The sequence below is a fragment of the Oncorhynchus gorbuscha genome, unplaced genomic scaffold (assembly GCF_021184085.1).
Source record: "Oncorhynchus gorbuscha isolate QuinsamMale2020 ecotype Even-year unplaced genomic scaffold, OgorEven_v1.0 Un_scaffold_1953, whole genome shotgun sequence".
Classification (NCBI taxonomy): domain Eukaryota; kingdom Metazoa; phylum Chordata; class Actinopteri; order Salmoniformes; family Salmonidae; genus Oncorhynchus; species Oncorhynchus gorbuscha.
Genome location: NW_025746594.1, coordinates 14,562 through 85,775, shown reverse-complemented (window position 1 = coordinate 85,775; position 71,214 = coordinate 14,562). Strand labels below are relative to the sequence as shown.

The 71,214-nt window shown below is 47.1% G+C and overlaps 1 protein-coding gene across 2 annotated transcripts; it reads left to right on the top strand.

Moving 5' to 3' along the window:
* Positions 1-16,095: 16,095 nt before the first annotated feature.
* Positions 16,096-43,834, top strand: LOC124024612 (glutathione S-transferase C-terminal domain-containing protein-like). 2 transcript variants are annotated; one of them, XM_046338507.1, is made up of 7 exons: positions 16,100-16,608; positions 16,974-17,018; positions 17,483-17,611; positions 25,990-26,123; positions 27,613-27,643; positions 41,608-41,677; positions 42,766-43,834. In XM_046338507.1, exons 1-7 carry the CDS (start codon positions 16,498-16,500, stop codon positions 42,933-42,935), a joined length of 690 nt encoding a protein of 229 aa, XP_046194463.1. In that variant the 5' UTR covers positions 16,100-16,497; the 3' UTR covers positions 42,936-43,834. The 2 variants fall into 2 exon arrangements, with proteins under 2 accessions (XP_046194464.1, XP_046194463.1); XM_046338508.1 differs by lacking the exon at positions 41,608-41,677 and having other exon boundaries at positions 16,096-16,608.
* Positions 43,835-71,214: the final 27,380 nt, after the last annotated feature.

Genomic DNA, 71,214 nt, shown 5'->3' with positions numbered 1-71,214 from the left:
TCACAGAGTTCAAGTAACAGACACATCTCAACATCAACTGTTCAGAGGAGACTGCCTGAATATGGCCTTCATGGTCAAATTGCAACAAAAAAACCATTGCTAAAGGACACCAATGAGAAGAAGAGACTTGCTTGGGTCAAGAGACACAAGCGATGGACATTAGACCGGTGGAAATCTGTCCTTTTGGTCTGAGTCCAAATTTGAGTTTTTGGTTCTCTGCATCTTTATGAGACGCAGAGTATGAGAAAGGATGATCTCCGCATGTGTGATTCCCACTGTGAAGCATAGAGGAGGAGGTGTGATGTTGTGGGGGTGCTTTGTTGGTGACACGGTCAGTGATTTATTTAGAATTCAAGGCACACTTAATCAGCATGGCTGCCACAGCATTCTGCAGCGATACACCATCCCATCTGGTTTGTGCTTAGGGGGAATATCATTTGTTTTTCAACAGGATATAATGACCCAACACACCTCCAGGCTGTGTAAGGGCTATTTGACCAAGAAGGAGAGTGATGGAGTGCTACATCAGATGACCTGGCCTCCACAATCACCCGACCTCCATCCAATTGAGATGGTTTGGGATGAGTTTGGACCGCAGAGTGAAGGAAAAGCAATCAACAAGGGCTCAGCATATGTGGGAACTCCTTCAACACGGTTGGAAAAGCATTCCCCATGAAGCTGGTTGAGAGAATGCCAAGAGTGTGCAAAGCTGTCATCAAGGAAAAGGATGGCTACTTTGAATAACCTAAAATATATTTTAATTTGTTTAACACTTTTTTTTGAGTTTCTACATGATTCCATATGTGTTATTTCATAGTTTTTATGTTATCACTATTATTCTACAATGTAGAAAAAAAAGGAAAAGCCTTGAATAAGTAGGTGTGTCCAACCTTTTGACTGGTACTGTAGCTTTAAAGGGATAGTGTGAGATCTGGGCAATTAAGCCCTTTTTTTCTTACCCAGACTTCGATGAACTCAAAGATACAATGTTTATGTCTGCGTGCAGTTTGAAGGAAGTTTTGCAAGGCATCGCGGCACTAGCGTTAGCGAAATGACTAGAAGTTTACCGGCACAGCTAGCTTCAACTTCCTTCAAACTGGGCACAGAAACATAACAATTAGATAGGTATGGAAATAAATGCCACCAGTCTGAGGACATTTCTCCAAGGCCCAACTCAAGCCAGGCAGTTGTCATGATTCCATCCCTAGTGGAATCCCAGTGCATGCCTGAGTAGAACTATGTGTCTGGTGGAGGTCTAATGCCACACTAAAGAGTACTACTGGAGCCGCCTGTTTGAGGTAAAGCTGATTCACTCAAGAAATGCCGTTGTTTAAGACTTATCCCTTGGTAACTCTAGCAACAGTTCATCTTATTTATGTTACTTACATTATTTATGTCACAGACCAGCAGAAGGGGTTTGTGTGAGTTCAGCAGGTTCACAGTATGGCACACTGCAGCAAGAAAGTGTGTGTGTGTGTGTGTGAAAGCGAGAGAGCGAAAAAGAGCGAGGGGTGCATGTTTTCTGTCTCCTCTTGTAAATCTCTCTCTCTACCCACCCCTCTCTCCCTATCCCTCTCTCTACCCTTCTCTCTCTCTCCTCTCTCTACCCTTCTCTCTCTCCTCTCTCTACCCTTCTCTCTCTCTCCTCTCTACCCCTCTCTTTCTTCTCTTCTCTCTCTCTCGCTACCCTTCTCTCTCTACCCTCTCTCCCTCTCTCTCTCTCTCTCTCTCTCTCTCTCTCTCTCTCTCTCTCTCTCTCTCTCTCTCTCTCTCTCTCTCTCTCTCTCTCTCTCCTCTCTACCCTTCTCTTACTCTCTCTCCTTCCATTCTCTCTAGCAGCCCACATACGTTGTTCTGACACACTGCGCCAATCACACCATGTATTATTACTCCTTGTCTCGATGCTGTGCTTGCTCTCCCCTTCTAACTGGCATCAGCAGTGTCGGAGCGAGTTCTCTCACTCCCTTCCTCCCTCCATCTCTCACCCCTCCACAAACTGGTGTCGTCTCTAGCATTCCTCACATTATTTAACAGGGTTAAACTTACAGCGTTGCAACAGGTGATGTGTGGGCTCCCGATTGGCGCAGCGGTCTAAGGCACTATCTCAGTGCAAGAGGCTTCACTGCAGTCCCTGGTTCGAATCCAGGCTGCATCACATCCGGCCGTGATTGGGAGTCCCATAGGGCGGTGCACTATCTGTGTTTGGCCGGGGTAGGCCGTCATTGTAAATTAGATTTTTTTTTTACTGCCTAGTTAAATAAAGGTTCAATTTAAAACATGTCTTGGGTTCAAACAGACAGGCAAGAAGAACAATGCAACAGGTGATGTGTGTTGAATGTCTTGGGTTCAAACTTCAGTGGTGCTAAATTGCAAAGGCTCTATGACAGTGTTTTACGGTTTCAAAAACGTGGTTAGATGGGTTTTTGCGGTTGAGGGGTTGCTGGCGCCCCCATACTCGGCACAGTAGAGAGGTTAGAACAATGGGCTGTGTGTGGATGTTCTCTCATTCATGTTTGAGGTGTGTGTGTGTTATATCCACACCTTCACTTCCCTTTGATGAGTTTGGTCTTCCTTCACGCCACCACACTGCTGTCCCAACGAGGCACCGATAGGGGTGTGTTGTCACAAGGTGTGTGTGTGTAAATGGATACCTGTTGGTTTGGTCTAGGAGTGTGAAACAGGTCCACATCTGCATGCGGCTCAGTGGATCTGAAAACAAACAGATGTCACTTCTCCATGGAGCTGCTAGAGCCTTCGTCTCCATAACAGCAACAGGCGTGAAAGGTGATTGGCTGCACAGCTTCAGTTTGGATAGAACATTCTCTAACTAAGGAACTTCCTTTTCAGGAAGTTGGCTGGTTTCCTTCTGTTGCACTGAGAATTCACATTGGCGGCCATTTTGTTTCCAACAGAAACGAGTTGAGAAAGATGACAAATCATTTATGGATGGAGGAAGTGCAAGAAAACTGAGTAATGGCGTCTCCTTTTAAAGTTCTCCCCTTTTGTATGCTGGCGACACATTGTAATGGAATACTGATTCATCCAAATCCCCTTCTATAATTATTGAAAGGGCACCATGTAGCATTTGTGACCAATTGGCCATTATCCCCGGCTGACTTGCCTTAAAAACAAATTATATTCAGACGTCGCCGAGACATTTAGAAATGTAGGTTCCTAATAAGGAAATCGGTCGATATCCAGACAAAGTGGCTCATTCCCTGGTATCAAATGTGTGTGCTAAAGGACTAATGAATTCAGGCAAAGAGAGGGAGAGCAAAGAGAGGGAGCGAGGGAGAGAGCCTGACAGGAGGTAGAATAGAAGAGGCCTGCCAGAGTGCCCCCCCCACAAGACTTTAGGGACAGGGGGGAGAGATGGAGAGAGCCAGGCCTGAGGAACTTTTTCTTCCTATAGCTCACTCTGTCTTTGTCTGTCTTTGACTTTGGGCAGCCATGTCTCTTCCTGATGGGTGGTTTAATGACCACGGAGGCGGTGGCAGAATCCCTTTATCTCTCCCAGCAGAGAGGCTCTGGATCTAGCAGCCTCACCAAGGCCTTTCCCGTCTGAGAACCAGCCAGCGGAGGGAGGGGAGGAGGACAGGGTCTGGAGCCCAGCCAGCCTTCTCTGATCCTGGGGTTAGAGCTTAGCTCAGCACAGCCTCCACCGGCTGCCTGGGGTTTTGGGGAAATTCCCAAAGGTTACTGGTCTCTATAAAGACTGCAGCATCGCGCCACTTACTCATTGACTGACATCTAGGGCGATGAAGAACTGAGCCAAAGATCGCTAAAGGATGAATGTACCCCAAACAAAACACACCGGGGGTTACTGTAGTAAAGCTGACAGGATCTGTGGGTAATGTCTTTCCCAGGTCTGGGTGGGCATTGATGGGATGAAGGGGTTGATTTATTTATTGAGTTGTATCTATTGGGTTTATTTATAGAGTTTATTTGAGCAGGGACAATGTACAACAAAAACAGCCTCAGTAAACCTGATAAAATATACATTGTTCCAGATTTAGCTAGCAGCTCTTTTCAGTTTTGGATGATTTGCTGTTAGTGAGAGTGTTGTTTGGAACAGATGGGATGGTGTAAATAATTGTTTTGAGCATATCTTCAATGTCTCAACTCGCCCTTCAATCCAGTCTTGTTATCCTTTCAGTCTTTTGTAATCTTTCTCATGAAGAAGCGATATCAATAAATGTTTTTAAGTGCAATCAGGTTTTCCATATTCTAATTGTAAGACGTTTGTGATTCCCCAAATATTGTTTTGCCACCTACACAGTCAGGGACACAGAGGATTTGTTTTCCTACACTTGTGTAGATTGTAAAATGTTTCTTTTTACCGGTGCCGTTGGCTAAAGCGGAAGGAAACCGTGGATGTTTTGACAGACATTCCCAAGCTGTTGAGAGATGTGTGGTGAGAAGTTATTTCCCCTGGTCTTTGACTTCATTTACCTTTTTGTTTTCTTGTCACCACTATCTCATCCTACGACACTGACACATTTCACTGACTAAAGCACATGTGCAAAAGCAAACATTTTCCGATGACAACTTGTCAACAGTTCCGAGCAGGAATGATCATCTTTTCTCTGATTGTGCTCATCCGTGTTTAAGAGTGTAAATGTGTGGTTTTCCAAACCAGTACAACAGTTAACAGGGTCTTTACCACGTTATCTAAATTATAGCTAATACTTACATTGTTATGTATTGGTTGGCGTTAAGCTGTTTCACATGCCTCAGAAGCTCAAGTGCAGTTATGGTCTGTGGGTTTGTTGCTTCCCATAGTGGACTTCCCATTGTAGAGTATCTATCTACAGCCTGTATCTACAGTATGTACTGAATCACCACAGCACCCATTATGGTGTCCCTCAGACTAGGGGTTTCTGGGAATTTATGTCTGATTCTTGTTAAAACATCTCACTTTCCCTGAGGAATGCTGTGAAAGTGTAGTTCTGCACCACTTTCGATTGCTGTGCTAAGATCTGTGGGTTTGTGAACTGTCCATAGTCAGATTTGCACATCTACAGTATCGTAGTGTAGTGCTTTCAGAATGTCTGTGATTCTGGTTAAATCATCACACTTTCCCAGGGGAGTGCTGTGAAAACGTATTTCCTCGCCTTCGTAGATTGCCATCAACACACCCTCGAGATTGACCAAGTTAGTTTTTCTTTTTGTCTTCTTGGTTCATAGATTCTCCTAATAACGACCATATGGTTGTAAGTAAGTGAGAACCTTCGCTCCCGTGGGTAGCGTTTTTACCGTGCCAACACAATTTATTTAACCTTTATTTCCACATGCAGTCATGCTGAGACCAAGGCCTCTTTCTCAGGTGAGTCCTGCATATACATCAATATACACATCAATATTCACTAAGCAAGCCATTTCAAATCTCAAATGGCTGAGGAGTAGAGAGAGGGAAGAGTTTTGTGGGAATGCCAAGGTGATAATCAGTAGCTGCCGACTAGATATTGTGGCGTCCATTAAAGGAAACTTTGGGCGCCTGTGAGGGACTTGTCATATAACGGGGGTGTTGAAGGTGTCTTTTAAAAACAGTACAACTCTCTTTAACAAGTCTTTATCTGTCTCTGCTCAGCGACGGTTATTATTTCTAGAGGCAGCAAGCCCAAGCGGCTCCTGCTGCCAACACCACTCAAGCTAAACAAACAAGGAAAATATGCCTGGCTGGTTGCTTCGAAATGTAGGGGGGATCTTGAATTACAATGAATGGAGATAATTTGGGTGTAATTTTAAGTTTGTATTATGTAATTAGACCTAAACTTGGTTGACTTTATACTGGTGTGGGAACAGGGTTTTATGGAAAATGTTTTGTCATAGCGTGTAGGCTAAGGAAATCTAGCAGGCAGTGACTATTCTGTCAGCGGTAGTTGTGCTCAAGCTTGTTTTCCACACAATTCACAGAATCATTGTCACTGTTACGTAAAAGATTCTGCTCCTTGGATAACATAGGTCATTCACAAACTTCCCCCAGCAGGCTTTGTATTGTGAGATTTTTTTCTCTCTGCATCTTTCAAGGAGGCTCTTGCCTGCTTCAGCTCTGGAATGTTAATAGATGTAATTTATTTTGTATCCTTGTAGATTTGAGCATGGGCCTGCAACACAGCGTTAAGAAAGACCAGCACACCTGTTGCACAAAGACATTGGTCGAGCTACTAGTTGTGAATATACAACAAAACAAGCCTTGGCTTGGCTATTTCAGTTTTTTGACTCGACCGTTCTTAAATGGATTATCTCCACCCTTCACAGGGTTTTTGCTCAGCAATTAGCGTGACACATTTGCAACGGTCTCTCACAAACACTCTGAATATCCACCCTGATATTTCTCCTGGACTGAGGCCAAAATTGGCCAATGCCTTTTAGGAGCAAATCTGAGGTTTGTTTTAACTGTTGGATTACATGCATGCTGTTCCTGTAGGTCTTTTATGAGCAGTCTGTTATTTCCATTACTGGGTTTGCGAATGTGTCTTTTTTACAAGGCGATCGAAACTCCATCTCAATGTGTTGCTAACAGGCAGGAAATCAATGCAAGACCTCACGCTGGCTAGTTGAATTCTTCATCCTCGATTTTGGATGAAGCAGTCCCCACTTTACCCCTGTGTAGGCTTGGGCGGAATTCAGATTTTCACATATTTTTGTCATTCTCTCATCCTGGGATTTACTGTACTATCGGCATAGCACACAAGGAGGCGCTAAAAATGCAAGAAAGCCCATTAGGCCTCTTTTACCAGAATGCAAACAACTAATTGCAAAATCACATAGCTAGCTAAATGCTAATGAGCAAAACAAAAGTGAAAACAGATAAATAAACGAATTGCAAAGACAGGCAAATCCAGCTCATAATGTTATACAAGCATAGCTAGTAACTTACCAAATGTCGTTTTTGGTGAGTTTGGACAATTACAAGTGAACAAGATAAATTGTGCAAATGAACAAAGTTGTGATGCTGCTTTTCCTTCAGAAAAGCATGCATGTGTACATGGAGCAGATGGGAGAAGAATGGAGGAGAAAAAATGGCAGCTGTACAGAACTCATCCAGAGCTCTATTTGACTTTTGGCAGAAAGCCATTATAAGTTACACTTGTATACAATTCACTACTAAATTGTAACTTTATCACCCCATGCGCAACGCACAACAGACTCGCCGATAGATATAGAATGCCGTGGACTCCCCGGCTCCTGCCTTCTCCCGTTGTGCTATTTACAAACAAACACGTGACTGGCTCCACTGCTCTGCACTGCTCTGGGGAACTACGGTAAGACTCATAATGTCAAATAATGTGACGGGTGAATTGAAGAACACAATCTGCTTCATCTCCTAACGTATTTGCACAAGTTGACTGCAGCTAATAACTTGAAAAATAGCTACAAATATTCACATGTATTGAAAAACTTCAAAGAGTTTAGACTTTTTCCAAATACCCCGGTATATACGGTATACCGCCCTCTTCCTCTGTTAATGTCGGCGTAGTACTCTCTTCTGCTTGTTAACCTTGACTTAAGTGGTTGTGTGGTGTGAAAAATCTGTTGTAAGGCATTGAGCGTGAAAGTGTTATAAAGGTCTCTCTCTAAACCCTGAAATATCACTAAGCCAAGTTGATAGAACAACTTTACACTTTTAAAGTGTAATTTTACTCATGGATATAATGTGTGCTTCCTGTTGAACACTGACTTGAGCAGTAGGCCTAGTGCTTGCAAATCATATATAAAAAGGAATATAGCCCATGCTTAGTTTATTTAAAGCTTACTTGGATGTATGCTGTTTTTATGCGATTATATATGGATGTGCTACATGCTTCCTGTTTTTACATTGACGTGATCAGTGCTGATGAATATGTATAGGCTACGTAGAAGGAATAATATAGCCTATATGCATTGTTAGTCTACTTAAATTATTTATGTATGCATACTTATGTCAGCCCGGTCTGTTTTGTCTTTGAACCAGCATCTTCCTCTCTCTGACGGTAGTGGTGGGAGCACTCATCCAGGTCCCTGTGATCTACACACAGGGCCCCCTAGCGAGGCTACCCACTGTTTATGTTCTGATCAATCTGATAGGGCCCCGTCAGAGTTCCGCTGCATCTCATAGGCCCGTCACAGCGCTGTGGCATCAGAAAAGGAAAAAAATAAAGGCTCTGTGCCAGGAAAAAAAGCCAGCAGGGATCCTGCTCGCCTGTCAGTGTGTCAGCCCAGAGGCCGGCCCCGTGGATCCTCAGGCTCGCCTGACTAACTAACCCCAGCAGGGAGGCCCTACCCCGGACCCGACTGGGAAAGGTGACCCCCCCCCTGGCATCCATCCAAGGCTAAGAATCCCCTAGGCCTCACTCTGGCTGTCCTCTCTGGCTGCCTGCCCAGTTGTCATTATCACCACCAAGAACAGATCTGTGGCAAAATGGCAACGTTCTCTTTCTCAAAAACACACAACACCACCAGCAACCCTGTTACTGCTCAGCTAGTCTGCTCACATAGCAGAACTTAGTCTAAGGTTAAACAACAGGGGTCGTCTTTCAGAAAGAGACCCGCAATCAGATCCCATCACACTTACCAAACAGGTGTACTAGCTAACCCACTATGTGATCAGAATGACGTCTAGGGGGTCAAGTCAAGGGAGAGGAAGACAGAGGACTGACTTTGCATTTCATACAGCAGCAACAATAAACAAAGTGGTGGATCTCTGTGGGTGGCCACTGTCTCTGTGGGTGGCCACACACACACACTCACACACATCCGTCTCCACTGCCGCCGAGCGTACGTGACTGACTGTGACCGCGCTCCTCTCTGTTGGATGACCTCCATCTTGCTCCACTAGAGGAGAAAGGGTTTCTGGGTAGTAATGTTGTGGTGACGGTGGCTTCTGGTTGGCTGCCCTTGTCCTCCTTATCTCCTTCACTGTTGTTTTGGCTGCACAACACACTCTGCTCTGCTAGTGGCTCTATGCTATAGGCTAGCTCCTGTACTACGCCTTTGACCTATGCTAGTGGCTCTATGCTATAGGCTAGCTCCTGTGCTACGACTGACTTATGCTAGTGGCTCTATGCTATAGGCTAGCTCCTGTGCTACGACTGACTTATGCTAGTGGCTCTATGCTATAGGCTAGCTCCTGTACTACGACTGACTTATGCTAGTGGCTCTATGCTATAGGCTAGCTCCTGTACTACGACTGACTTATGCTAGTGGCTCTATGCTATAGGCTAGCTCCTGTACTACGCCTTTGACCTATGCTAGTGGCTCTATGCTATAGGCTAGCTCCTGTGCTACGACTGACTTATGCTAGTGGCTCTATGCTATAGGCTAGCTCCTGTCCTACGACTGACTTATGCTAGTGGCTCTATGCTATAGGCTAGCTCCTGTACTACGACTGACTTATGCTAGTGGCTAGCTCCTGTACTACGACTGACTTATGCTAGTTTAGTAATATGTATCTGTCTGTCACTCTGTTAACAATGGAAGCAGTTGTTTCTTTCCCAAAACCATGTACCTGCCATAAATGCCTCTTCGGTGAGTCTAAATGAGAACGTCTGTTCCGACCGTAAGATTGTGTTTCACAGTCACTGCGGTGTCTGTTTTTCTTTCGCTGTCTTTTCTTCTGTCCTTGTGTCCATAAGATGGATGATAATGATAGAGATGAAGTCGGTGGTAGAATGTGGGATGTGGTCCAGCTGTCACACGGGTGTCGGCCTTGGATTGTTTTGAGCCCTCGCCTGATGACAGTCGCAGGCTGTTGATGATATACTTCACTGTTGTTGCTGCGACTGGTTTATAAATTGGCTCTGAATTTGAACCCAAATAGGAATGTAGCTGTGGGGGGAGTGGATAAATCAATATGTAGATTGTCCTCCTTTCACTCCACAATCCCTCCCGAATTACAAGGAAGATGGTTGAGTAACCTACCGTTGTTTTCAAGAACCACCATATTATTATGGCTTCTACTAAACCACCTTGCATAGACAGAGAATCCAGAAACTACAGTATTTTACAGTCCAGGCATGTTTTCCCTTTGGAGGTTGCCCTCAACCTAATAACCTGTACCCAACCTGGCAACCCCAACCTGACAACCGACACCCAATCTTATTTGGCAGCATAGTCTGACGTGATGCAGCCCTCAGGTATTCGTCACCTTTGGTTGCCCTCATTCAGATTAAGCAGCATGAATCATCATAGTTATGCAGCATGCTTGGATCTGTAGTCAACATAAAGCCTGCATACATTCCTATTGTCTGCTAGGAGGGTTTGTACATCTATATAACATGTACTGGCTGACCAAATCTATACTTCCACAGTGTTAGCAGAGCTCTCCTTGCAAGGCAGTAGCAGTAATCACTGTTGTGTCATATTTTGTGTCGATGCAATGTTTTTCTCTGACTAGGCTGTGAGTAAATCCTTTGCAGCAAAACAGGTAGCTCAGATCACAGAGAGACCTGCTATTACAGCTGATTTATACCAGTATTATTTATCATCTCAATCGATGGGTTTAATGAGATGCGGTGCAGGGGCCACCCTTTAAAACAGACATTGCTATTCATGAGCTTCCCGGACTTTGAAAGCGAGTTTGTGAGGCTTTTAGTCAAGCTGGGTGTCCAAATCCTGACCCATTTTACAGAGCAGACGTAAGAGGCCCAGCCTGACCCTGAGTGTGTGCCAAAACAAGAAAAGAGTGAAATGTCTAGCTTTAATTTCAGAGATGAGGGGGGAGTTGGAAGAGAGTGTGGGATGGGGTTTGGCTCATTTCATGGGAAAGGAGATGTCTTGGCTGGGTGTACCACAGTCCAGTCCAGCATGTGCACTAATCATGACCTGGTGCATGCTGGGAAAACGACAGGAAAATATCAACGCGTTATCACACTAAACCAGAACACCAGGAATATTGTATTCTATTTTATTAGAAGCAGTACTTGATTGGATTAATGGCTGAAGGCTGTAGGCTATTTCAGACAGAGTGAATGAATTAACTGATAAGGAATTGCTTGTTTTTTTTGGGGTGCACAACCACAAGGGAGAGAGCATTGTAACTACAGGTGTATAAGGCTATTTTAGCACTTGTTAGTCTTAAGTAGGCATCCAAGCAACCGCAATTAGTGCGAGCAGCCGTTGTTTAGGGGTTATTAGATCCTTAGGGGTTATTAACCTGAAATAAAAACTCCCATTTAAAATTGTCAGGGTGTGAATGGGATGCAGCCATGTTGTTACAACCGTCATTCTAAAATGAATTATACACCCTCTCGCTGCAGCCTCCAACTCCAGACAGAATGTTTCAGCCATGTTGTTACAACCGTCATTCTAAAATGAATTATACACCCTCTCGCTGCAGCCTCCAACTCCAGACAGAATGTTTCAGCCATGTTGTTACAACCGTCATTCTAAAATGAATTATACACCCTCTCGCTGCAGCCTCCAACTCCAGACAGAATGTTTCAGCCATGTTGTTACAACCGTCATTCTAAAATGAATTATACACCCTCTCGCTGCAGCCTCCAACTCCAGACAGAATGTTTCAGCCATGTTGTTACAACCGTCATTCTAAAATGAATTATACACCCTCTCGCTGCAGCCTCCAACTCCAGACAGAATGTTTCAGCTGTTGCTCACGTCATTCCCAAAAATTATACCTCTGTCAGCAAAGACAGAATGTTTCAGCCATGTTGTTACGCCTGAGGTCTAAAATGAATTATAAATAGGGCTGCAGCCTCCAACTCCAGACAGAATGTTTCCCATGTTGTTACAACCGTCATTCTAAAATGAATTATACACCCTCTCGCTGCAGCCTCCAACTCCAAAAATCACTAGAAAGATGATTTCAACACCATTTCTCTGTAGTTAGAAACCGATATTTTAGCATTCCTGAAACATTATTTTGTTCAAAGATAAATCAAATTGTCTTTATCTGTTTCTAACTACAGAAACCATTTCAGTGCAATCTGAGATGGTGGGTGTCATGGCTTGCTGAAATTAAATGACCCTCTTCACACCTTCCCAATGGTCCACTTCCGAAAACAAACTAAAGAGATCTTCCTGTGCCATACCCTGCCTTACCATACCATACCCTACGCTGCCTTACCTTACCCTGCCTTACCATACCCTGCCTTACCATACCTTACCCTACCTTACCCTGCCTTACCATACCTTACCCTACCTTACCTTACCCTGCCTTACCATACCCTGCCTTACCATACCCTACCTTACCCTGCCATTATTTTGTTCAAAGATAAATCAAATAGTCTTTATCTGTATCTAACTGAAACCTTACCTTGCACCAGATGGTGGGTGTCATACCCTGCCTTAAATTACCATACCCTTCCTTACCATACCAAACAAACTAAGGAGATCTTCCTGTGCCATACCCTGCCTTACCTTACCTTACCCTGCCTTACCTTACCCTGCCTTACCTTACCTTACCCTACCTTACCATACCCTACCTTACCTTACCCTGCCTTACCATACCCTGCCTTACCATACCCTGCCTTACCATACCCTACCTTGCCTTACCCTGCCTTACCCTGCCCTACCTTACCCTGCCTTTCCATACCCTGCCTTTCCATACCCTGCCTTTCCATACCCTGCCTTGCCTTACCTTACCCTGCCTTACCTTACCTTACCCTGCCTTACCTTACCTTACCCTGCCTTACCCTGCCTTACCTTACCTTACCCTGCCTTACCTTACCTTACCCTTCCTTGCCATACCTTACCCTGCCTTACCCTACCTTGCCATACCCTGCCTTGCCATACCCTGCCTTGCCATACCCTGCCTCACCATACCCTGTTGTCGTAATCTCCATACAGAGCACTGGGAATCTTGTGGTGTTCCATATCGGAAGTCTCCCCTCCCTGTAACAGAGTAGCATAATCCCCTGTGGGGTTAGAACTGGAGCTGATGATGACAGAGTTTACACACACACACACAAAACACAGTTCCTGGGAGACATGCCATTGGTATAACACCGAGTACATGCTGCTGAGTGATAGCACTTGACATCATGCTGATATGATATTACATCTTTCCAGCACTGATAGACATAGTAGTGCAGATTGACAGACACTGTCCTTAGCCAATCACTTCAGGCTACCAGGTGCACCATGCAACCGTACTGGAGTACCGGTAGTTCAGAGTTAATTAAATAAATGATAGGATTAGTGCTTCCTTACAAGCTAAGGATTTGAAATGGATATGTCCTTTAAGGTTTTTAATTAACACTTGATTGGGGAGATTAATGGGTAAACTTCTAGGAGTCGTTAGGTCATTTCCCCCGGCTGCATAACGTGTGTGAATGATCTCTATGATACGTGCTGACATTGTAGGAAACCAGCCACAAAACAGTGTAATAGATCAGCCTGTGTGTTTATCTCTCTAAATTAGGAATTGGACTTTGCTGTGGTTCCTCAATACCCTTTAGCTAATTCAGCTGTAAATAAGGCAAAAACACAATCACAACTTCATCAGCCAAACTACAGTTGTAATAACTACGTTAGTAAACACTCACTGCTATTTCATACTATATTTGTCCTACTTGTAAAGTTTCTTTCCATTCTCATTCTATTCGTGTGAGAACGGTTCGCTGTGTGCAAGTTGCTGGGTGTTGCAGAATGGAAGTTGCTGGTTGCACAATTTCGGCTATTCAGCCAGGGCCATGTGGGTCACTGTCACTCCTCTCTGCTGCAGATGAGAGGAGGATAAAGAAGGATGAAAGACCCAGCTCTCTGTCTGTACTGGACAATAGCCTCTCTACTTCTGTCTAGTGCTGCCCCCTCTTCATCAACACTTTCATGCTTACAGTGGAGTGGCTGTTGGTGAGCCACGAAATGATCTCTCCTACCATCCCACAGACCTGTACCCGAATAGTGGTGATAGAACTGTCTCTTCTACACAATACATTTTTATCTGAATACTCTGTAGTGTTGAATCCTACTGAACTGGCCCCAGAGCCACGTCTCTACTCTGTAGTGTTGAATCCTACTGAACTGGCCCCAGAGCCACGTCTCTACTCTGTAGTGTTGAATCCTACTGAACTGGCCCCAGAGCCACGTCTCTACTCTGTAGTGTTGAATCCTACTGAACTGGCCCCAGAGCCACGTCTCTACTCTGTAGTGTTGAATCCTACTGAACTGGCCCCAGAGCCACGTCTCTACTCTGTAGTGTTGAATCCTACTGAACTGGCCCCAGAGCCACGTCTCTACTCTGTAGTGTTGAATCCTACTGAACTGGCCCCAGAGCCACGTCTCTACTCTGTAGTGTTGAATCCTACTGAACTGGCCCCAGAGCCACGTCTCTACTCTGTAGTGTTGAATCCTACTGAACTGGCCCCATAGCCACGTCTCTACTCTGTACTCGGCCTCTCATAAAACACTATCATTCATGTCAGCCTTATTGTTGGGCTTTGGCCCCTCGGTATCTCTCACACTCACCCTGCCTTCATCTCATCTCTCTGCATTGTACCACTCGTCAAGTCCCAGGTTTATCATTCGGCTTTCAGCGCGGTTTGTTTCAGCCGTCATCCCACCGCGTAAGGCAATTGTCAATTAAGACCCTGAAGTGCTCCTCCATTCCGACGGCATAAAAGCGCTCAATAGGAGGCCTCACAGGAGGCTCACAGGAGGCCGGGCTATTTAGCCGAGAACAGACGTGGATCTGAATAACTCATCTAAATGAAAAGTTGCTGCTGCTACCTGGTCAATACAACCCCATGGTTTTAGACGTGCTCCTCTCTTTGCTTTTTCCATTTTCTTGTACTCCTGGGAGCCGTTTAATATGAAGCGGTACGAGGTAAATAACGATGGCAAGTGCTGTGAAATTCCTTATTTATATTAGCGTGACGAGAATATAGGCGTACCCCGCCGCTACTGTCGTCGCTTCTCTCTCTCTCTCAGCCCGCCGTGTGTGTGTGTGTGTGTGTGTGTGTGTGTGTGTGTGTGTGTGTGTGTGTGTGTGTGTGTGTGTGTGTGTGTGTGTGTGTGTGTGTGTGTGTGTGTGTGTGTGTGTGTGTGTGTGTGTGTCGCCCGTATATCAATTTGTGGAGGCGGCAGTGATCTGGGGAGAGAAGGGAAGGCCAGCATTAATGTGTTTCTGATATTCCAGCGGGTATCATAGCATGGCACCGGGGTAAACGACGCAATCATCACTCAAGATTTATGGGCCAGAAACGGTACCGCAGATTCACGCCACGCTTGGCTCACCGCCGCCAACGAGAGACAGGAGTTGGATGAGGAGGAACACGGGGATAGAAATGTGTATTGCGTTAATCACGTACATCCTGCGAGGCTGCATACCACTAAAGTGGCTCTGTTTCTTTGCAGTAGCAGAAAAGTTCACTCCATTTTGGCTCTGTCGCTTGTTTTGTTTCACCCTGTTGAATTGTGTTTTGCACTTGGTCGGTAGAAACTGTTGTTGATGTAGGGATGATGATGAGTGGCCCTTGTAGCTGGATTACAGCATGTACTGTATCATCATAGCTCTCTGCCTGTAAAACACAGTGTGACAATGTTGTGCACTTCAAAGCAGGAACACATGAAATAGGAACGCTGTCTGGCACTTCTGCATTCATATGAAGAAAAGAGAGCATCTTCCTGGGTAATAAAAGTTTTTTTTATGAAGGTTCCTTCCTGAAACGAAAAGACAGAAAGAAAGGGTAGAAGAAAGAAAGCAATTCAAACATGTTTGAAGGAGAACAGGAAATATGTCCCACCTGAAATGACCGTACTGTGACTGGATAATGTTGATTCATCTTCCAGTCAAACTGTCACGTTTGTTGAAAGGAGTAGACCAAGGCTCAGCGTGCCTCGAGTTCCACATATTTTATTAAACCGAAACTCACTGAACAAAAACCACCAACCAAACGAAACGTGACGCTACTGCACTCAGGCAACTAAATGTACCCCACCTCTTTAAGGAATACCTAGGATAGGATAAGTATTCCCCCCCCCCCCCCCTTTAAGATTTAGATGCACTATTGTAAAGTGACTGTTCCACTGGATGTCATAAGGTGAATGCACCAATTTGTAAGTCGCTCTGGATAAGAGCGTCTGCTAAATGACTTAAATGTAATGTAAATGTATGATCCCACGAATAACCATGGGGAAATGGCTACCTAAATATGATCCCCAATCAGAGACAACGATAAACAGCTGCCTCTGATTGGGAACCATATCAGGGCAGCATAGACACACATTTCACCTAGATGACCCACCCAAGTCACTGTCACGCCCCAATCAACACAGAGACTAAACAGCTTACTATGGTCAGGGTGTGACACAAACATTGAAACTAAGCAAATACTTCTGGTATTTTACAGATGTGAAGATGTTGATATTACCATTCCATCCAATACCTTCTTATTTCACTTATATGAGACTTACATAAGTTAGTGAAGGCTCGCGGGTTCGATTCCCGCTGGGGACACCAATATTAAAGCATCTGATGAATGGCATATATTATAATTATATTGCCTAAGCACACCATTCCTTTTTACTGAATCTTCAGCTCTGTCTGCAGGGAAGATGTCTGACGTCCGCGCCGCGAGGAAACGGCAGCAGCTGAACAACCTGGTCGCCATGGCGACGGAGCTGGCCCGACCGGGGGACACCGTGGTGGATTTCTGCAGCGGAGGGGTGCGTCCGTCAGTCCTTCGGTCCATCTCTCGATCCTTCTATCCCCCGCCGTCGCTCTGTCCTCATTAGTCTGTCTGTCAGAAATCAGGATGAAAGGGTGCATCTCTTCTCTCTCTTTTTGAAAACCCTTGTTATTCCATGCACAGACAGACAGGAGGGAGACAGAGTGGAGTGATGAAGGGAGTGTACAGTACACTTCACAGCAGTAGCACTGACTGGGTGGGTAATGGGTCAATATTGGAATGGACAGAGCGGTAGGCCCACTACTGATCACACAAACCCTTTGATGTGCTCGGCTTCTCTTTGAGCCTTGTTTTTCCTCTGTATGTATTTGTCTTGTCTTTTTCCGTGTTGCGTTTTTCCAGGGCCACGTCGGGATCGTTCTGGCTCACACGCTGCCCGACTGCCAGGTAGGTTGAACATTGAAAAAACTGTCTTGTCTACCAAGTTGAAACTAGCTCGCCATTTGCTCGCATTAGGGTGGCTTGACATGATTGATACAGAGTTACACATTCGTGTTGTGTTTTTCCAGAGAATTTTTGATTTTCGAGCAGGTCGTATCTCATTCATTTCTTTGCAAATAGCAGTCTTAGTAGGATAATTTAATTATTTTACACTGTAGAGTTGTATTTTATTCCCAAATAAATCTTAGACTTTTAGCCTATAGCTGTCCAGTAAGCTATTCATAACCTTGGAGGTAAGAGTCAACTAAGAGTAACATTAGATTAGAAAAGTGTAAGAGGTAATAATATATAAATAAATAATATGCCATTTAGCAGACATTTTTATCCAAAGGGAATTAGTCATGCGTGCATACAGAGAGCCCGAGTTGATTAGCTAAATGTAAGAGGTCATCTTGTGTGGTTAACTGCAGGTGATCCTGATAGAGAACAAGGAGGAGTCTCTGGTTAGGGGGAAGGTGAGGAGTGCTGAACTGGGCCTGACCAACATAGGCTTCATCCAGGCCAACCTGGACTACTTCACTGGACCCTTCCACATAGGGGTGAGTACAGATGAATATTATATTACAACTTGTTTTTGATCATTTAACAGATGCTTTTGTCTAAAGGAACTTACAGGACTGTCGACATTGACAGTGGCACGTACATGCAGTTTGTGAGTCCTATGAGGAAATCAAACCCACGACAAGGTGTTGCCAGAACTATGCTAGTCTAACCCACTGAGACATTCATATTCACTACACAGGCATTAATATAGAAGCTCATCCCATCTCTTTTACTTGACGTACTTACCGTACACCATGAGACTTACTACTGTCAAAGACAGCTTAACAAACGGTTTGATTTCACCAGTACTTCTAGATGGCTCATCTTCTCAACTTGTCATTGTGACACTTGAGAGAAGACTCAGTTTGCACACGAAAGGAATCGTCCACAGCCTTGCTGCTCTCAAAGTGTCTTCTCTACATTGTCACAGGGTAGAGCAGCAGGATTCCTTTTTTGTTCAGTTATGGATTTCGAATGATTTCCCAGAACTGGAACTTATTTTGTGATAAGTTTAGCCCACATTTGAACGTTTGAGAGAAAAACCTTTTACTGCTTATTTTGGTCATTTCTGTTCACCAGTTGATTATATTGGGGACCGTGTCCTTCCCTTCTCTGAGGATTCTATCAGAAGAACATTACGACCAAGCTTTTCCGTGCTCCATTTTCATTAGAAGTACCTTTTTCTCCCCCGCCGCCTCCTCCTCCTCCTCCTCCAATACTTTGAAAAGAAAACACATTTTCCTTTTAATTGCTTACTTTGCAGAGCGTTGAAGTGGAGCGAAAACAAACACCCTGCCAAAAGATGTAGGAGCAATATGTGCTATTCAGGCAGAGGTTAGAAGGAATAACCGTTTGGAAGAGTCAAATGTTTATCATAAAGGCACAATGTTTCAACTCCCCAGCTATTTGCACCATTTATTACGTTGACCTCTCATTTTGACCACATGAATCATCTGACTCCGCTAGTTGACTCGTTTGCTTCTGTATCAGCCAGTGGGTGTGTGTATGTGTGTGTGTGTTTTGTTGCGCGTTCACACACAAGTCTCCCTTGCTGTGCTAGATAATAGTGATTGTGGTTTATTTCACTCAGCGAGCCGCTGCTACAGCAGTTCTAAGTTACTTCACTTGCTCTCTCCTCCACACAGTCTGTGGGCCAGATGAGATTAGAGCCTACAATTTACTGTGTGTGTGTGTGTGTGTGTGTGTGTGTGTGTGTGTGTGTGTGTGTGTGTGTGTGTGTGTGTGTGTGTGTGTGTGTGTGTGTGTGTGTGTGTGTGTGTGTGTGTGTGTGTGTGTGTGTGTGTGTGTGTGTGTGTGTGTGTGTGTGTGTGTGTATTTCAGTTCCTCTCCTCTCCTGCCAGAATCGAATAAAAGCGGCACTCTAACGACCTGAACTGCCTAATTAGTCCCAAATTAAACGAGTTGTCGTTAATTACGCTATTATCAGGTCTATTTTGATCTGCTTGTGTTGGTTGTTGGCCACAGAACAGGTGCTTGTTTGATTTAGGAATTCATTAGCTTGGTTCAACCAGCTTGGATGCTAACTTCCCCATTGTGTCACTTCACTCATCACGGTGAGGTCAGAGTTCAGTCAGGGTTAACCAGGGCAGGAAGTAACCTCCCCTTCCCAAATGAACTGTAAGGCCTGAGTGTGTGTTAAACCTAGATGCTAAGTGTTGGTGTTAATCATGTATTTATTTGATAGGGACAGATACAATGGAAACATTCACCTTTAACTATCAAGTGTCAGATCATCGTTCATAATAATTGATTGGAAAACTAAATGTCTATTATGTTATAGTATATCATGTCTCTAAAATATGTAAAACATAATGTTTAAATCTAAATGTAAAACACGTTATGGCCATCTCTCCTTCCAGTACATTATGTTACTAGGTGTTCAGATAGTGAGTCATCGCAGCTGAGATTCAGACTATAATCTGTACTGTAATTCAGGCTTGCTGTTTCTCCCTGCATCCCCCAGGCTGAGGTCCAGGAGGTTTATATTTGTCTATCAGTCCCTCCCTAAAAGAGGTCAAACATGATGTTGAAGGTAGACTCTGTGATATGACGTAGATGCAGAAAGAAACAGCGTAGTTGGTGAATTTCCACACCTAAGTGCGTTGAAGGCAAGGCTCAACTTCTCCACTGTGAATGTGTGAAGCGAACGCGTGCACGTGTGCAGATACTGTGTGTGAGCGAAGTCTTGCATCTCGCTCATCTCAGTATCTGCGGTGATACCTTTTTAAAAATAAAATGTCAAATGTATTCTATGTCCATCTATTCTCCCAGGTATATTATGTTACGAGGTGTTCAGACAGTGAGTCATCGTAGAGAGTTTCAGACTAGACAGACATTGTGCTGAAGGCTTCCTCCTCCAATCTCTCTGTCTGTGACACCAATAGAAGGTACACTACCAGACCAAAAGTATGTGGACACCTCTTTGTCGAACATCTCATTCCAAAATCATGGGCATTAATATGGAGCTGGTCCCCCCTTTGCTGCTTTAACAGCCTCCGCTCTTCTGGGAAGGCTTTCCACTAGATGTTGGAACATTGCTGCGGGGACTTGCTTCCATTCACCCACAAGAACATTAGTGAGGTCGGGCATTGATGTTGGGCGATAAGGCCTAGATAACAGTCGGTGTTCCAATTCATCCCAAAAGTGTTTGATGGGGTTAAGGTCAGGGCTCTGTGCAGGCCAGTCAAGTTCTTCCACAGCGATCTTGACACCAATCTCGACAAACCATTTCTGTATGGACCTCGCTTTATGCACAGTGGCATTGTCATGCTGAAACAAGAAAGAGCCTTCTTCTTCTTCTTGAAACTGTTGCCACAAAGTTGCAAGCACAGAATCGACTAGAATGTCATTGTATGCTGTAGCGTTAAGATTTCCCTTCACTAGAACTAAGGGGCCTTGCCCAAACCTTAAAAAACATTCCCAGACCATTATTCCTCCTCCACCAAACTTTACAGTTGGCATTATGCATTGTGGCAGATTGCGTTCTCCTGGCATCCCCCAAATCCAGATTAGTCCGTGGACTACCAGATGGCGAAGCGTGATTAATCACTCCAGAGAATGCATTTCCACTGGTCCAGTGTCCAATGGCGATGAGCTTTCCACCACTCCAGCCAGTGCTTAGTATTGCGCATGGGGATCTTAGGCTTGTGTGCAGCTGCTCGGACATGGAAACCCATTTCATGAAGCTCCTAACAAACAGTTATTGTGCTGACGTTGCTTCCAGAGACAGTTTGGAACTCGGTAGTGAGCGTTGCAACCGATGACAGACGATTTCTACGCGCTTCAGCACTCGGCGGTCCCATTCTGTGAGCTTGTGTGGCCTACCACTTTGCGGATGAGCCGTTGTTGCTCCTAGACGTTTACACTTCACAATAACAGCACTTTCAGTTGACCGGGGCAGCTCGAGCAGGGCAGAAATTTGACGGACTAACTTGTTGGAAAGGTGACATCCTATGACGGTACAAATAATGAAAGTCACTGAGCTCTTCAGTAACGCCATTCTACTACCAATGTTTGTCTATGGAGATTGCATGGCTGTGTGCTCGATTTTACACCCGTCAGCAACAGGTGTGTCTGAAATAGCTGAATCCACTAATTCAAATGGGTGTCCACATACTTTTGTATATATTGTGTATATTGTGCTGAAAGCTTCCTCCTCCCATCTCTCTGTCTGTGGCACCAATAGAAGGTATATTTATACCTGCTGTTATTAGAACTAGGGCCTAGCTACAGGTCCAGACCAGCCACTTCATGGAGACCCTCTCCACAGTACTGTGTGGGTTGGGGAGTGTGTTTGGTATCTACTGTTGTCAGGGAATGTTTTTCTACACCCGCTCACACAGGTGGAGAAACCTTTAGTGTTTATGCATTAAGGAGAAAGATTTATTGAGAAACAATTCCCCTGGTTTTGTGCAGAGGAGTTTAAACTTTTTAATCACCCAGAGTTTCTAACACTATCTGTGTGGACTCAGCCATGTAGTGAGTGTACGTGTGTGTGCACGTGCGTGTGCACCTGTCCGTGGTGTGTATGCACGGCATATTATTTAGTGCTGTCAGTTAGTGCCCACTCCCTCACCCCCAGGTGCAGCCCATCATGCTGAATAATCCCAGTATGTATTATACATGACTCTATTTATAGCCCTAGATAGTAATTTACTCAGGCTAATTAGGTTGTTCCCTATTCTTAGCCATGGAGGCTTGCTCTCTCATTTTGGAAGAGCAAGGCGTGTGCCGGGCCAGGTGTGTAATCAGGTTGGCATCAGAGCTGCGCTGTTGGAGACGAGGGTTTGTCCTACACAGATCTCATCTCATAGAATATCCACCAGTGTATCCCTCCTCTCCTTGTACTAGAGTGATGGCTGAGGCCTACACCTCACCACCACTCCTCTCATTGGGGAGAAACATTGAGCCAGGTCCCCAGAGGAACAGAGAGTAGTGGAGTGTAACGTCTGGATACTGATGAGAAAATCTGATCTGGAGCTGCGTCAGTCTTCGGTGTTTGTCCCTTCATCTTCCCTCTCTCTCTTTCTCTTTCTTTTCTCTTTCGCTCCCTCTTCCTCTATCGCAGTATCTATTTATCTTTCTCCCTTCATTCTCTCTCCTCTTTCACTCTCTGCTTTCTCCCCCTCTCTATCTCCCCACCACTCTCTCTCTCTCTCTCTTCCCCCTCTCTCTCCCTCCCTAGCCCTCTCCACCACTCTCTCTTCCCCCTCTCTCTCCCTCCCTAGCCCTCTCCACCCAGCAGGGGTAGATTAGTTTTAGGTTCTGAGTAGACTAGAACAGTGGGAGTCAAAGCAAAGCTGCTCTGTGCGGTAGGTACTATAGGTGGGTTATCTCTGCTCATCACTGACAGAGCCCCCTATAGCCCTGACAAGTACATCATTTATAATACAGTATTTGATAAGAGTGCAAATGATCCACAATGTGTAGAAAGTAATACTGGGGGAAAATGTTAATTCAATACCAGAGGTAATAAGCACCGATGCACACGGGGTGTGATATATTGCCGTGGTTAACCGTGAAGTGTTTTTCACACTGAGACTGTGTGTGTGTCTGGACCAGGGTGTATTAGCTGTGAATAATGAGTTTCAGAGCTCATATTTCAGCCCACTGCCTGTTGTTATTCATTAGGAAGAGAAGTTGTACTCATGCAAAGATGAGAGGGGGAACAAAAATATTGTGGACCAGAATCTTCTAGAAGATCTCCTCCTACCCACCCCTCAAAAGATGGGGGAGACTAATAAAGAGTGCTTTTTTCCAAACAATCCTTTATCGGCTCGCATTAATCTATAATTGATACCGGCCTCCACAGAAGCCTCTGGCTTAATGGAAACAGGCTCTCCCCACGTGGACAGTTCTTTTCTTTAGTCTAGTTTTCCAATTGTTTCTTTAGTCTTGTATAATCACATGGTGTGTCTGTGTTTTCCTTTGCAACATTCCCTCTTGAGTAAGTAACCAATACAAGCACACAGAGTAGTACCCTCCAAGTGTTTCAAGAACAAAGAATACATTTGGAATTTGTATGCAGAACATCCTCCTCAGAAATGCAAAACAGCCAACAACAACATTCCTCTGGTCTGGTTGGCAGGAAGGACTTCCATCTTTATCACATTACTACAAGGAGGAGGGCTAGCTTCCAAGATGGCCGACGATAAAAAGGCAGAAGGATGCCGCGGAATGTGTTCCCAATATGTGGCTACTAGCTTCCACTCTTAATCTTTTCTTTTCCGCTGGCGCTGCACGTGCTGAAGTCGCTGGTGGTCTTGGTGGTATTGCTGTTGTCAGCCATTCTACTTCTGATACTTTGCCTATACTGACCTCAATACACCATTTTACAGGGATTCCCCTTCACTGGTAAAATAGGTTTAACGAAATGCTGCCATGTCGTTGGATTGAAAACCTGAATCTACAGTATGTCTCCAGGACAAAAGACTAAGGAACCCTGGCTTAAAGACTTGCATCTAACATTCCAGCACCCTGGTCCTCCTATAAGTACCTGTCTTCTAGTTCCCCTACGTGACTGGAACGATGCCTCCAGATAGTCATGCCAAAGACGGGCCAACCCAGGCCAAAGTACTGCAGGGCCCCAGTGTGGTCGGGGGGTGGCGGGCGGAGGAGAGGCGCTCCGGCGCTACATTGGCAGCCAAACAACAGGAGGATTAAGGTCCCTTAAATCTCTAGGCTGCAGTGTATTTCTCAGGAGCTCGTTCAACTCTCTCTGGAAAAGCCTGGCTGAGGTGTTCTGAAGCCTTATGCAACGACCACAGAATGAGAGAGGAGCGTATACAAACATCTGGCTGCGGGGAAATGTCAGAATCCACAGAGAAAAGCCAAGCTGTGACATGGATGTGAAGGAGCAGGTGGTATATATTAGAGCTGTGATGGATTACAGCAGTCAGCCTGCCACCATACATGTGATGTGGACTTAATGTAACATTAGGGGACTTTCATCCCGAAAGAATGGTCGTTAATCGCTCTTTAGCGATTTGCTATAATTTGAATCTTAAGTCTTGGAAGAGGCTGTCTCGCACATTGAGCAGAATCTGTTGTACGTGGACGTGGACGTGGCCGACTCAACATGTAGTATCTCAAATGTTGTCTCTGGGGTTCTTTTTGAAGTTCTCCCAACACCTCATTTTGAATCCTCCATTCAGAGCTGATGACGTTGGAGAAATACTTAGGAGTTAGCTAGCTAGTGTTTCTGACTGGGCTCCAATGCTAGGGTGCTGATTGAGAATTACATGTAGTAACAGTAGGCTGATAACTTAGGAGTTAGCTAGCTAGTGTTTCTGACTGGGCTCCAATGCTAGGGTGCTGATTGAGAATTACATGTAGTAACAGTAGGCTGATAACTTAGGAGTTAGCTAGCTAATGTTTCTGACTGGGCTCCAATGCTAGGGTGCTGATTGAGAATTACATGTAGTAACAGTAGGCTGATAAGTACTACCCAGAGCCATAATATTTAGAGAGTTAGGACAACGTTTACAATGTTATATATCTTGTTCTAGTTCTCGACATTCAGATAGTTTAAATTTTCATACATTTTCTGCCTGTAATGTTAATGGGGAGCTAACATTGTTGCCATAGAAGGTTGACGTGTCATGTAAATGCTTCATAATGCAGAAACCTCATTGGCCCAACTCTCTAAATACATGGCCCTGGTCCAACCTACTCCCAACTAAACGTGGTTCCTGGTGCTCAAGTCCACCTACCATGGAGATGTTATGGGATTTTGATGGAAATGTCTTAGCTCTCAGTCGAAGAGGCTCTCCTCAGAGTTATCAACATCTACTAATCCAGTGTTTACCAAACCTCTCCTCTAGTACCCCAACCATGCCGCTTATCTGATGTATTTCAGACAGTACTAACACTCCGGAATCAATTTGTCAACTGATCAACTAACACTGTACTAATGGATATCGACTTGAAGTGGGCCCCCAGGACAAGGATATTAGGAAAACAGTCTGCTTCTGTGTGGAGAAAGTGTGCAATAGAGTCCCAGAGGTTCTCTCTCTGTCTCTCTCTCTCTCTCTCTCTCCATCTCTCTCTCTCTATTTCTCTCTCTCCATCTCTCCATCTCATTTCTCTCCATCTCTCTCTCCATCTCTCTCCATCTCTCTCTCCATTTCTCTCCATCTCCATCTCTCTCTCCATTTCTCTCCATCTCTCTCTCCATCTCTCTCTCTATTTCTCTCTTTCTCCATCTCTTTCTCTCCATTTCTCTCCATCTCTCTCTCCATCTCTCTCTCCATCTCTCTCTCCATTTCTCTCTCTCCATCTCTCTCTCATTTCTCTCTCTCCGTCTCTTTCTCTCAATTTCTCTCCATCTCTTTCTCTCCATCTCTCTCTGTCCATCTCTCTCTCCATCTCTCTCTCTCCATTTCTCTCTCTCCATCTCTCTCTCTTTCTCTCTCTCTCTCTCTCATCTCTCTCTGCTCCACCCAGCATCCTCTAACCAACTCCTCTGGTAATGTGTATTGAGATGCAGAGCAACAGGCATGGTTTACCTGCTCAATAGGAAACCCGGTCCCTCCGTGCCGCCACTGCTAAACGACTCAAAAGTTTGTTTACTCCACATGTTCAGCATCAAACGGCTTTTTAAACTAGTTAATCAGTGAGGTTTTTCTTCCTTCTCCAAACGGTTCGGTTTGCTTTCCCTATTGACTCAGGGTTAGGTTTGCTAGATGTTTTCCAATGAGGTGTATCGTACCGTGATGATGCGATGGATGCAGAGAAAGAGGGTGTTCTGATAGGGTAATATTTAACACATTTATGTGACCGTTTGTTTGTGTGCCTGTGTTTTAACGTGTGTGAATATGTGTGCCTGTGTTTTAACGTGTGTGTGTGTCTCCAGGTGGCCCTCCATGCGTGTGGCGTTGCGACAGACATGGTGGTAGAGCAGTGTATCCAGGCGGGAGCGACCTTCGTGGTCAGCCCCTGCTGCTACGGCTTTGTCCAGAACACACTGAAGTTCACCTTCCCCAGGAGGTCTGTCTGCCTTTCTGTCTCAATGTATGTCTTTCTGCCTGTCTCAATGTCTGTCTGCCTATCTGTCTGTCACTGTCTGTCTGTCTGTCTGTCTGAGTTGTCTTTATCTTGTGCCTCCTTACCCATCTTCTTCTGGTATCTTTATCGACTGTATCTCACACCATTTCTGCCTCTCTCTCTCCCTCTCTCTCGCTCCACCGGTCTCTCCATCTTCATTTGTACCTCTCTGCCTCCTCTATCTGCGTTGGTCTCTGTCTTATGTTCTCTTCCACAGCATCTACGACTTCTGTGTCACCCTGCTCTCTCATTCAGTCCATTCATTCAGCATTAGTAGAAGGATCTTTCAAAACAGGGCTGCTGTCACAAAATGACAGGGTAAAAAAAACACTGCATAACCAAATAAGTTGGGGAACACGAATCACTGATCACTCCGAAAATGTCTTCTGCTCATTTCATTCTGGGGCCGAGCCAAAATCATTTATGCGTTTGATGCCTTGATATTTTCCTAGGCTGAGGTACGATCCGAAGAGTGTGAATTGTGCTTGAGGGCATGAACAGGAGGGAGAGGGAGAAAAATGTAGGAGCTAGTTTATTGTGCTGTTGTTCCTGTTGCCATGACAGCACTCTGACTGACTGGTGTGTGAAGTGGCTGGTATGAGAACTAGGAGGAAGGATGCATGACATGTTGACAACACAAAGGCCTCCATGACCACAAAACATGGTATTCTATAGAGAGAACGCACTGAAGGTGTGGTATATCATTGCTACTGGCATCGCTAAAGGCTGTTGCTAGATATGAGGCAGGGCCTGTAGCAGTGTCAGTATTCATGCTACTCTGCACTACACCACAGCCTTAACTAGTTCATCCTCAGGTTATGGTCCCGAAGACAAACTTTCACCAAGAGTCAACATACCAAGTTTAAATCCCCAAGTGTTGAAGTGCAGTCTGCAGAATACCTGCGTTGTTTATGTTCAGCACCTGCTCAGGAGCTTTTGATGTGTGTACATCATTTTGACAGTACATAGCTATGGAGTATGTGACCGAGAGGCTATAGCCGGCCAAGTGAAACATTACAGTCCTCAACTGAGTGCCCGCGACGCGACCTTTGACGTCTTCGGTGCCGTGTTGATTATTAGCTAGCTTTAAGCTCTTTCTCGCTACTCTTTAACATCGCAATCAAACTGCCTGTTTCCCAGGACATCGGATAAAGAAGTTGCTCAAAATGAGCATTGTTTTTGTTTTTTGTCACGTATGGGGTTTATCATCAGAAGATAGTTTATGTCATGACTTATCAAGACAAAAGAAGGTGGACTTAGTATGTGAATGTCAGTGTAAACAATAGACACTAGTACAATGCAATACAAATAGTTGTCCCACAGAAAAGCACAACGTGCAGATTTACTGAAAAGTTTTTACACTTGAATGGTCTTTTCTCTAAGCATTATTCCCAAAATATCTCACTTCTTTCAAATTCTCTCTTTTTTGCAGCAAAAGGTTTCTGGAGACACTGAGTTACAAGGTAGGTTCAATTCATTTCAAATGAGGGTTAGATTTCCCACGCAATGTATTATTTGTTTGGATGCATATCATATCAGCAGCTAGGATTGAACTAAGTCAGATTTAATTAGTCTTTTTTTATTTATGGTAATTGCAAACAGTGTTCTCCTACACAGGTTACAACAGGTTTGACCCCTCAGTTATAAAACATTATAATTTACACTCATGCTGAAAGCTGTTGCTCCCTTGCCAGAGGTTATTTATATATATATATATCATTACTAAAACCTAATAGACTCCGGAAGAGCCCTGTTTTACATGGTTTAATTTTAAGTGTCGTCCTAGTCATGTTCTTTTCCATTCGCTGACTCTTTGCAGAGAGAGGAGGGGAGAGAGTGAGAAGGGGAGGTAGAGAGAGGAGGGAGAGCGTGAGAAGGGGAGGTAGAGAGAGGAGGGGAGAGAGTGAGAAGGGGAGGTAGAGAGAGGAGGGGAGAGAGTGAGAAGGGGAGGTAGAGAGAGGAGGGGAGAGAGGAGAGAGGGGAGGTAGAGAGAGGAGGGGAGAGAGTGAGAAGGGGAGGTAGAGAGAGGGGGAGAGAGTGAGAAGGGAGGTAGAGAGAGGAGGGGAGAGGTGAGAAGGGGAGGTAGAGAGAGGAGGGGAGAGAGTGAGAAGGGGAGGTAGAGAGAGGAGGGGAGAGTGAGAAGGGGAGGTAGAGAGAGGAGGGGAGAGAGTGAGAAGGGGAGGTAGAGAGAGGAGGGGAGAGAGTGAGAAGGGGAGGTAGAGAGAGGAGGGGAGGGTGAGAAGGGGAGGTAGAGAAGGGGAGGTAGAGAGAGGTAGGGGAGGGGAGAGAGTGAGAAGGGGAGGTAGAGAGAGGAGGGGAGAGAGTGAGAAGGGGAGGTAGAGAGAGGAGGGGAGAGAGTGAGAAGGGGAGGTAGAGAGAGGGAGGGGAGAGAGTGAGAAGGGAGGGGAGGTAGAGAGAGGAGGGGAGAGAGTGAGAAGGGGAGGTAGAGAGAGGAGGGGAGAGAGTGAGAAGGGGAGGTAGAGAGAGGAGGGGAGAGAGTGAGAAGGGGAGGTAGAGAGAGGAGGGGAGAGAGTGAGAAGGGGAGGTAGAGAGAGGAGGGGAGAGAGTGAGAAGGGGAGGTAGAGAGAGGAGGGGAGAGAGTGAGAAGGGGAGGTAGAGAGAGGAGGGAGAGAGTGAGAAGGGGAGGTAGAGAGAGAGGGAGAGAGAGAAGGGGAGGTGAGAGAGGAGGGGAGGTAGAGAGAGGAGAGAGAGTGAGAAGGGGAGGTAGAGAGAGGAGGGGAGAGAGTGAGAAGGGGAGGTAGAGAGAGGAGGGGAGAGAGTGAGAAGGGGAGGTAGAGAGAGGAGGGGAGAGAGGAGAAGGGGAGGTAGAGAGGGAGGGGAGAGAGGAGAAGGGGAGGTAGAGAGAGGAGGGGAGAGAGTGAGAAGGGGAGGTAGAGAGAGGAGGGGAGAGAGTGAGAAGGGGAGGTAGAGAGAGGAGGGGAGAGAGTGAGAAGGGAGGTAGAGAGAGGAGGGGTAGAGTGAGAAGGGGAGGTAGAGGGGGGGAGAGAGTGAGAAGGGGAGGTAGAGAGAGGAGGGGAGAGAGTGAGAAGGGGAGGTAGAGAGAGGAGGGGAGAGAGTGAGAAGGGGAGGTAGAGAGAGGAGGGGAGAGAGTGAGAAGGGGAGGTAGAGAGAGGAGGGGAGAGAGTGAGAAGGGGAGGTAGAGAGAGGAGGGGAGAGAGTGAGAAGGGGAGGTAGAGAGAGGAGGGGAGAGAGTGAGAAGGGGAGGTAGAGAGAGGAGGGGAGAGAGTGAGAAGGGGAGGTAGAGAGAGGAGGGGAGAGAGAGTGAGAAGGGGAGGTAGAGAGAGGAGGGGAGAGAGTGAGAAGGGGAGGTAGAGAGAGGAGGGGAGAGAGTGAGAAGGGGAGGTAGAGAGAGGAGGGGAGAGAGTGAGAAGGGGAGGTAGAGAGAGGAGGGGAGAGAGTGAGAAGGGGAGGTAGAGAGAGGAGGGGAGAGAGTGAGAAGGGGAGGTAGAGAGAGAGAGGGGAGGTAGAGAGAGAGGGGAGAGTGAGAGGGGAGGAGGGGGGGAGAGAGTGAGAAGGGGAGGTAGAGAGAGGAGGGAGAGAGTGAGAAGGGGAGGTAGAGAGAGGAGGGGAGAGAGTGAGAAGGGGAGGTAGAGAGAGGAGGGAGAGAGTGAGAAGGGGAGGTAGAGAGAGGAGGGGAGAGAGTGAGAAGGGGAGGTAGAGAGAGGAGGGGAGAGAGTGAGAAGGGGAGGTAGAGAGAGGAGGGGAGAGAGTGAGAAGGGGAGGTAGAGAGAGGAGGGGAGAGAGTGAGAAGGGGAGGTAGAGAGGAGGGGAGGGAGAGGGGAGTGAGAAGGGGAGGTAGAGGGGAGGTAGAGAGAGGGGAGAGAGTGAGAAGGGGAGGTAGAGAGAGGAGGGAGAGAGTGAGAAGGGGAGGTAGAGAGAGGGAGGGGAGAGAGTGAGAAGGGGAGGTAGAGAGAGGAGGGGAGAGAGTGAGAAGGGGAGGTAGAGAGAGGAGGGGAGAGAGTGAGAAGGGGAGGTAGAGAGAGGAGGGGAGAGAGTGAGAAGGGGAGGTAGAGAGAGGAGGGGAGAGAGTGAGAAGGGGAGGTAGAGAGAGGAGGGGAGAGAGTGAGAAGGGGAGGTAGAGAGAGGAGGGGAGAGAGTGAGAAGGGGAGGTAGAGAGAGGAGGGGAGAGAGTGAGAAGGGGAGGTAGAGAGAGGAGGAGGAGAAGGGGAGTGAGAAGGGAGAGGTAGAGAGAGGAGGGGAGAGAGTGAGAAGGGGAGGTAGAGAGAGGAGGGGAGAGAGTGAGAAGGGGAGGTAGAGAGAGGAGGGAGAGAGTGAGAAGGGGAGGTAGAGAGAGGAGGGGAGAGAGTGAGAAGGGGAGGTAGAGAGAGGAGGGGAGAGAGTGAGAAGGGGAGGTAGAGAGAGGAGGGGAGAGAGTGAGAAGGGGAGGTAGAGAGAGGAGGGGAGAGAGTGAGAAGGGGAGGTAGAGAGAGGAGGGAGAGAGTGAGAAGGGGAGGTAGAGAGAGGAGGGAGAGAGTGAGAAGGGGAGGTAGAGAGAGGAGGGGAGAGAGTGAGAAGGGGAGGTAGAGAGAGGAGGGGAGAGAGTGAGAAGGGAGGTAGAGAGAGGAGGGGAGAGAGTGAGAAGGGGAGGTAGAGAGAGGAGGGGAGAGAGTGAGAAGGGGAGGTAGAGAGAGGGGGGAGAGGGAGAAGGGGAGGTAGAGAGAGGGAGGGGAGAGAGTAGAGAAGGGGGGGAGGTAGAGAGAGGAGGGGAGAGAGTGAGAAGGGGAGGTAGAGAGAGGAGGGAGAGAGTGAGAAGGGGAGGTAGAGAGAGGAGGGGAGAGAGTGAGAAGGGGAGGTAGAGAGAGGAGGGGAGAGAGTGAGAAGGGGAGGTAGAGAGAGGAGGGGAGAGAGTGAGAAGGGGAGGTAGAGAGAGGAGGGGAGAGAGTGAGAAGGGAGGTAGAGAGAGGAGGGGAGAGAGTGAGAAGGGGAGGTAGAGAGAGGAGGGGAGAGAGTGAGAAGGGGAGGTAGAGAGAGGAGGGGAGAGAGTGAGAAGGGGAGGTAGAGAGAGGAGGGGAGAGAGTGAGAAGGGGAGGTAGAGAGAGGAGGGGAGAGAGTGAGAAGGGGAGGTAGAGAGAGGAGGGGAGAGAGTGAGAAGGGGAGGTAGAGAGAGGAGGGGAGAGAGTGAGAAGGGGAGGTAAGAGAGAGGAGGGGAGAGAGTGAGAAGGGGAGGTAGAGAGAGGAGGGGAGAGAGTGAGAAGGGGAGGTAAGAGAGAGGAGGGGAGAGAGTGAGAAGGGGAGGTAAGAGAGAGGAGGGGAGAGAGTGAGAAGGGGAGGTAAGAGAGAGGAGGGGAGAGAGTGAGAAGGGGAGGTAAGAGAGAGGAGGGGAGAGAGTGAGAAGGGGAGGTAAGAGAGAGGAGGGGAGAGAGTGAGAAGGGGAGGTAGAGAGAGGAGGGGAGAGAGTGAGAAGGGGAGGTAGAGAGAGGAGGGAGAGAGTGAGAGGTAGGGGAGGGGAGAGAGAGGAGGGGAGAGGAGGGAGAGAGGGGAGGTAGAGAGAGGAGGGGAGAGAGTGAGAAGGGGAGGTAGAGAGAGGAGGGGAGAGAGTGAGAAGGGGAGGTAGAGAGAGGAGGGGAGAGAGTGAGAAGGGGAGGTAGAGAGAGGAGGGAGAGAGTGAGAAGGGGAGGTAGAGAGAATAAACTATCTGACCTCAGAAATAGCTCTCCTGTTGATTTATCCTGAATGTATCCTGGGAACTAAAGCCAGCTTTTACAGGAACTACATTGTTAGAATACCACTAATACTAATAATAATGTATAAAACCTTTTTTAGTGCTGTTCATTACATAAGAAATGTCAAGGCGCTGTAAAGCAACGGCAACCAAAAAACAAGCAATTTCAAAACAACAACATCATTAATCATCATGAGTAGATCGACGGTCAGGAGACTGAATGTTGACAAAGTTCATGTCTTGATTGAGGTCAGCGGAGGTTCAAATACTATTCCAAATGTACATATGAGTCATTTAGCAGATGTACTTGTCCTCTGTGGGAATCGAACCCATAACCCTGTTGTTGCAAGCGCAATGCTCTACCAACGAAGCCACACAGATGCAGATGCATCCTTACTTCACTCCCTTCCTTGGAGTCTGGTAGTAAAAGCAAGGCCCTATGTCAGATCAGTAATTACTTCAAGGAAGACAGGATGCCTTTTCAGAGTATCAGAACAGGGCCTAAGTCTTATCACTTGACACTGACAGTGCATTGAACTGGTAGGAGATGATGATGTCATAATATCTTAATGATGTATGGCAGGGTTCCCCAACTGCATGCCGAATTTGGCCCGCATTTGGTTTTATTTGGCCTCCAAGTTTTCTGAACAATAAAAATATAATCAAACATTTTTGGGGGACTGAAGACTTTAAAAACAACAGTAAATCAGCTCCAAGTGATTTTAATTTTGGAAATCTGTTCCAATTTGTTCCCACATAATAGAGAGACATTCACTATATATACAAAAGTATTAGGACACACCTTCAAATTAGGGGAGTCGGCTATTTCAGCCACACAAACATTGGCCTTACTGAGGAGCTCACCGTTATAGGAGGCCATCTTTTCAACAAGTCAGTTTGTCAAATTTCTGCCCTGCTAGAGTTGCTCTGGTCAACTGTAAGTGCTGTAATTATGAAGTGGAAACCTTTAGGAGCAACAGCGGCTCAGGCGTGATGTGGTAGGCCACACAAGCTCACAGAACGGGACCGCCAAGTGCTGAGGCGCGTATTGCGTAAAAATCATCTGTCCTCGGTTGCAACGCTCACTACCGAGTTCCAAACTGCCTCTGGAAGCAACATCAGCACAATAACTGTTTGTTAGGAGCTTCATGAAATGGTTTTCCACGGCCAAGCAGCCGCACACAAGCCTAAGGTCTATGCGCAATGCCAAGCGTCGGCTGAAGTGGTGTAATGCTCACCGCCATTGGACTCTGAAGAAGTGGAAACACATTCTCTGGACTGATGAATCACACTTCACCGTCTGGCAGTCCAACGGGTTTGGCAGGTGCCAGGAGAACGCTACCTGCCTCAATGCATAGTGCCAACTGTAAAGTTTGGTGGAGGAGGAATAATAGTCTGGGGATGTTTTTCATGGTTCGGGCCCTTTAGTTCCAATGAAGGGAAATCTTAACCCTACAGCATACAGTGACATTCTAGACGACTCTGTGCTTCCAACTTTGTGGCAACAGTTTGGGGAAGGCCCTTTCCTGTTTCAGCATGACAATGCCCCTTTGCACAAAGTGAAGTCCATACAGAAATAGTTTGTTGAGATAGGTGTGGAAGAACTTGACTGGCCTGCACAAAGCCCTATCGAACACCTTTGAGATGAATTAGAGTTCTGACTGTAAGCCGGCCTAATCGCCCAACATCCGTGCCCAACCTCACTAATGCTCTTGTGGCTAAATGGAAGCAAGTCCCTGCAGCAATATCTAGTGGAAAGTCTTCCCAGAATAGTTTTAATTTTTTTATGTTTTAAATGTAACCTTTATTTAACTAGGCAAGTCAGTTAAGAACAAATTCTTATTTAAAATGACAGCCTCCTGAGAATAGTGGGGTAACTGCCTTGTTCAGGCAGAACGACAGATTTTTACCTTGTCAGCTCAGGGATTCCCAACGCTCTAACCACTAGGCTACCTGCCGCCCCAGAGCGGAGGCTGTTATTACTTACTGACTTTATTGTTCCCCGGGGGAAATGTTGTTGCAGTGTCATGTACACGTTTAAAGTGGCGTTTAAATACAAAACAAAATTGCCAATACAACTTTCATAACAGTTACATACCAATATAACAAGGGTACAGTTTTTGTGAGCCTTGAGCAGAGCCCTGACCTTAAAGATCTCATCCAGGCCTGTCTGTTTGACTCCAAGTACCTTGGGGAGGGCCCTGACCTTAAAGATCTCATCCAGGCCTGTCTGTTTGACTCCAAGTACCTTGGGGAGGGCCCTGACCTTAAAGATCTCATCCAGGCCTGTCTGTTTGACTCCAAGACTCCCTGAAAAGATCTCATCCAGGCCTGTCTGTTTGACTCCAAGTACCTTGGGCCCTGACCTTAAAGATCTCATCCAGGCCTGTCTGTTTGACTCCAAGTACCTTGGGGAGGGCCCTGACCTTAAAGATCTCATCCAGGCCTGTCTGTTTGACTCCAAGGGGGAGGGCCCTGACCTTAAAGATCTCATCCAGGCCTGTCTGTTTGACTCCCTGACCTTAAAGATCTCATCCAGGCCTGGGGTAGGGGAGGGCCCTGACCTTAAAGATCTCATCCAGGCCTGTCTGTTTGACTCCAAGTACCTTGGGGAAAAGATCTCATCCAGGCCTGTCTGTTTGACTCCAAGTACCTCTCACTGGGGAGGGCCCTGGGGAGGGGGGAGGGCCTCTCATCCAGGGGGGAGGGCCCTGACCTTTAAATATCTCATCCAGGCCTGTCTGTTTGACTCCAAGTACCTTGGGGAGGGCCCTGACCTTAAAGATCTCATCCAGGCCTGTCTGTTTGACTCCAAGTACCTTGGGTAGGGCCCTGACCTTAAAGATCTCATCCAGGCCTGTCTGTTTGACTCCAAGTACCTTGCTTGCTGTGGTGATAATCCTTCTCAGCATATTTCTCTGGCTGACAGTGGCATTGCCAAACCAAAAAACAATACAAAAAGTTCAAATACTCCCCATGAAAGATTTCAGTAAAAAGTTTTAAAAAATAATCAGTATAGTACAGTCTACATTAAAGATCCCAGCTTTTTGAAAGTACAGTCTCTGTTGGCTCTTTTTGTAGATCAGGTCTGTACATTTACTCCACTGAAGCTTATTGTCCAAGAGGACACCCTGGTATTTGTATTCCTCTACAATCTCTATATTCTGACCTCTGATAGATGTTGCAGAGGTTGGTGTTGTACGCTTCCTGAAGTCTATGCACGTCTCTTTGGTCGTGTTGGTATTGAGAACCAAGTGTGATTCCTCACACCACTCTACAAAGTCATCTAGGACCGGGTCATGGTGTTCCTAATCATCATGCAACAGGCTGATCAAGGCAGTGTCATCAGCGAACTTAACAAGGTGCCTGTCAGGATGGGAACTAGTACAACAATTAGTTATAGCAGCAAGGGGGGGACCAACTCCAAATGAATGCTTTTGGAATGAGATGTTGGACCAGCAGGTGTCCACATACTTTAGGCCATGTGCTGTATGTGATAATTAACAAATGTAAGCAAGGTTTTAAATTATTATGTTTTAGTCAAATATACACTACCGTTCAAAAGTTTGGGATTACTTAGAAATGTCCTTGTTTTTGAAAGAAAAGCACATTGTTTGTCCATTAAAATAACATTAAATTGTCGCCTCACAAGTCCTCAACTGGCAGCTATATTAAATAATACTTGCAAAACACCAGTCTCGTGTCAACAGTGAAGAGGCGACTCCGGGATGCTGGCCTTCTAGACAGAGTTGCAAAGAAAAAGCCATATCTCAAACTGGCCAATAAAAAGAAAAGATTAAGATGGGCAAAAGAACACAGACACTGGACAGAGGAACTCTGCCTAGTAGCCAGCATCCCGGAGTCGCCTCTTCACTGTTGACGTTGAGACTGGTGTTTTGCAAATACTATTTAATGAAGTGATGCTCCAGCAACTTGTCTAAAGAAGGCCAGTTTTATTGCTTCTTTAATCAAAACAACAGTTTTCAGCTGTGCTAACTTCGCAAAAATATTTTCTAATGATCAATTAGCCTTTTAAAATGATCAACTTTGATTAGCTAACACAACGTGACAGTGGAACACAGGAGTGATGGTTGCTGATAATGGACCTCTATGCCTATGTAGATATTCCATAACAAAATCAGCCGTTTCCAGCTACAATAGTCATTTACAACATTAACAATGACTACACTGTATTTCTGATCAATTTGATGTTATTTTAATGGACAAAAATGTGGATTTTCTTTCAAAAACAAGGACATTTCTAAGTGACCCCAAACGTTTGAACGATCGTGTATCTACTTGGGCTTCTTGCAGTACATTTTATAGTCTACAAATGATGTGTAATTATCTTCTGGCCCCCTGACCATCTACTCAAGATAAAAAGAATCCCGCGACTGAATCTAGTCAATGATCCCTGATGTATGGCCTCTCACTGCTCTAATCAACGGAGGCCTGCTATAGGGCCTCTCACTGCTCTAATCAACGGAGGCCTGCTATAGGGCCTCTCACTGCTCTAATCAACGGAGGCCTGCTATAGGGCCTCTCACTGCTCTAATCAACGGAGGCCTGCTATAGGGCCTCTCACTGCTCTAATCAACGGAGGCCTGCTATAGGGCCTCGCCTTGACAAGTGGAACGTGACAGTTGATGTGTCTGAAAACGGACTACTACCAGTATATTTTGGTAATGGTCTATTCTCTGCAGGAAATCCAAGGTCTTAACAGATTGGGTTTACAGATGAAAGTATCATTTTTCTCCCCATCTTAAAATACTGCTTGTGTATTTTGCACTGAATTTAGGGTATTTGGTGGTGGAAAGTCGTGTGTGTCATTTATCTCTGTTTTTTCTGTCTAGTTTGAAAGAAACTTTTACAAAGAAACTTGGCCACATAGTTGATCGTGTAATTGCTGTCTGGAAAGAGAAATCAATATTCCATTTTAAGCAACCGGATTCATTTTCCGGCAATTAACATACAAGCTCTCTCTCTCTCTCTCTCTCTCTCTCTCTCTCTCTCTCTCTCTCTCTCTCTCTCTCTCTCTCTCTCTCTCTCTCTTTCTCTTTCTCTTTCTCTTCTCTCTTCTCTCTTCTCTCTCTCTCTCTCTTCTCTCTCTCTCTTCTCTCTCTCTCTCTCTCTCTCTCTCTCTCTCTCTCTCTCTCTCTCTCTCTCTCTCTCTCTCTCTCTCTCTCTCTCTCTCTCTCTCTCTCTCTCTCTCTCTCTCTCTCTCTCTCTCTCTCTCTCTCTCTTTCTTTCTCTCTCAACCTCCCTCTGTGCCGAATCATCACAATATGATTAATGATTCTATTTCATTTTCAACTAATTCCTTTAGTCAACTCAAATCACTTTTTATTAGTCAGATGCACCGAATGCTTACATACAAGCCCCTAACCAACAATGCAGTTTAAAAAATACAGATAAGAAAAATAAATAAAAGTAGCAAGTAACTAAAGAGCAGCAGTTAAAATAGCAATAGCGAGACTATATACAGGGGGGTACCGGTACAGAGTTAATGTGCGGGGGCACTGGTTAGTTGAGGTAATATGTACATGTAGGTAGAGTTTTAAGGTGACCTTGCATAGATGATAACAACAGAGAGTAGCAGCGGTGTAAAAGAGGGGGGGTGCAAATAGTCTGGGTAGCCATTTGATTAGATGTTCAGGAGTCTTAGGGCTTAGGGGTAGAAGCTGTTTAGAGGCCATTCGGACCCTAGACTTGGCGCTCCGGTACCGCTTGCCATGTGGTAGCAGAGAGAACAGTCTATGACTAGGGTGACTGGATTCTTTGACCATTTTTAGGGCCTTCTTCTGACACCACCTGGTATAGAAGTCCTAGATGGCAGGATGCTTGGCCCCAGTGATGTACTGGGCCGTTCGCACTACCCTCTGTAGTGCCTTGCGGTCGGAGGCCGAACAGTTGCCATACCTGGTAGTGATGCAACCAGTCAGGATGCTCTCAATGGTGCAGTTGTATAACTTTTTGAGGATCTGAGGACCCATGACAAATATGTTCAGTCTCTTGAGGGAGAATAGGTTTTGTCATGCCCTCTTCATGACTGTCTTGGTGTGCTTGGTCCATGTTAGTTTGTTGGTGATGTGGACACCAAGGAACTTGAAGCTCTCAACCTGCTGCAGCCATGTCGATGAGAATGGGGGCGTGCTCGGTCCTCTTTTTCCTTTAGTCCACAATCATCTCCTTTTTCTTGATCACTTTGAGGGAGAGGTTGTTGTCCTGGCACCACACGCCAGGTCTCTGACCTCCTCCCTATAGGCTGTCTCGTCGTTGTCGGTGATCAGACCTACCACTGTTGTGTCATTGGCAAACTTAATGATGGTGTTGGAGTCGTCCCTGGCCGTGCAGTCATGTGTGAACAGGGAGTACAGGAGGGGACTGAGCACGCACCCCTGAGGGGCCCGTCAGGAAGTCCAGGAACCAGTTGCAGAGGGGGGTGTTTAGTCCCAGGGTCCTTACCATATTGATGAGCTTTGAGGGCACTGTGGTGTTGAACGCTGAGCTGTAGTCAATGAATAGCATTCTAACATAGGTGTTCCTTTTGTCCATGTCAGAAAGGGCAGTGTGGAGTGCAATAGAGATGGCATCGTCTGTTGATCTTTTGGGGCGGTATGCAAATTGGAGTGGGTCTAGGGTTTCTGGAATAATGGTGTTGATGTGAGCCATGATCAGGTTTTCAAAGCACTTCATGGCTACAGACGTGAGTGCTACGGGTCGGTAGTCATTTAAGCAGATTACCATAGTGTTCTTGGGCACAGGCACGTTGGTGGTCTTCTTAAAACATGTTGGTATTACAGACTCGTGCAGGGAGAGGTTGAAAATGTCAGTGAAGACACTTGCCAGTTGGTCAGCGCATGATCACAGTACACGTCCTGGTAAGCCGTCTGGCCTTGTGAATGTTGACCAGTTTATAGGTTGAGGAGAGCGTCGGCACATCGGCTGCGGAGAGCGTGATCACACAGTCTTCCAGAACAGCTGGTGCTCTCATGCATGTTTCAGTGTTATTTGCCTCGAAGCGGACATAGAAGTAGTTTAGCTCCTCTGGTAGGCTGGTGTCACTGGGCAGCACTTGGCTTTGCTTCCCTTTGTAGTCTGTAATGGTTTGCAAGGCTTGCCACATCCGACGAGCGTTAGAGCAGGTGTTGTATGATTCAATCTTAGTCCTGTATTGAAGCTTTGCCTGTTTGATGGTTCGTTGTAAGGCATAGCGGGATTTCTTATAAGCTTCCGGGTTGGAGTCCTGCTCCTTGAAAGCGGCAGCTCTAGCCTTTAACTCAGTGCGGATGTTGCCTGTAATCAATGGCTTCTGGTTGGGGTATGTATGTACGGTCACGGTGGGGACGATGTCATCGATGCACTTATTGATGAAGCCAACGACTGATGTAGTGTAATCCTCAATGCCATCGGAAGAATCCCGAAACACATTCCAGTCTGTGCTAGCAAAACTGTCCTGTAGCTTAGCATCTGCTTACTCTGACCACTTTTTTATTGATCTGGTGCTTCCTTTAGCGTTTTGCTCCTCGTCTTAGCGAAGAGAGGCTTTATTATTGCGACTACGTTATTTCCACTCTAAAACCCAGATGAAGGCCAAAATGAAGATTATTTTTTAAATCAACTTCAGTTGTCCTCAGAGTTTCCTCTTCACCTCACTCTAAAACCTTAGCCACCACCACAGCCACTGGCCTAACAGAAACCAATATGGCATTTCACTGCTACTGTAACACAGTGAACCAACCAATCACAGTCTCGGGTGTGCACTCCTTCCCCCCTGAGCTAGTTGAACAGACTGACAGCAGAGCGCCATGACAGATAGCACTCCGCGGCTGTAATACAACGCTAATGATGTGAGGTATTGGTGCTTGGTGCTGAGTCAGAGTGGTTGAACCTTGGCTGGGACGGTACTGTCCTGATCCTTCCACAGTGAAGAATGGAATCACTTAGAGCTAGAGGATAACTAGTGTCCTCCTAGGGTTGGGGGTTGTAGAAAAAGAGGTGTAGAAGATGACTAGATGGTGGATAAAGAAAGACATGGGAAGATGCCTACTGTTCCCTGGGTTTTGGTGTTTTTACCTTCTGGGGAAGAAACAGGAGGAAGTGGTAAGAGCTCAGAGGATGTGGCTCTAATGATGTACAGTATGGCTTTATACAGAGACTTTCAGGAAAACCTGGAACAAACATTCTAATGCTGTGGTTGGTTGAAGTCTGTGTAAATAAAACATTGAATAAATATGCCATTTAGCAGATGCTTTTTTCCCAAGCAACTTAGTCGTGTGCATATATTGGTGGGTCAGCTGATGAGTTTTAGCTGTAGCTGTGAGTTTGAGTTAACATTCTCTCTCTCTGTGCTCTCCCTCCATCTCTCTTCTGTTGTCCCTCCATCTCTCTTTCTGTGCTCTCCTCCATCTCTCTTTCTGTGCTCTCCCTCCACCTCTCTTTCTGTTCTTCCTCCATCTCTCTCTCTGTGCTCTCCCTCCATCTCTCTTTCTGTTCTCCCTCCATCTCTCTCTCTGTGCTCTCCCTCCACCTCTCTTTCTGTTCTCCCTCCACCTCTCTTTCTGTGCTCTCCCTCCACCTCTCTCTCTGTGCTCTGCCTCCATCTCTCTCTCTCTGTGCTCTCCCTCCATTTTTCTCTCTGTGCTCTCCCTCCACTGCTCTCTCTGTGTTCTCTCTGTGTTCTCCCTCCACCTCTCTCTCTGCTCTCCCTCCACCTCTCTCTCTGTGCTCTCCCTCCATCTCTCTCTCTGTGCTCTCCCTCCACCTCTCTCTCTGTGCTCTCCCTCATCTCTCTCTCTGTGCTCTCCCTCCATCTCCCTCTCTGTGCTCTCCCTCCACCGCTCTATCTGTGTTCTCTCTGTGCTCTCCCTGCTCTCCCTCCATCTCTCTCTCTGTGCTCTCCCTCCATCTCTCTCTCTGCTCTCCCTCCATCTCTCTCTCTCTGCTCTCCCTCCATCTCTCTCTGTGCTCTCCCTCCATCTCCCTCTCTCTGTGCTCTCCCTCCATCTCTCTCTCTCTGCTCTCCCTCCATCTCTCTCTCTGTGCTCTCCCTCCATCTCTCTCTCTGCTCTCCCTCCATCTCTCTCTCTGTGCTCTCCCTCCACCGCTCTATCTGTGTTCTCTCTGCTCTCCCTCCATCTCTCTCTCTCTGTGCTCTCCCTCCATCTCTCTCTCTCTGCTCTCCCTCCATCTCTCTCTCTGCTCTCCCTCCATCTCTCTCTCTGTGCTCTCCTCCATCTGTCTCTCCCTCCATCTCTCTCTCTGTGCTCTCCCTCCATCGCTCTCTCTGTGCTCTCCCTCCACCGCTCTCTCTGTGCTCTCCCTCCATCTCTCTCTCTGTGCTCTCCCTCCATCTCTCTCTCTGTGCTCTCCCTCCACCGCTCTCTCTGTGCTCTCCCTCCATCTCTCTCTCTGTGCTCTCCCTCCACCGCTCCCTCCCTCCATCTCTCTCTCTGTGCTCTCCCTCCACCGCTCTCCCTCTCTCTCTCTCTGTGCTCTCCCTCCACCGCTCTCTCTCTGCTCTCCCTCCATCTCTCTCTCTGTGCTCTCCCTCCGTGCTCTCCCTCCACCGCTCTCTCTGTGCTCTCCCTCATCTCTCTCTCTGTGCTCTCCCTCCATCTCTCTCTCTGTGCTCTCCCTCCACCGCTCTCTCTGTGCTCTCCCTCATCTCTCTCTCTGTGCTCTCCCTCCATCTCTCTCTCTGTGCTCTCCCTCCACCGCTCTCTCTGCTCTCCCTCCATTTAGGAGCACATGATCCTCTGCCGCTTCGCAGACCAGACAGCTGTCCAGCTGCCTTCAGAACGACGCTTAATAGGTGACACACTGTCACTCACACACACGCATTGTGTTGACAATTGACCCCCAAATAAATGAGCACATTTTAACACAAACAGGCCACTAATGTCATTTTTTCCATAATGGTGCCAATTCATGTTGACCACAAAGTCAAAGGGGATATTATTGTATATCTCCATCAAACTGATACTCCCTTCAGTACCTGGGTCCATTTTTAAAAAGTGCCTCTGAGTAGGCTTGCTGATCTAGGATCAGGGCCCCCTTTCCATAGAATCTTATTCATCTTGATAAAGGCAAAACATATCCTATACCAGCACATTCAATTCTTGTGAATAATTAGTGAAGGTACTCCCCGTTGTGTTTTCACTTTGAACCGCCCTCGTACGTTCCCTACCTGACACTTCCTGTCATGGAATATTCCGCTGGCGGGGTGCTGCCGCCACCATGACACCCCTTCCTCAACCTCTCCTCAACTCACACTTACCGTCTTTGATCTGTTTCCTTATTCCCCGAGTCTGTCAGATCTGAACGTCGGTCCGTCTGAGACTCTTGAGTGCTGTAGACGCGTTTGTTGTCTGTCTGGGTCTGCTTCAGAGCCACTGAGCAGCGTAATGCGGTTAGTGGGCTTTTGCCTTTAAAGCAAGCTTTGATAGCAGAGTGCCAGTGGAAGTTGATCCCAAAGTACTAATCGGAAAGAAGAGAGTCGTTGGTACTGAAGAGGCCGGTCTGGGAAGCGTCTGCAGTAGAATGTTGAGAATGAGGGTCATATAAGGAAAGATGAACAGATCCTGGTGGAATGTCTTCATCTCTTATTCCGCCTCAATAAACTGAATGAAAGGCTGCTACTGTACAGAAGAGGCCTAAGGGTGTTATCCACAAAGGACTCACGTTGTTTATCCGTAGTAATATGAAGGCAAATTCTTAGAATGATTAGAACAAAGACAATTCTACTGTGAGGCGGGGGACCTTCTGTCAGCTGTTGTAGTTATGTACTGTGTCTCTGCACTGCAATTCACCTCTTAGTTGCCAGTGTGTGGAATATAAAGGAACTCCACTATTGTTCAATCAGGGACATCATCACTGTGCTCTTTGACCCCTCTCCTCCAGGTAAACAGTGCATGGGCCTGGTGGACCTGGACCGCTCCTGGGCAGCAGAGACTCATGGGTACTCTGTCAGGGTGATGACCATGGAGCCAGACAGCTGCTCCCCCAAGAACAACATGCTGGTGGGTGTTGCTGGAGGCGGGGCTGGAGGGGACAACTATGCCACACAGTAAACCAGAGGCATGTTCAGTTGGCACCCAAAGGAAGGTTGAAAAACAAAAGGAACTACCTCGACTTGTCCAATAAGAAGACAGATTTACGTTTGTTGTTGCAAAATGGTTTGCTACGGTTTGCCCTAATGATCACGACCCAGGGTTGTGTTCAGTCGGGAGAAAACGTCTTGAAACCAAGTGAATCAGGGAGGGAGGGACTCGTAAGAAGAACATAGAACAGGACCCGACATACAGTCAGTTTCAAACTGAGAATACAGCATTGTAAGGAAACAAAAAGCATCAGTCGCTGGACCAAGATACTAAGTAAAATCAATCATCTCGGAGGAGTTGAGGGATTTGTCTTGAGATCAGAGAAGAATGAATCACCCTGGTTGAATTGATGATGATGATATTTGACCTACAATCAAGAAAAAGCCCGTTAGACCCTTTTCCCTAATGATGATCTGGGGCAGGTGTCCAAGTGTTTCATTCTCTTGGAATGGTTTTATGGGTATTGGAACTGAGCAATGTCTTTATTTGATCCCTTAAATGAGTTTTAATGAGCGGGCAATTATGTGGATATTGAATGAATAAACCCCCTGGAACATGAGTATATTCCAGAAGTCTTGTACAATGTTTATTTTGAACCATTGACTTTGCTCTATTACTTCATCCACACCAGGACTCGCAACTGTTGATTTGATATACATTTAGGTCACTGCATTATGTAGCTGGATTGATATTTTAGTTCTGTTTCAAACCTTAGTTCTGTTTCAAAAGTGTCTTAACTCGTAAAGCCTGCTTCTTTACCATTTCTATTTTTTTTGCCAAAACCATTCTTGTCTGCCCCAACAGGATTTACATGAAGTAAAATGAATGTTCCTACCTCAAACAGGGGGAAAATAAATTGATTATATTTCATTTACATTACATTTAAGTCATTTAGCAGACGCTCTTATCCAGAGCGACTTACAAATTGGTGCATTCACCTTATGACATCCAGTGGGACAGTCACTTAACAATAGTGCATCTAAAACTTAGGGGGGTGGGGTGAGAGGGATTACTTAACCTATCCTAGGTATTCCTTAAAGAGGTGGGGTTTCAGGTGTCTCCGGAAGGTGGTGATTGACTCCGCTGTCCTGGCGTCGTGAGGGAGTTTGTTCCACCATTGGGGGCCAGGGCAGCGAACAGTTTTGACTGGGCTGAGCGGGAGCTGAGGCGAGCAGGCCAGAGGTGGATGAACGAGTGCCCTTGTTTGGGTGTAGGGCCTGATCAGAGCCTGGAGGTACTGAGGTGCCGTTCCCCTCACAGCTCCGTAGGCAAGCACCATGGTCTTGTAGCGGATGCGAGCTTCAACTGGAAGCCAGTGGAGAGAACGGAGGAGCGGGGTGACGTGAGAGAACTTGGGAAGGTTGAACACCAGACGGGCTGCGGCGTTCTGGATGAGTTGAAGGGGTTTAATGGCACAGGCAGGGAGCCCAGCCAACAGCGAGTTGCAGTAATCCAGACGGGAGATGACAAGTGCCTGGATTAGGACCTGCGCCGCTTCCTGTGTGAAAGGGTCGTACTCTGCGGATGTTGTAGAGCATGAACCTACAGGAACGGGCCACCGCCTTGATGTTAGTTGAGAACGACAGGGTGTTGTCCAGGATCACGCCAAGGTTCTTGGCGCTCTGGGAGGAGGACACAATGGAGTTGTCGACCGTGATCGAGATCATGGAACGGGCAGTCCTTCCCCGGGAGGAAGAGCAGCTCCGTCTTGCCGAGGTTCAGCTTGAGGTGGTGATCCGTCATCCACACTGATATGTCTGCCAGACATGCAGAGATGCGATTCGCCACCTGGTCATCAGAAGGGGGAAAGGAGAAGATTAATTGTGTGTCGTCTGCATAGCAATGATAAGAGAGACCATGTGAGGTTATGACAGAGCCAAGTGACTTGGTGTATAGCGAGAATAGGAGAGGGCCAAGAACAGAGCCCTGGGGGACACCAGTGGTGAGAGCGCGTGGTGAGGAGACAGATTCTGCCACGCCACCTGGTAGGAGCGACCTGTCAGGTAGGACGCAATCCAAGCGTGAGCCGCGCCGGAGATGCCCAACTCGGAGAGGGTGGAGAGGAGGATCTGATGGTTCACAGTATCGAAGGCAGCCGATAGATCTAGAAGGATGAGAGCAGAGGAGAGAGAGTTAGCTTTAGCAGTGCGGAGCGCCTCCGTGATACAGAGGAGAGCAGTCTCAGTTGAATGACTAGTCTTGAAACCTGACTGATTTGGATCAAGAAGGTCATTCAGAGAGAGATAGCGGGAGAGCTGGCCAAGGACGGCACGTTCAAGAGTTTTGGAGAGAAAAGAAAGAAGGGATACTGGTCTGTAATTGTTGACATCGGAGGGATCGAGTGTAGGTTTTTTCAGAAGGGGTGCAACTTCGCTCTCTTGAAGACGGAAGGGACGTAGCCAACGGTCAGGGATGAGTTGATGAGCGAGGTGAGGTTCTCCGGAAATGGTCTGGAGAAGAGAGGAGGGGATAGGGTCAAGCGGGCAGGTTGTTGGGCGGCCGGCCGTCACAAGACGCGAGATTTCATCTGGAGAGAGAGGGGAGAAAGAGGTCAGAGCACAGGGTAGGGCAGTGTGAGCAGAACCAGCGGTGTCGTTTGACTTAGCAAACGAGGATCGGATGTCGTCGACCTTCTTTTCAAAATGGTTGACGAAGTCATCTGCAGAGAGGGAGGAGGGGGGGGGGAGGGGGCGGAGGATTCAGGAGGGAGGAGAAGGTGGCAAAGAGCTTCCTAGGGTTAGAGGCAGATGCTTGGAATTTAGCGTGGTAGAAAGTGGCTTTAGCAGCAGAGACAGAGGAGGAAAATGTAGAGAGGAGGGAGTGAAAGGATGCCAGGTCCGCAGGGAGGCGAGTTTTCCTCCATTTCCGCTCGGCTGCCCGGAGCCCTGTTCTGTGAGCTCGCAATGAGTCATCGAGCCACGGAGCGGGAGGGGAGGACCGAGCCGGCCTGGAGGATAGGGGACATAGAGAGTCAAGGGCCGTTTTTTGCTAATTGTATGAATAGCGATTCTGTAATGGTGCTCGGCCGTCTCCCGTCTCTCCTCCTAACCGGTATTACAATAAGAAAAAAACGAAAGAAAACCTGCTTAAAAAAATAGTTTTTAGTGCTTAGTTTTTAAATGATTCATTCTAATCTGGAGGCCGTCCATGTGAGACATTCAATGTTTTTCTTTGTTCTATTTCATTTTGTATATAAAGGTTCAGAATTTGATCAAAGCCAGCATAACTCTCAAACAGGGCTCATGCAGCATTTACCATGATTCCTCAAGGATGGTTTTGCCTTGTGCTGAGTGCCAGTGAAAAAAGGCCGTATTTTGCATATCCTAATACATCAACAGCATCTATGAATATTTCATGAAGGCTTGGCTGTTGGAAAGGTCAGCGTGCTAGATGGAGTAGACTCTGTTGCTTCTAGAGACTAGTAGAGGGAGAAACCACAAAAGCCATTTGTTGTAATGATATATTATATATACACTCCCTAAAGCTGTTTATTCTCGCAGTTGGTAGTTTATATGTGATGTCCATGCCAGAGGAGGCTGGTGGGAGGAGCTGTAGAAGGACGGGCCTCATTGTAACAACTGAAATGGCATATATGGAACGGAGTCAAACGTGGTTTCCATATGTTTGATAACGTTCCATTTATTCCATTCCAACCATTACAATGAGCCCGTCCTCCTATAGCTCATTCCACCATCCTCCTCTGGTCCATGCACCTTATTCGTTGCGCCCGGGGCCTCCGCCTTACAGAATTCCTTGGAAGGGCTTGAGATGAGAACACGGAGGTACTAGAATGGAATCTCACCCAGCCTCATTGTTCCACTAAGGGTTCTGACACTACCAAGGCGTCCAATCTTCAGCTCCTCATCTGAATTCTGCAAGCAGAGTCAATCTATCCCCGGGGTGAACGGCTAGAGACACTGCTCTCATCCAGGGGGATGGGATTATTTCAAAGGGAAACGGCTCCTTCCCCTAACTGCTGCCCGACCTTCAGCGCCTGCAGCTCTGCCCAAGTGTGCATGACGGAAATGCATATAGGCAGCAAGAGAGAGTAGGGGGGAATGGCCAGGCTAATCGTGCATTAGGGAAGAATACTGAAGTGCCGAGCAGGTAGAGGCAACTGGCCTTAGCCAACTACGCTCATAAGGGAATGGAGTGTGTGCTGTCGGCTGTGTGTACGTGCGTGCATTTGCTCAGAGAGCGTGGTGTGTGTTTGCTGTGTGTGTGAGCGTGTGTGTGTGTGTGTGTGTGTGTGTGTGTGTGTGTGTGTGTGTGTGTGTGTGTGTGTGTGTGTGTGTGTGTGTGTGTGTGTGTGTGTGTGTGTGTGTGTGTGTGTGTGTGTGTGTTTGTGTGTGTGTGTGTGTGTGTGTGTAAAGGTAAAAGCGAAGCTTGAGTTTATTCCACAGTTAATGAGCCTGCTGGGAGGATTTTGTTCCCGTTTCCAATCTATGTGTTTGTGTCCCTCTCTGCTTGGTGTAGGAGGGATGTATATTAATCATCATAGATCATTGTGTTCTAGTACAGCAGAGGTCCTGCCACCCTGGGGTTCGTTCAGGATCGTTAAAGTCCTGTAGGCGTTTTAAAAACGTTCCACACCGTTCAACATAACCGACAAGGTTGAGTAATTGGTTGCGAAAACGCTCTGTTTAAATTAGAAGTTAGAACTAAGTGGTCTTTTAGCAGTTGATTTTATTAACCACTGATTATTAACCATTTCCATTATAAACGTTCCCCTATTTCATTACAACCCATATTGTTTATGATAGAGAGTGGAACAGTTTATGGCTCCATATTTGGTCTGTTGATGTGAATTTCCCCCTATGACAAATACCAGGGCTTTATTTACGGTGTCCTTGGTTCTATTATTTGGCCTTGCTGGTCTGGCAGGCGTGTAGAGACTGAGGAAGAGGCAGGCACTGATATACAAGCTCCCGTTAAAATGGGCATGAAAGTAGTTCCAATCCAACCATGGCCATACAGCTGCGGTTATTTCTTAGAGGCTTTTATCTTTAGAGGATGAAACTCCAAAGTAACAAGTCCATATATTTTATTCTATGGAATGCAGGCCAGCACCAGTAATTAACCTATCTAGGTGTGAGTTGTTGCTTTTTGAATAGAGACCAAACAAATCAGAAATTCTAGTGATTTACTTCATTGAAAGGGACCAATTGGGTTCAATGTAACCAGACTACACCACACTAGTTTTTTGTGGAGTTTATTCAGGGTCAGGCCTAGTGCCTCAGTGTCTTCCCTGTATGCTTGTTTGCTGTTTGGGGTTTTAGAGCAAGGCAGAAGATTCATGACCTACTCAGGGACTGGGGAAATAGAGGGCCAATTCCACCATGTATCAAAAATAGCTACGACAAATAAGTCCTGAGGTAGTCTGAAATCATTTTAAAACCTTCATGTCTTGGAACGTTTGGATGCGGACGGTGATATGTGTTAGTGATCTCCTGCTGAATGTAGCTGCACCTTTTCTACTATCAGTACGAGGTTCTTTTCTCATTGTAACATTTTATTTACTGATATGCCTTCTGGAAAAACAAACGCTACTAGTAACTGCATCACTGCTCAGAAGACGAGACAACTCTTCATAGAGAAACTGACAGATGAGTGTTCTCTCAAAGAGCGACAGTGGAACTTCAGCTGATTTAAAACCTGAACCACTCCCTCAACTAAAGAGCCAAATGCAGAGGGAAGCACTCTTTACGGACATATAAACATCTCGTCACAAGTGTATGTGGGAGAGAGTGGAGGACCAGAAATCAATGTGGAAATAGCAAGCTGATTGCATCAGTTTTTATATATTGCATACACCTGTCAAATCCTCTCAGATCTCCAAAAGTGCATATGGTCAACACCCCTCAAACTCAACTCTGGAGCTCGAAGCCATTTCCACTGCCTTTGTTCCCCTTAATCAGGGACTGATTTAGACCTGGAACACCAGGTGTGTGGAGTTAATTATCAGGTAGAACAGAAAACCAGCAGGGTCCAGACCTTGTAGGACAGAGTGGAGTATCCCTGGTCTAGACTCTAGGGGTTGTTTTGGTATTGGGCCATCCACTAACTGGACCCTATGGTTGAACCATCCACACAGACTCTCTGGGTTTGAATGACATGAACCATTTGTTTTGGTTACATGTTCAACAATGTTTCTGTGAATAACATCAAGTTATTACAACAGCTGACGGTACTTTCTATCTGGGTCTTAGTCAAGAGATGTTCTGTAATGATATTGTAGCGAACGGCAGGGCATGGAAGTGAATCCAGGCCGCTGGTGTGAAAGGAAGTCACCCTACGCATTGTGCCAATAGGTTTAACCCACTTTGTGGGAATTGTAACATGTCTCATAAAGCCATTTTACCTTCCCCAAACGTTGGGGCAGGGAAGCGGACCTGCGTCGCTGGTGTGAAAGGCAAACACCCTACACATTGCACCAATAGGGAAAATCCACTTTGTGGGAATTGTAATGTGGCTGAAAAAGCGAGGATCACTACAACATTGATATTGGATCAAAATGATGGTCTATTTCAAATAGAATTGCTTGGTAAAACATGTTCTCCTCCTCTCTAAATAATTTAAAACAGCTGCCCAGGCTATAATTCAACTACAAGCAACCGTGATGATATGAAAAACAGTGGAGCAGCACCTGTGACTACAGATGACATAGTGGGATACGTAGACTTTGTTTAAACGGGCAGCCCAATTCTGCTCTTTTGCCCAATTATTGTCGAAACCTCTGATCTAGATACAAAAATGTACCATGGTGCTACAATGGTACTTTCATGTATACCATGGTATAGTCTGAATCATGGAAATGTACCATGGTGCTACAATGGTACTTTCATGTAGACAATGGATCATGGAAATATAGTCCTGATTATACATGGTAACATACAACCATAATAGTACCATTGTGTTTTTTTTCTTATACTAATGGTACATTGTTGTAAGCAATTGGTCAAAAGATACCATGGTTGGTGAAAAAAGATGCAGTATGTGATTATATGGACTGATTGATGAAGACAATGGACAATATTGTACTTATGGCTCGGTTTGATGTTGAATCACTCTTACAAACATCCCCCACCAGGCAGGCCTAGAAGCTATTGAAGCTCTGGCATGTCTTAGTCAACGACCCATGGCACACTGTCTTATCAGTGGTACACTGTCTTAATCATGGAAATGTACCATGTTTTTAGCCTTGAAATATGATGGTGCCACAACAAGTGGCACACCTAAATGGTAACTGTCTTAGTGGTATTTCATCATGTAGACAATGGACACTGTCATGGTGGAAAATACCATGGCACACTGTCTTAACGATGGCACACTGTCTTAGTCAACGACCCAGTGGCACATGTCTTAGCCAACGACTAGTGGCACATGTCTTAGTCAACGACCCAGTGGCACACTGTCTTAGTCATACGACCCAGTTGCACACTGTCTTTTTCCAGTGGCACTACTATGGTACATTGTTGTATGGTGTCATTGGTCACACTGTCTTAGTCAACGAAGTGGCACACTGATTGACTCCCAAGAAACACAACTGGCACAGATTGGTACACTGTCTTATGGCACACTGTCTTAGTCAGATGCATATGGTACACTGTCTTCATCAATGACCCAGTGGTACACTGATTATATGGCACACTGTCTTAGTCAACGACCCAGTGGCACATGTCTTTGGTCAACACCCAGTGGCACACTGTATTAGAACGACCCAGTGGCACACTGTCTTAGTCAACGACCCAGTGGCACACTGGCTTAGTCAACGAGATGGCACACTGGCTTAGTCAACGCTTTGATGTTGAATCACTCTATACAAACATCCCCCACCACCAGGCAGGCCTAGAAGCTATGTCTTAGTCAATGACCCAGTGGCACACTGTCTTAGTCAACGACCCAGTGGCACACTGTCTTAGTCAACGACCCAGTGGTACACTCCCTTAGTCAATGACCCAGTGGTACACTCCCTTAGTCAACGACCCAGTGGTACACTGTCTTAGTCAACGACCCAGTGGTACACTGTCTTAGTCAACGACCCAGTGGTACCCAGTACACTGTCTTAGTCAACGACCCAGTGGTACACTGTCTTAGTCAACGACCCAGTGGTACACTGTCTTAGTCAGCTGGTATACTCAAACGACCCAGTGGTACACTGTCTTAGTCAGCGACCCAGTGGTACACTCCCTTAGTCAACGACCCAGTGGTACACTGTCTTAGTCAACGACCCAGTGGTACACTGTCTTAGTCAACGACCCAGTGGTACACTGTCTTAGTCAACGACCCAGTGGTACACTGTCTTAGTCAACGGTACACTGTCTTAGTCAACGACCCAGTGGTACACTGTCTTAGTCAACGACCCAGTGGTACACTGTCTTAGTCAACGACCCAGTGGTACACTGTCTTAGTCAACGACCCAGTGGCACACTGTCTTAGTCAACGACCCAGTGGCACACTGTCTTAGTCAACGACCCAGTGGCACACTGTCTTAGTCAACGACCCAGTGGTACACTGTCTTAGTCAACGACCCAGTGGCACACTGTCTTAGTCAACGTGGTACACTCCTTAGTCAACGACCCAGTGGTACACTCCTTAGTCAACGACCCAGTGGTACACTGTCTTAGTCAACGACCCAGTGGTACACTGTCTTAGTCAACGACCCAGTGGCCACTGTCTTAGTCAACGTGGCACACTGTCTTAGTCAACGACCCAGTGGCACACTGTCTTAGTCAATGACCCAGTGGCACACTGTCTTAGTCAACGACCCAGTGGTACACTGTCTTAGTCAACGACCCAGTGGTACACTGTCTTAGTCAATGACCCAGTGGTACACTCCCTTAGTCAACGACCCAGTGGTACACTGTCTTAGTCAACGACCCAGTGGTACACTGTCTTAGTCAACGACCCAGTGGTACACTGTCTTAGTCAACCCAGTGGTACACTGTCTTCATCAATGACCCAGTGGTACACTGTCTTAGTCAACAACCCAGTGGCACCCAGTGGTGGCACACTGTCTTAGTCAACGACCCAGTGGTACACTGTCTTAGTCAACGACCCAGTGGCACACTGGCTTAGTCAACCCCAGTGGTACACTGTCTTAGTCAACGTCCCAGTGGCACACTGTCTTACACTGGCACACTGTCTTAGTCAACGACCCAGTGGCACACTGTCTTAGTCAACGACCCAGTGGTGTCTTACACTGGCACACTCTTAGTCAATGACCCAGTGGCACCCAGTGGTGGTACACTGTCTTAGTCAACGACCCAGTGGTACACTCCCTTAGTCAAAGTGGTACACTCCCTTAGTCAACGACCCAGTGGTACACTGTCTTAGTCAACGACCCAGTGGTACACTGTCTTAGTCAACGACCCAGTGGTACACTGTCTTAGTCAACGACCCAGTGGTACACTGTCTTAGTCAACGACCCAGTGGTACACTGTCTTAGTCAACCCAGTGGTATACTCCCTTAGTCAACCAGTGGTACACTGTCTTAGTCAACCCAGTGGTACACTCCCTTAGTCAGGTGGTACACTGTCTTAGTCAACGACCCAGTGGTACACTGTCTTAGTCAACACCCAGTGGTACACTGTCTTAGTCAACGACCCAGTGGTACACTGTCTTAGTCAACGACCCAGTGGTACACTGTCTTATCAACGACCCAGTGGTACACTGTCTTAAACTGGTACACTGTCTTAGTCAACGACCCAGTGGCACACTGGCTTATTCTGGCACACTGGCTTAGTTGTTTTTCAACGACCCAGTGGCACACTGGCGTAAATGACCCAGTGGCACATGTCTTAGTCAAAAGGGCACACTGTCTTAGTCAACGTGGCACACTTCTTAGGGTGGCACAAATGGCACACTGTCTCTGTCAACGACCCAGTGGTACACTTTAGTCATGGTACACTCCTTAGTGGTACACTGTCTTAGTCATCTGTCTTAGTCATGGCACACTGTCTTAGGGTGGTACACTCCCTTAGCAGACCCAGTGGTATACTGTCTTAGTCAGTCCATTCACTGTCTTAGTCAGCGACCCAGTGGGCCAAATCCCTTAGTCAAGACCCAGTGGTACACTATCTAGTCAACGACCCAGTGGTACACTGTCTTAGTCAACGACCCAGTGGTACACTGTCTTAGTCAACAACCCAGTGGTACACTGTCTTAGTCAGCAGAGGTACACTGTCATCAATGGTCACTGTCTTAGTCAACGACCCAGTGGTACACTTCTTAGTCATGGTAACTGTCTTACAACGCAGTGAGCATCTGAAATTCACTGTCTTAGTCACCTTTCATGCAGATGTAACATGTTTTCTGGACATTTTGACAAGGGGGGGGGTGGCTTTAGCACAGACCTATACAGGAAGCCGACGGACAGGAATTCCCTGTTACGCGGAAACAGCTTCCACCCTACACCCCTGAAAAAGAGTCTCCTATCTGCCAATACAGTGGCATATGCAGGATCTGTAGTACACAGAGTGACTATGACAAGCGTACTGTCTGGGTGAGCGCTTCAGACAACGGTGTTGTCCAGAGTATTTGCTGCACGACGCACTGGACAGTTACAAAAATATGACCCAGGATGACAGCCTCACTCCCAAACCTCCCCACCCCCCCTGATCAACAAGTCCTTTGCTTTCTTCAATACTCCTCACTTGGCTAACAGTTTGACCACATAAACACTGGTACATCTTGAGCACTGACCAGACCTTTGCAGGTTGTGGATCTTCCACCGGTGCCAAGTAGCACCTTATATATCAGAAGCTTCTACAGCCATGACATAATTTTCTGGAATTTTCCAAGCTGTTTAACTTAGTCAACTTAGTGTATGTAATCTTCTTGCCCACTGGAATTGTGAGACAGTGAATTATAAGTGAAATAATCTGTCTGTAAACAATTCTATTATTCTACATTGTAGAAAATGTATAAAAACCTGTTTTGCCTTTGTCATTATGTGTTATTGTGTATAGATTGATGAGAGAATATTTTTTTAGAATAAGGCTGTAACAAAATGTGGAAAACATCAAGGGTTCTGAATATTTTCAGAATGCACTGTATATATTTGATTTTCTGTAACTACTACAGTGGAGGGAGGTATACAGGAGGTATACAGTGACCTATTTCAAAAACAACTTGTATCTACGGCCACTGCACGTAATGGTCACATTGGCGGGTATTTCAAGCTTCCAACATAATACTTTTTACTGTTGCCTGAAAAGGTTCTGGATAGAACCAAAAAGGGTTCTATGCTTGCTTCATATATGGCACCCCGAAAGGTTCTCTCTATATATATATCAACGCAACATGTAAAGTGTTGGTCCAATGTTTCATGAGCTGAAATAAATTGTGCCAGAAATGTTCCATACACACATAAAGCCTTTTGTCTCTCAAATTGTGTGCACAATTTGTTTACATCCCTGTTAGTGACCATTTCTCCTTTGCCAAGATCCACTTGACAAGTGTGGCATATTACACAGGTGCACCTTGTGCTGGGGACAGTAAAAGGCCACTCTAAAATGTGCAGTTTTGTCTCACAACACAATGCCACAGATGTCACAAGTTTTGAGGGAGCATGCAATTGGAATGATGACTGTAGGAATGTCCACCAGAGCTGTTGCCAGAGAATTGAATGCTCATGTCTCTACCATAAACTGCCTCCAACTTCGTTTTAGAGAATTTGGCAGTAGGTCCAACTTGCCTCACAACCGCAGACCACGTGTAACCATGCCAGCCCAGGACCTCCACAGCCGGCTTCTTCACCTGCGGGATCATCTGAGACCAGCCACCCAGACTGCTGATGAAACTGAGAAGCATTCCTGTCTGTAATAAAGCCCTTTCGTGGGTAAAAACTCATTCTGATTGGCTGGGCCTGGTTCCCCAGTGGGCTGCGCCCCTGTTCAGTCATGTGAAATCCATAGATCAGGGCCTAATGAATTGATTTCAATTGACTGATTTCCTTATATGAACTGTAACTCAGTAAAATCGTTGATATTGTTGCATGTTGCGTTTATAGTTCAGTATAGAAACTAAATTGGTTCCATATAAAACCCTATATGGAACACAAGGGTTCTATATGGAACCAATTTTGGTTCAGTGAAGAAGAACCCAATCGGGTCTGATCAAAAAACTACAAAAGGCTTCTACGCAGAACCTTTTAGGGTTGCCTTTTATGAAGCAACCAATAAAACACTTTTGGTTCTATCCAGAACCTTTTATTCTGAGTGTAGGTTTTAACTCGGCCCGATCGTATACATATATAATCCTTTATAACTATATGTACCGCTGTGATTAATTATGATTGACTAAGTACAAAGGTGAATTGAACTGTCTTCGTAAATACATGTATAATGTTGAGCCAAATATCTAGCCTGGGAGTTCAATTCAGGGATGATGTCACTGAAGGACGGGTGGATTTGCAGTGATTTATTATCTGAGACCTTTTTAACGTTTATCCGCTAAAGCACAATCTGTGTATTTATAGGCAAATATGATGATACCTTTGGGTTCCCTCGGAAGTTAGTCCTAAAGTACGTTTTGTACTGTAAATTCTGTACATGGTGTGTAGGCAGGAGGCTAGAACTCCTCATTACTGGGTGGGCGATGGTACTGCGTGTCTGAGCAGGCTATGCAATTAATTAAGCCATCCAAAGTATGCACAGCCAGTGCGTGAGTGCAACCTATATCACACATGGAAAGGCTCCCTCGTGAAAGAGATCCTGGTCTCAAGGGGACTCCCAAATGAATGAATAAATAGACCGTCGCTAATTTGCATTTTTATTTTATTTTTTTATCTATGGATTTCCAGCCTACCACTGCGCAAAGTGGCATAGCACTATACCACGACCAAGTGTATTCACAACAGTCTTGCTGACGAGCAGTGCGCGCTCCGACTGCGCTGATGCGTTTTCATTGGGTAGCAGCCCAGTGAACTTGTGCGGAGAGACGGAGAGAGAAGGAACCTGCGGGGTCCATTTAACACCAGTAGAGTGCACTCCGCTCCACGCGCGCTGGGTCACTTCTCGAGGAAGAAACGGACTGGTTTCTCCCCTGCCTTTGCTGCACCTCCGAAACATTTTAAAGGATCGGGATCCGTTTGAAGGACAACAGCGAATCTCCTCTCATGCCAGTGCGTGTTTAACGTTGGGAGGGAACAAATCTCCACTGTTTCGTTTCGTTTTAACGATTGAACACTGCGGTGTACAGTCCGACGTTTCACTTGGATTTTAGGAGTTCAAGCGCGGTGTGCGCTCATTCCCCTAACCATGGAATTATGGATAAAGTTGATGGTGTTGTACGGTTTCTGTTTAGGGGCAAGTGCTGAGAATGACGGCAGGTAAGTGCACACATCTCCACATATGGTTCAATAGGCTACAATTCATTATTTTTTGTTTAAAAAAACATTCTATCAATTATGTTGTTTTTGGAAGTGTTCAAATTGCGTTGGTGATTGTGGAATGTGGAGAAGGTGTTGCTCTCATAAACTCTGAGCGAGTTTTTAAAGAGGTTAATGTGACCACGGAGATGCTATTGATTCCTAATTCCATGAACGCGACTTCCACATAGTGAGCATATGAGTTTGCAATGCATAGACTGAAACGTTGCTGACGTGCTGAAATGATTCGGGCTGTAGTCGCACTTGACGTACAGTGGAAGGAATAGACCTATACCAGTGTAATCTCATTTTCATAAATAATAACATAGTTGTTTATCTGGAGTGAATGGTGTACTTTTATATATATATAAGAAATGAACATGAATATATGTTTGTAATGTTTTTGCTGGTGGTTTTTGTTTGTCATTCTTTATGTGGATCTACTAGGTCTATGTTAGTACGTAGGCCGAATACCACAGAGTTTCTTAACCATCTTTGGTAATACACAGTGTTTCGCTCTTTAGGCCTACATTTGGAGAAACCGAGTAGCCAGCAGCCGACTTTCTTTGCAAAGTCAGTTTCTTGGATTTCCCTCCCAATGAGCTGATATCACGGTGACAGCACCTACCTTGTCGGGTGGTTCATGTCCAAACACGAATCCGGTGAAGTATTTGGAAAGGAGAAAAGTGCCCAATCTAAAGAATGTTCCTGAGATTGAAATCTACATCTACCTTATCTGGTGCAGCTGTCATTTTTTGTCTCTCTCCATAAAAGGAATGTTATACAGCTCTTAATAAGCAGTAATAAAAACATCATACTGACGAATTCCATTTTAGGTCATTGTATATAAAACGACCTATATAATTTTTTCTACCTATATACACAGTAAGCCCTCTGGTATTCCAGATATGTATTCCTTCAGGATACGTTTTCAAGCTTGTTTATTAATAAGACAGGTTCACTTTCACTGGACTGGCGCCAATGCACTTGCCTTGCAGTATTCATCATCATAAAGGCTGTTTCCTTTGGGAGAGTGATACAGTAGACTGAGGAACTGGAGGCTAGGTTGCATCCTATATGGCACCCTATTCCCTGTGGAGTTCCCAATGGGCCCTGGTCCAAAGTAGTGCACTATATGGCACCCTATTCCCTGTGGTGTTCCCAATGGGCCCTGGTCCAAAGTAGTGCACTATATGGCACCCTATTCCCTGTGGAGTTCCCAATGGGCCCTGGTCCAAAGTAGTGCACTATATGGCACCCTATTCCCTGTGGAGTTCCCAATGGGCCCTGGTCCAAAGTAGTGCACTATATGGCACCCTATTCCCTGTGGAGTTCCCGATGGGCCCTGGTCCAAAGTAGTGCACTATATGGCACCCTATTCCCTGTGGAGTTCCCAATGGGCCCTGGTCCAAAGTAGTGCACTATATGGCACCCTATTCCCTGTGGAGTTCCCAATGGGCCCTGGTCCAAAGTAGTGCACTATATGGCACCCTATTCCCTGTGGAGTTCCCAATGGGCCCTGGTCCAAAGTAGTGCACTATATGGCACCCTATTCCCTGTGGAGTTCCCAATGGGCCCTGGTCCAAAGTAGTGCACTATATGGCACCCTATTCCCTGTGGAGTTCCCAATGGGCCCTGGTCCAAAGTAGTGCACTATATGGCACCCTATTCCCTGTGGAGTTCCCAATGGGCCCTGGTCCAAAGTAGTGCACTATATGGCACCCTATTCCCTGTGGAGTTCCCAATGGGCCCTGGTCCAAAGTAGTGCACTATATGGCACCCTATTCCCTGTGGAGTTCCCAATGGGCCCTGGTCCAAAGTAGTGCACTATATGGCACCCTATTCCCTGTGGAGTTCCCAATGGGCCCTGGTCCAAAGTAGTGCACTATATGGCACCCTATTCCCTGTGGAGTTCCCAATGGGCCCTGGTCCAAAGTAGTGCACTATATGGCCCCTATTCCCTGTGGAGTTCCCAATGGGCCCTGGTCCAAAGTAGTGCACTATATGGCACCCTATTCCCTGTGGAGTTCCCAATGGGCCCTGGTCCAAAGTAGTGCATTATATAGGGCCCTGGTATAGGCAATAGGGTGGCATTTCGGATTGGATCCTCAATCTGAGTGCTGGTCCTATGGTGCATTGAAGACAACCTTTATTCGGTATCTCCATAGGATAGAGTTTCAGGTCTCACACTATAATTGGATTAGACTCCGTACAAATAGCAATAGAGTGAGACAGAGTTGGAGAGTATTTCTAAGACGTGATATTACTCGAATAGTGATCGCAGTTGAGCATTTTAATTTGGTTTTTCACCCCCATTTATTGTTGTCAGACAGACTGAGCCCTAAGCACAATCCATCCCTCACCGATACCTTACACAAATAAGGTCTCAGAGTCAATAGAATATATCTTAGGGATTGATAGCGCTGAACTTTCCTACCTGTCTGTCGTTAAACACTGGTTGGGGCGTGTGTGTGTGTGTGTGTGTGAAGGTGAGAGTGTGTGAGTGATTGTATGTGTTTGTGGATGTTTACTCCAGGTTCTTGGTCACAGTGTCTAATGTTAGGTAATGTTAATGTGTTGTGACAGGACCACGGTCCCAGTCTGGTGAGTTGTGCTGATATTTCCCCATGATACCCCTCCCTGCCCAACCCATAATGGTCATTTACATTAAAGGAGCAGCATACTTAATTAGCGTCTCCCTCTGATGGAGCGCGGCTTGTCACGCGGGTCATTATTGGCCTATTTCCCCGGTTATAAACCTGGCCTGCTGACTTCAATCTAAATTCATAGGGAGAGGGTCCCGTGAGAACACTGTGGAGGAAAGTCATTTATTATCTGAACTAGCTGTTTGGAGGAGAGAGCTAATGGGCTAAGCTAGCAACTGAGGGGGGCGTCACCGCTCACCGGCCAGCCACAGCAAGGTCGTTTTGTCCTAGTGGTAAATTGGCTCAAAACAGGCCTGATTAATTACTGATTAACTATACCTGTAATTCCCTGTTGAGGGGTTTTCATTACTCATCAACATTGTTGTCAGTAATGTTTAGTCCAAGAATGAAAAATGGCGCTTGGCCAATCTTGTTGTGATGTGGTCTATAAGTGATTCTGTATTGTAATCAGGAAATGGGCTATCTGAGGTAAGGTCACAACACTTTGCCTCGATGAAAGACTACACATCAGATAACATTTAAAGGACTAGTTCGCTTTTTTTTTAAAGCCACAATCCTGAGTTTGTATGTCAGACCATTAATCAGACCATTGAACCGCTAGGATGAGATATTTTATTCTAGTTGGAGAAAATCCAGATTCCCACTTTAAATAGCCACTACTAATGGAGGCTATTTCTCTATGATGATGTCGCCACATTGCTTTGCTCCAGACACAGCCAATACATTCCAATCCTCCTCTCTCCAAGTTGCTGCTACAAACCATGTCCTCACTCTCCTTCCAAACATCCTTATTCTAACAACATTAGACCTTCAAAGATAGACAGACCTTATTTTATCCCCCAAGGTTGACGTTAAAATACGTGAATAAGTGTATACAGAGAGAGCAAGCCATTTTCCTGGACATTGGTCAAAGTAATTCAGCAGGACTAGTGAAAAAGGCTACATGTCAACCGGTGCTTACAGAAGTGTGTGGTACTAGTCGTTTTCAGAATAGAAGCGAACCACTTTCATGAACATTTATGAAGCGATGCGCTCTTTAACATGAGTGTGCTACTTGTCCTCAGATATTTAGATTAAATGTGTATGCAAAGGTTGTGTGTGTGTGTGTGTGTGTGAGAGAGAGAGAGAGAGAGAGAGAGAGAGAGAGAGAGAGAGAGAGAGAGAGAGAGAGAGAGAGAGAGAGAGAGAGAGAAGAGAGAGAGAGAGAGAGAGAGAGAGAGAGAGAGAGAGAGAGAATGTGTGTGTGTGTGTCACTGTCAAGCAACATAGTGCCACTTAAGTGTCGGGTACTGCTATATGAGCAATATGTCATCCTATTCATTGTCAAACAGCAGAGATGCCTATCTCTGCTGGCCTATCTCACACACACACACACACACACACACACACACACACACACACACACACACACACACACACACACACACACACACACACACACACACACACACACACACACACACACACACACACACACACACACACACACGAACACACACACACACACACACACACACACACACACACACACACACACACACACACACACACACACACACACACACACACACACACACACACACACACACACACACACACACACACACACACACACACACACACACCCGGGGCTAGATGATGGACTAGCATGGATCCTTTCCCCAGCGTCTGTTGTGAAGACCCTGTCTAGTGGTTTGTTTTCCTGATGAGGCACCAATGGAATGCCAAACGTGATAATTCTGTGCTTCAGTTCCTTCACAGCTTACTGCAGTGTAGTATTATTCATACACAGAAGGTCAGACATAGACATGGATAAAGAAGGATGAAGACATACATCTATCTGATCTGCCGTCAACGCAATTATTCTACAGCGCAACGTGTTCAGAATGATTACAGTGATAACACATTATGAATTTTACATGGAGAAGTTGATGGGACATCACTCCAACATACCGTAGTGTATAACTGGCCTAGTCATAATTCAGTTCTACTTTGATAAATCGTGTTATAACAGCACAGTTGTGTGCATGATTCTGCCGTGTTCCAACAGCCGAGGGCTAAGCTCAGTTTTATGAAAGATGGAGGGAGAGAAAGAGATGGAGGGAGAGCGTGGTAGAGATGGAGAGAGAGAGTGGTAGAGATGGAGAGAGAGTGGTGGATGGAGAGAGAGAGTGGTAGAGATGGAGGAGAGAGTGGTAGAGATGGAGGGAGAGAGTGGTAGAGATGGAGAGAGAGTGGAGAGATGGAGAGAGAGAGTGGTAGAGATGGAGAGAGAGAGTGGTAGAGATGGAGAGAGAGAGTGGTAGAGATGGAGAGAGAGAGTGGTAGAGATGGAGAGAGAGAGTGGTAGAGATGGAGAGAGAGAGTGGTAGAGATGGAGAGAGAGAGTGGTAGAGATGGAGAGAGAGAGTGGTAGAGATGGAGGGAGAGAGTGGTAGAGATGGAGGGAGAGAGTGGTAGAGATGGAGGGAGAGAGTGGAGATGGAGAGATGGAGGGAGAGAGAGTGGTAGAGATGGAGAGAGAGAGTGGTAGAGATGGAGGGAGAGCGTGGTAGAGATGGAGAGAGAGAGTGGTAGAGATGGAGGGAAAGAGAGAGATGGAGGGAGAGCGTGGTAGAGATGGAGAGAGAGAGTGGTAGAGATGGAGAGAGAGAGTGGTAGAGATGGAGGGAGAGCGTGGTAGAGATGGAGGGAGAGAGTGGTAGAGATGGAGGGAGAGAGTGGTAGAGATGGAGAGAGAGAGTGGTAGAGATGGAGGGAGAGAGAGTGGTAGAGATGGAGGGAGAGAGTGGTAGAGATGGAGGGAGCGAGTGGTAGAGATGGAGGGAGAGAGTGGTAGAGATGGAGGGAAAGAGAGAGATGGAGGGAGAGCGTGGTAGAGATGGAGGGAGAGAGTGGTATAGATGGAGGGAGAGAGTGGTAGAGATGGAGAGAGAGAGTGGTAGAGATGGAGGGAAAGAGAGAGATGGAGGGAGAGAGAGTGGTAGAGATGGAGGGAGAGAGTGGTAGAGATGGAGGGAGAGAGTGCTAGAGATGGAGAGAGAGAGAGAGATGGAGGGAGAGAGTGGTATAGATGGAGGGAGAGAGTGGTAGAGATGGAGAGAGAGAGTGGTAGAGATGGAGGGAGAGAGAGTGGTAGAGATGGAGGGAGAGAGTGGTAGAGATGGAGGGAAAGAGAGAGATGGAGGGAGAGCGTGGTAGAGATGGAGGGAGAGAGTGGTATAGATGGAGGGAGAGAGTGCTAGAGATGGAGAGAGAGAGAGAGATGGAGGGAGAGAGTGGTAGAGATGGAGGGAGAGAGTGGTAGAGATGGAGGGAGAGAGTGGTAGAGATGGAGGGAGAGAGAGTGGTAGAGATGGAGGGAGAGAGTGGTAGAGATGGAGGGACAGAGTGGTAGAGATGGAGGGAGAGAGAGTGGTAGAGATGGAGAGATGGAGGGAAAGAGAGAGATGGAGGGAGAGAGTGGTAGAGATGGAGGGAGAGAGTGGTAGAGATGGAGGGAAGAGAGTGGTAGAGATGGAGGGAGAGAGTGGTAGAGATGGAGGGAAAGAGAGAGATGGAGGGAGAGAGTGCTAGAGATGGAGAGAGAGATGGAGGGAGAGAGTGGTATAGATGGAGGGAGAGAGTGGTAGAGATGGAGGGAAAGAGAGAGATGGAGGGAGAGAGTGGTAGAGATGGAGGGAAAGAGTGGTAGATGGAGGGAGAGAGTGGTAGAGATGGAGAGAGAGAGAGAGATGGAGGGAGAGAGTGGTAGATGGAGGGAGAGAGTGGTAGAGATGGAGGGAAAGAGAGAGTGGATAGAGATGGAGGATGGAGAGAGAGTGGTAGAGATGGAGGGAGAGAGTGGTAGAGATGGAGGGAAAGAGTGGTAGAGATGGAGGGAGAGAGTGGTAGAGATGGAGGGAGAGAGTGGTAGAGATGGAGGGAGAGAGTGGTAGAGATGGAGGGAAAGAGAGAGAGATGGAGGGAGAGAGTGGTAGAGATGGAGGGAGAGAGTGGTAGAGATGGAGGGAGAGAGTGGTAGAGATGGAGAGAGAGAGAGTGGTAGAGATGGAGGGAGAGAGTGGTAGAGATGGAGGGAGAGAGTGGTAGAGATGGAGGGAGAGAGTGGTAGAGATGGAGGGAAAGAGAGTGGTAGAGATGGAGGGAGAGAGTGGTAGAGATGGAGGGAGAGAGAGATGGTAGAGATGGAGGGAGAGAGTGGTAGAGATGGAGGGAATGAGAGAGATGGAGGGAGAGAGTGGTAGAGATGGAGGGAGAGAGTGGTAGAGATGGAGGGAGAGAGTGGTAGAGATGGAGGGAGAGAGTGGTAGAGATGGAGGGAGAGAGAGGTAGAGATGGAGGAGAGAGTGGTAGAGATGGAGAGAGAGAGTGGTAGAGATGGAGGGAGAGAGTGGTAGAGATGGAGAGAGAGAGTGGTAGAGATGGAGAGAGAGAGTGGTAGAGATGGAGGGAGAGAGTGGTAGAGATGGAGGGAGAGAGTGGTAGAGATGGAGGGAAGAGTGGTAGAGATGGAGAGAGAGAGTGGTAGAGATGGAGAGAGAGAGTGGTAGAGATGGAGGGAGAGAGTGGTAGAGATGGAGGGAAAGAGAGAGATGGAGGGAGAGAGTGGTAGAGATGGAGGGAGAGAGTGGTAGAGATGGAGGGAGAGAGTGGTAGAGATGGAGGGAGAGAGTGGTAGAGATGGAGAGAGAGAGTGGTAGAGATGGAGGGAAAGAGAGAGAGGAGCTGGAGGGAGAGAGTGGTAGAGATGGAGAGAGAGAGTGGTAGAGATGGAGGGAAAGAGTGGTAGAGATGGAGGGAGAGAGTGGTAGAGATGGAGGGAAAGAGAGAGATGGAGGGAGAGAGTGGTAGAGATGGAGGGAAAGAGAGAGATGGAGGGAGAGAGTGGTAGAGATGGAGAGAGAGAGAGAGAGATGGAGGGAGAGAGTGGTAGAGATGGAGGGAAAGTGGTAGAGATGGAGGGAGAGAGTGGTAGAGATGGAGGGAGAGAGTGGTAGAGATGGAGGGAGAGAGTGGTAGAGATGGAGGGAGAGAGTGGTAGAGATGGAGGAGAGAGTGGTAGAGATGGAGGGAGAGAGTGGTAGAGATGGAGGGAAGAGTGGTAGAGATGGAGGGAGAGAGTGGTAGAGATGGAGGGAGATGAGTGTGGTAGAGATGGAGGGAGAGAGTGGTAGAGATGGAGGGAGAGAGTGGTAGAGATGGAGGGAGAGAGTGGTAGAGATGGAGGGAGAGAGAGCTGGTAGAGATGGAGAGAGAGAGTGGTAGAGATGGAGGGAGAGAGTGGTAGAGATGGAGGGAGAGAGTGGTAGAGATGGAGGGAGAGAGTGGTAGAGATGGAGGGAGAGAGTGGTAGAGATGGAGGGAGAGAGTGGTAGAGATGGAGGGAGAGAGTGGTAGAGATGGAGGGAGAGAGTGGTAGAGATGGAGGGAGAGAGTGGTAGAGATGGAGGGAGAGAGTGGTAGAGATGGAGGGAGAGAGTGGTAGAGATGGAGGGAGAGAGAGAGATGGAGGGAGAGAGTGGTAGAGATGGAGGGAAAGAGTGGTAGAGATGGAGGGAGAGAGTGGTAGAGATGGAGGGAGAGAGTGGTAGAGATGGAGGAGAGAGTGGTAGAGATGGAGGGAGAGAGTGGTAGAGATGGAGGGAGAGAGTGGTAGAGATGGAGGGAAAGAGAGAGATGGAGGGAGAGAGTGGTAGAGATGGAGGGAAAGAGAGAGATGGAGGGAGAGAGTGGTAGAGATGGAGGGAGAGAGAGAGTGGAGATGGAGAGGAGAGAGTGGTAGAGATGGAGGGAGAGAGTGGTAGAGATGGAGGGAGAGAGTGGTAGAGATGGAGGGAGAGAGTGGTAGAGATGGAGGGAGAGAGTGGTAGAGATGGAGAGAGAGAGTGGTAGAGATGGAGGGAGAGAGTGGTAGAGATGGAGGGAGAGAGTGGTAGAGATGGAGAGAGAGAGTGGTAGAGATGGAGGGAGAGAGTGGTAGAGATGGAGGAGAGAGTGGTAGAGATGGAGGGAGAGAGTGGTAGAGATGGAGGGAGAGAGTGGTAGAGATGGAGGGAGAGAGTGGTAGAGATGGAGGGAGAGAGTGGTAGAGATGGAGGGAGAGAGTGGTAGAGATGGAGGGAGAGAGTGGTAGAGATGGAGGGAGAGAGTGGTAGAGATGGAGGGAGAGAGTGGTAGAGATGGAGGAGAGAGTGGTAGAGATGGAGGGAGAGAGAGATGGAGGGAGAGAGTGGTAGAGATGGAGAGAGAGAGTGGTAGAGATGGAGGGAGAGAGTGGTAGAGATGGAGGGAGAGAGTGGTAGAGATGGAGGGAGAGAGTGGTAGAGATGGAGGGAGAGAGTGGTAGAGATGGAGATGGAGAGAGTGGTAGAGATGGAGGGAGAGAGTGGTAGAGATGGAGGGAGAGAGTGGTAGAGATGGAGGGAGAGAGTGGTAGAGATGGAGGAGAGAGTGGTAGAGATGGAGGGAGAGAGTGGTAGAGATGGAGGGAGAGAGTGGTAGAGATGGAGAGATGGAGAGAGAGTGGTAGAGATGGAGGGAGAGAGTGGTAGAGATGGAGGGAGAGAGTGGTAGAGATGGAGAGAGAGAGTGGTAGAGATGGAGAGAGAGAGTGGTATAGATGGAGGGAGAGAGTGGTAGAGATGGAGGGAGAGAGTGGTAGAGATGGAGAGAGAGAGTGGTATAGATGGAGGGAGAGAGTGGTAGAGATGGAGGGAGAGAGTGGTAGAGATGGAGGGAGAGAGTGGTATAGATGGAGGGAGAGAGTGGTAGAGATGGAGGGAGAGAGTGGTAGAGATGGAGGGAGAGAGTGGTAGAGATGGAGGGAGAGAGTGGTATAGATGGAGGGAGAGAGTGGTAGAGATGGAGGGAGAGAGGAGAGAGTGGTAGAGATGGAGAGAGAGAGTGGTAGAGATGGAGAGAGAGAGTGGTAGAGATGGAGGGAGAGAGTGGTAGAGATGGAGGGAGAGAGTGGTAGAGATGGAGGGAGAGAGTGGTAGAGATGGAGGAGAGAGTGGTAGAGATGGAGGGAGAGAGTGGTAGAGATGGAGGGAGAGAGTGGTAGAGATGGAGGGAGAGAGTGGTATAGATGGAGGGAGAGAGTGGTAGAGATGGAGAGAGAGTGGTAGAGATGGAGAGAGAGAGTGGTAGAGATGGAGGGAGAGAGTGGTAGAGATGGAGGGAGAGAGTGGTAGAGATGGAGAGAGAGTGGTAGAGATGGAGGGAGAGAGTGGTAGAGATGGAGGGAGAGAGTGGTAGAGATGGAGAGAGAGAGTGGTAGAGATGGAGGGAGAGAGTGGTAGAGATGGATGGAGGGAGAGAGTGGTAGAGATGGAGAGAGAGAGTGGTAGAGATGGAGAGAGAGAGTGGTATAGATGGAGGGAGAGAGTGGTAGAGATGGAGAGAGAGAGTGGTAGAGATGGAGGAGAGAGTGGTAGAGATGGAGGGAGAGAGTGGTAGAGATGGAGGGAGAGAGTGGTAGAGATGGAGGGAGAGAGTGGTAGAGATGGAGGGAGAGAGTGGTAGAGATGGAGGGAGAGAGTGGTAGAGATGGAGAGAGAGAGTGGTAGAGATGGAGGGAAAGTGGTAGAGATGGAGAGGGAGAGAGTGGTAGAGATGGAGAGAGAGGGAGTGGTAGAGATGGAGAGAGAGAGTGGTATAGATGGAGGGCGAGAGTGGTAGAGATGGAGAGAGAGAGTGGTAGAGATGGAGAGAGAGAGTGGTATAGATGGAGGGAGAGAGTGGTAGAGATGGAGAGAGAGTGGTAGAGATGGAGAGAGAGAGTGGTATAGATGGAGGGAGAGAGTGGTAGAGATGGAGGGAGAGAGTGGTAGAGATGGAGATAGAGAGTGGTAGAGATGGAGAGAGAGAGTGGTATAGATGGAGGGAGAGAGTGGTAGAGATGGAGAGAGAGAGTGGTAGAGATGGAGAGAGAGAGTGGTATAGATGGAGGGAGAGAGTGGTAGAGATGGAGGGAGAGAGTGGTAGAGATGGAGGGAGAGAGTGGTATAGATGGAGGGAGAGAGTGGTAGAGATGGAGGGAGAGAGAGTGGTAGAGATGGAGGGAGAGAGTGGTAGAGATGGAGGGAGAGAGTGGTATAGATGGAGGGAGAGAGTGGTATAGATGGAGGGAGAGAGTGGTAGAGATGGAGAGAGAGAGTGGTAGAGATGGAGAGAGAGAGTGGTATAGATGGAGGGAGAGAGTGGTATAGATGGAGGGAGAGAGTGGTAGAGATGGAGGGAGAGAGAGTGGTAGAGATGGAGGGAGAGAGTGGTAGAGATGGAGGGAGAGAGTGGAGGGAGAGAGTAGAGATGGAGAGAGAGAGTGGTAGAGATGGAGGGAGAGAGTGGTAGAGATGGAGGGAGAGAGTGGTAGAGATGGAGGGAGAGAGTGGTAGAGATGGAGGGAGAGAGTGGTAGAGATGGAGGGAGAGAGTGGTAGAGATGGAGGGAGAGAAAGAGATGGAGGGAGAGCGTGGTAGAGATGGAGGGAGAGAGTGGTAGAGATGGAGGGAAAGAGAGAGCTGGAGGGAGAGAGTGGTAGAGATGGAGGGAGAGAGTGGTAGAGATGGAGGGAGAGAGTGGTAGAGATGGAGGGAAAGAGAGAGCTGGAGGGAGAGAGTGGTAGAGATGGAGGGAGAGAAAGAGATGGAGGGAGAGAGTGGTAGAGATGGAGGGAGAGAGTGGTAGAGATGGAGGGAAAGAGAGAGCTGGAGGGAGAGAGTGGTAGAGATGGAGGGAGAGAGTGGTAGAGATGGAGAGAGCGAGTGGTAGAGATGGAGGGAGAGAGTGGTAGAGATGGAGGGAGAGAGTGGTAGAGATGGAGGGAAAGAGAGAGCTGGAGGGAGAGAGTGGTAGAGATGGAGAGAGAGAGTGGTATAGATGGAGGGAGAGAGTGGTAGAGATGGAGGGAGAGAGTGGTAGAGATGGAGGGAAAGAGAGAGCTGGAGGGAGAGAGTGGTATAGATGGAGGGAGAGAGTGGTAGAGATGGAGGGAGAGAGTGGTAGAGATGGAGAGAGAGAGTGGTAGAGATGGAGAGAGAGAGTGGTAGAGATGGAGGGAGAGAGTGGTAGAGATGGAGGGAGAGAGTGGTAGAGATGGAGGGAGAGAGTGGTAGAGATGGAGGGAGAGAGTGGTAGAGATGGAGGGAGAGAGTGGTATAGATGGAGGGAGAGAGTGGTAGAGATGGAGGGAGAGAGTGGTAGAGATGGAGGGAGAGCGTGGTAGAGATGGAGGGAGAGAGTGGTAGAGATGGAGGGAGAGAGAGAGCTGGAGGGAGAGAGTGGTATAGATGGAGGGAGAGCGTGGTAGAGATGGAGGGAGAGAGTGGTAGAGATGGAGGGAGAGCGTGGTAGAGATGGAGGGAGAGAGTGGTAGAGATGGAGGGAGAGAGAGAGCTGGAGGGAGAGAGAGAGAGAGAGCTGGAGGGAGAGAGTGGTATAGATGGAGGGAGAGCGTGGTAGAGAAGGAGGGAGAGAGTGGTATAGATGGAGGGAGAGAGAGAGCTGGAGGGAGAGAGTGGTAGAGATGGAGGGAGAGAAAGAGATGGAGGGAGAGAGAGTGGTAGAGATGGAGGGAGAGAAAGAGATGGAGGGAGAGAGAGAGAGAGAGCTGGAGGGAGAGAGAGTGGTAGAGATGGAGGGAGAGAGTGGTAGAGATGGAGGGAGAGAAAGAGATGGAGGGAGAGAGAGAGAGAGAGCTGGAGGGAGAGAGTGGTATAGATGGAGGGAGAGAGTGGTAGAGATGGAGAGAGAGAGTGGTATAGATGGAGGGAGAGAGTGGTATAGATGGAGGGAGAGAGTGGTAGAGATGGAGGGAGAGAGTGGTAGAGATGGAGGGAGAGAGTGGTAGAGATGGAGGGAGAGAGTGGTATAGATGGAGGAGAGAGTGGTAGAGATGGAGGGAGAGAGTGGTAGAGATGGAGGGAGAGAGTGGTAGAGATGGAGGGAGAGAGTGGTAGAGATGGAGGGAGAGAGTGGTAGAGATGGAGGGAGAGAGTGGTATAGATGGAGAGAGAGAGTGGTAGAGATGGAGGGAGAGAGTGGTAGAGATGGAGGGAGAGAGTGGTATAGATGGAGAGAGAGAGTGGTAGAGATGGAGAGAGAGAGTGGTATAGATGGAGGGAGAGAGAGTGGTAGAGATGGAGGGAGAGAGTGGTATAGATGGAGAGAGAGAGTGGTAGAGATGGAGGGAGAGAGTGGTATAGATGGAGAGAGAGAGTGGTAGAGATGGAGGGAGAGAGTGGTATAGATGGAGGGAGAGCGTGGTAGAGATGGAGGGAGAGAAAGAGATGGAGGGAGAGAGTGGTATAGATGGAGGGAGAGAGTGGTAGAGATGGAGGGAGAGAGTGGTATAGATGGAGGGAGAGAGAGTGGTAGAGATGGAGGGAGAGAGTGGTAGAGATGGAGGGAGAGAGAGTGGTAGAGATGGAGGGAGAGAGTGGTAGAGATGGAGGGAGAGAGTGGTAGAGATGGAGGGAGAGAGAGAGAGTGGTAGAGATGGAGGGAGAGAGTGGTATAGATGGAGGGAGAGAGAGTGGTAGAGATGGAGGGAGAGAGTGGTAGAGATGGAGGGAGAGAGTGGTATAGATGGAGGGAGAGAGTGGTAGAGATGGAGGGAGAGAAAGAGATGGAGGGAGAGAGTGGTATAGATGGAGGGAGAGAGAGTGGTAGAGATGGAGGGAGAGAGAGTGGTAGAGATGGAGAGAGAGAGTGGTATAGATGGAGAGAGAGAGTGGTATAGATGGAGAGAGAGAGTGGTATAGATGGAGAGAGAGAGTGGTATAGATGGAGGGAGAGAGTGGTAGAGATGGAGGGAGAGAGAGTGGTAGAGATGGAGGGAGAGAGAGAGACAGTGACAGAGAGCGCTTTCTCCCTCCCTCCCTCCCTCCCTCCCTCCCTCCCTCCCTCCCCCTCCCTCCCTCCCTCCCTCCCTCCCTCCCTCCCTCCCTCCCTCCCTCCCTCCCTCTCCTCTCCTCTCTCTCTCTCTCTCTCTCTCTCTCTCTCTCTCTCTCTCTCTCTCTCTCTCTCTCTCCTCCCTCCCTCTCTCCACCTCACCTCCTGTTCCACTGGCGTGGCATCACACGTCTCTTTATGAGGTACCTCTCAAAGTTCATTTGCATCATCGCCTGTTCGTTGGCATTGCTGCCCTGCCTGCCCGCCGCACAGGGTCGACTACACTGCCACTTTTTGTGTTGCAAAAACGCTTCAGGAAAACCAATTATCATCCTCCCACTCAGTTGGCGAGGCTATGCCCGCAATATCATATCACTTTTAGGCCCTATTAGTTTTACGCTGGTGGATAAAAATTACCCCTGAATAATAACAGCCAAGGAGTTATGTTTAAATTAGTAATACGATGATGAACCAATTTGCAGCAACTCTTCCTCCTCGTTATTATGTGTTAATCAGCTATTTTAATGATGTTTTTCACCCGTTGATCCACATTCAATATTGATAGTTATTAGCAAGGCATGCTATTAGCTATCAGCAGAGGGTTGTGGCAATGGGACTATATCCCTGTATCTGACCAGGTGCTCAGTGTGTGTGTGTGTGTGTGTGTGTGTGTGTGTGTGTGTGTGTGTGTGTGTGTGTGTGTGTGTGTGTGTGTGTGTGTGTGTGTGTGTGTGTGTGTGTGTGTGTGTGTGTGTGTGTGTGTGTGTGTGTGACCTGTGGCTCCATCTGGTCAGCGGTCCTGCTGTGTGTGCACGGTAACTCTCAGCCCCCAATTCACAATCATGTTTGGCAATCAATTCCAGAGCCCTCTCCTCTGCTTCTTTATCTTCTCCTCCCTTCTCCTCTTCTCTCCTCCTCTCTCTATTTCTCTCCTTAACATTCCCAATGTGTCTCCTATTGGATTGTGCTCAGGGCTCCTGATTTTCTCTCTCTCTCTCTCTCTCTCTCTCTCTCTCTCTCTCTCTCTCTCTCTCTCTCTCTCTCTCTCTCTCTCTCTCTCTCTCTCTCTCTCTCTCTTGCCAGCCATGCTGCGTACAAACATTTTCCCTGGTCCTGCCATTTCCACTTAGCATCTTCCATCAGACTTTCTCCACTGTGAAGTAATTGGCAGCGGGGCAGACATTAGCATTTCCAGAGTTTTGGCAATGGAGGCTTAACTGGATGGGATAGCAGGAGGGTAGGACGTGTCCCGCATGCACAACCACGTCAATCTCAGTCTCCTCAGCCCTCAATGCTGAGGCACGATAGAGCAAGG

Coding starts and splice junctions, on each gene's coding strand:
- LOC124024612 (XM_046338507.1), top strand. CDS start 16,498: ATGTCTGACGTCCGCGCCGCGAGGAAACGGCAGCAGCTGAACAACCTG. Junction 17,019..17,482: donor ACACGCTGCCCGACTGCCAG/GTAGGTTGAACA, acceptor GGTTAACTGCAG/GTGATCCTGATAGAGAACAA. Junction 17,612..25,989: donor CTGGACCCTTCCACATAGGG/GTGAGTACAGAT, acceptor GTGTGTCTCCAG/GTGGCCCTCCATGCGTGTGG.